General features: G+C 38.4%; 1 protein-coding gene across 2 annotated transcripts; it reads right to left on the bottom strand.

Moving 5' to 3' along the window:
* Window positions 1–35,027: 35,027 nt before the first annotated feature.
* Window positions 35,028–71,284, bottom strand: CPB2 (carboxypeptidase B2; the record flags this gene model as incomplete). Of its 2 annotated transcripts, XM_080689924.1 has the most annotated exons (11): window positions 35,028–35,212; window positions 39,515–39,602; window positions 42,550–42,752; window positions 50,758–50,851; window positions 52,943–53,053; window positions 54,057–54,161; window positions 55,540–55,641; window positions 57,262–57,370; window positions 59,353–59,477; window positions 61,719–61,794; window positions 71,211–71,284. In XM_080689924.1, the coding sequence occupies 11 exons, from the start codon at window positions 71,282–71,284 to the stop codon at window positions 35,028–35,030; spliced, it is 1,272 nt and encodes a 423-aa protein (XP_080546050.1). The 2 variants fall into 2 exon arrangements, with proteins under 2 accessions (XP_080546050.1, XP_080546051.1); XM_080689925.1 differs by lacking the exon at window positions 52,943–53,053.
* Between the last annotated feature and the right edge of the window lie 805 nt (window positions 71,285–72,089).

Genomic DNA, 72,089 nt, shown 5'->3' with positions numbered 1-72,089 from the left:
CCCTAAGCATGGGTGTGAACCATTCTATCCATATATTTTGGTCTTTTGGTTTTTCATTTTTTTTTTTTTTAAATGTATGTGTGTGGTACCGGGGATTGAACCCAAAGTGGTCTACCCCTGAGCTACACCTCAGCTCTATTTTTTTTATTTTGAAACAGAAGGACTTTAGATAATGAAATAAAAACCCTAGTGAAGCAAGGGAGGTGATCTAGAGGAGGGTAGGGCAAACAGAGAATTAGCAAAAGAAATATTTCCATAGACATTATGTACATATGTTGAGAATACCAATGCCAATTCCAGAATCATGTTTGGGGAGAGAGGGGAGAGGGGAGGGAGCCAGGGAAAAGCCCACCAAGTGCTGTGTGCATATGTCACTGCCACTATTTACTACATTATAACTAAAATTATAAGTTTATACATAATATAAATTATTATGCATATTATAATGTACCTAATTAATTACATTATATAACTAATTACATCATGACTACAAAACTACCATGTACCAAATGAAAAAGAAACAGTTTGACTAAGTTGCTGAGGCTAGCCTCAAACTTGCTATCCTCCTATCCTGGCAAGACAAGTACTACTGAGATTACAGGTGTACTTTTTAAAGTGAAGCATGGCCAAGTAAAGAATATCTGGCCAAAGCAATTTGAAAAGTGATGTATGACTATTCCAGGCCTGACTCCAAGGACTCTCATAGCAGGCAAAATAACACAATACTCGGTCCCCGCCCTTGGACTATCCCATTCTCTGTTTTCTTTTAAAGTCCAAGAAAATGGAACTACAGTCGAGGATGCCTAAGCTACTGAATTTCCATGCATTCAACAGCCACCAATTAATCAGAAATCACCATTTTTATTTCCTATAATAAACTTCTATTGTAGTATTAAGCCAGCAACATTTTGAGGTTTAGTTATTACTAGAACCAGAATTATTCTAATAGTCTTACTAACCTATAGTTTCTTCACATTACCTTTAAAACATATGTGGCTGGAAAACACAATTATGTTACATTGCCCTTTTTCCAACCAAACAGGTTTACGTTGGTTTTACATATTCTGAAATCAACAAGATCTTTCAGCTTTTTTTGTCAAATGATTATTATAGTTGCTATGAATCTACTTCCTACTTGTGGCATAGAATCCACTTGTCTACTTTAATCATTTTAGATTCTTTCCCTCCCTTCTCACAACTATTTCTTAAGAACAGCTTTTGACATACTTCATACTTGTATAAAGAACTAGAAAAAATTTTACCTAATAAAATTTAAGATTAAAAATACAAATGAACAGAATATGTAATATGTTTATGATTTTAAATCACAACAAATCTCTTATATTAGGAAATCTTATAATCATACCAGATCTTACAACAACTGTCAAAGAAAATGTCAATTTTCAGGGAGAAGTATGTTTTAATTTGTCAGTAATTATATCTGTTTATTCAATATGAATAACCTAGTAAGACAAAGGAGTTTACCTGATTGTCACCTCAATTGAACTACTGGCACTGGCTGAAATACTCCACTGAATTTTAACTGAAGTTCAAATTCTTACTTGTGCTTAATATGTTTTCAGTTTAGAGTATGATTTCACAATGAAATTAAAAGTTGCTCACTTGACCTACTCTAAGCAATATGAACTGTTTAAAGAAATGCTTCACTTAATTAATTCGATGTTTTCTTTGCATTTTTAATTACTATTTGCCAGGCCCTTCTGCTTTATTATTAAACTAATATTAGGTGCATTCTAAAGTTAACATATTAGAATATAGGAAATATAGTAGTTTCATTAACGTCACAGTTATCAAAGGATGTATTACTAGTAAAGCAGTATGAGGTTATATGAAATAGGATGAAAAGAACCCTCTACCTAAACAGTTATTAAAGCTTTCTATGAGATTAAATTTCAAAGATTTCATAAATAGAAAAGAAAATGAAGTAAGCATGTTTCTGGTATGCAGTTTATTTAAAAAATGAAGAAAATTGAGGCAGTTATATAACTAGTTAGTCAAGAGGATAAGAACAAGTGATAGATAGCATCACTCAATGGTTCAACTTCTTCCATATCCATTTGCAATTTTATTCAATCCCAGGAACAAAGGAGAGGATCAAGTCAACTTTACTGGGAGCCTTATTACATTACAAAGCTCTATGCAAAGTAGGCAATGTAAGAAGATAGAACAATGAGCCATCAAGATCCAAATTTTTAAAGAGCTTAAATTTAATAGAGGCTGTAAAACATACATATTATAGCTGAAATATAATGCAAAAAATTAATATTAAGAGGAAGATATAAACATAATCTGATTGGTATAGAAAGTGGAAAGAAATTAAGTTTGGTAAGGAGAAATGTGAAAACTTAAGGAAAAATTTAGAATTTAAGCTAGAAATTGAACAATTGAGTGAAGAAGAGGTTTGGTATAAGAAAGACTGAACAAAAATACTGACAAGACAGAAAAGACCAAAGTATGAATGTCATAGTAAGGAATCTGATTTTCATTTCATAGCATGGAAAACCAAAATTTTTCAATAGCATAATAAATTAACCAGAATCACTTTCAATATTTCTTGCACAGTAGCTGTAAAATTAGTGGGTTGAGGTAACTGAATGAAAATGTGTGCTAGTGCAAAGCTGGACATCACATATAGTAAATACAGTTAGGATGACAGAATAATCTAGGTAAAAAGTAACTGGAGTCTCAATTATGGAGTCTCTAGAAGAAAGGAAATAAAAAATGAGTTTCATTACAGTTTCAAATAGATGGTATTTGTCAACTGATCAAATGTTGGGGAGAAGAGGTTTTAGTTAATTTTAAGAAAATAAAATTAGTGTATGCACTTTTTTTATTTTGCTGTACTAGGGGTTGACACCAGTGGCATTCTACCACCGAGCTATACCCCCAGTCCTATTTTTTTATTCTTTATTTTGAAAAAGGTCTTAATAAGTTGCAAAGGGCCTCACTAAGTAGCTAAGGTTGGCTGCGAACATCTGATCCTTTTGTCTGTCTCAGCCTTCCAAGTAATGGGATTACAAGCATGTGCCACCACACCCAGCTGCTCATGCACTTTAATTAAAATTTAAATAGTACAAAGTGACATCAAATGAAAAAAACACTGGTTGTCTAATTCCTCAGTGTAATTATATTTAATCATTTCTATTTCTTCAGCTGATTACCACAATAATTCCAAACAATATACTCAGTTGTAGGTATATACTATAAAAAAATCTGATCTCTGGATAAGGACACAAAAACATAATACTCATTGAATATACTTTATAAAACTAAAAACTGAAAATAACGTAAATGTTCAATAACAAAAGTAAGTATATAGTATAAATACTAAAATAAATAAGGCCAGTCAATATATATAAATGTAAAAAATGTCTAGTTAAAAAGCAAGTTACACAAGTTATATATCATGCTATATCTAAGTAGATGAAGCTATATTTTGCAAAACAACACATATTAATAAAAATATAACTCATGCACATGTATCATGAACACCAAATTAAAGTGGAAAAGATGAAACACATCTACTGTGTCTTATTTCTTTTCTTTTTTTTCTTTGCAGCACTAGAGATTGAACTCAGAGTCTCTCACATGTTAGGCATGAGCTCTATCACTGAGCTATACCCAGCACTATTATATTTTATTTCTTAAAAATAAAATGTTCAAGCTGGGTATGCTGGCACATGCTATAATTCCTGTACATAGGAGTATGAGACAAGAGGATGGCAAGTTCACAGGTTCACAGCCAGCCTCAGCAACTAAGTTAGGCCCTTTACAACTTAGGGAGATCCTGTTTCAAAATAAAAGAATAAAATAGGGCTGGGGGCTTAGTTTAGAGATAGAATGCTCCTAGCTTCCATGCCCAGTACCACAATTAAGTAAACAATTGAATGAGTAAATAAATATATAGCTTAGCTAGCTCTGGATGGGCATGGTGGCTCACACCTGTAATCCCAATACTTGGGGGAGATTGGATCAAGGTATAAGGCCAGCCTCACCAACTTATTGAGACTCTGTTTCAAAATAAGTAAAAGAGGACAGGGGGTATGACAACGTGGTAGAAAGCCCCTCGATTCAATCCCCAGTACCACACACACAGAAAAGCATAACAGATGTGATACATTTGTTTTGTTTGTTAATTTTCTTTTAATTTTGTTTTAAGAAGAAAAAAGTATACACTAAGTATTAAGTGTATTTAAAATGCCCATCTATAATCAAGTAATTCTTTTTAGTATCCCTTCAGAAGATACCTCTCTCTGGCACTACTGATCACCCTACTGACCTCTGCTGTTCCAACAGGGGAGAAGATACTGCGGATGTCTTCCTATCTTTCTTGCTAGCTGAAGATGATTTGGGGCTTGATTTTCGCTTTGGAGATTTGCTAGATTTTCTTAGAGAAGGTGATGGAGACAATTTTGATCTAATCACTTCTGGTGAAACCTTCCAAAAAAAAAATTCAGTAAGTTAATTTAAAAACTCCTTCATTCATGGTAAAACAAAGCATATATCTTAAAAATTTTTAAATACCCTCAGATTAAACCATAAGTACTATTACACCGACTTACCTGCTGATAGTAGTCTACTCTTGTATACATGCTTTTAACCAGTATGATAATAATTAACTGTCCTACTATACACTAATATCCAGAAATCAAATAACAATTATGAAATTTTAAAATCTCAAAATAATTACAAATTATATTCAAATGAATTACATCTCTACAATTCAGAAAAGAAAACAAAGCAGTCTAAAACAGCATGGGCATAAACAGACACGTAGGCTCTAAGTCCATTTTATATTAGCTGGTGATTCTAAGCAACCAAATGTCAGTTTTCTTCAAGTGAAACTTATCCCATTATCTAATAAATTAATGTGAAGACTAAATGATTAACATGAGTTCATCAATGCATTGGTATTATAGTATAATTTAAGATGCAGTAAGCAGCAAATTTCATTCATCAAGATTCACACTGATAATATAACATGTATTTACTGCAATAAATAGGATACCTCCTTTTTAATGATAATTTCTTCTCTCTTCTCCATATTTTCTTGTTCCAGCTTCATTAATTCTCTCTGTATCTTCTGGCGCTTCATTTCCAATGACAACTCATGAACATAATCATAATTAATATCTCCATTGTCAGAATCTTTAAAACAAAATTCCATTACTAGTCAGAAGATATCATAATTATTGATACAAAAATTACAGCTTTTGCCGGGCATGGTGGCGCACACTTGTAATCCCAGTACTTGGGAGGCCGAGACAGGAGGATCACACAGGTTCAAAGCCAGCCTCAGCAACTTAGTGAGGCTATCTGCAGTTTAGTGAGACCCTGTTTCCACATAAAATATGAAATAGGTTTGGGAGTATGGCCTGGAGGAAGAAGGCCCTTGGGTTCTATTCCCAGTACCACACACACAAAAAAAATTTACAGCTTTTGTCCAACTAATTTTTTTTATAAATTTAAATGGCATTTCATAAAAATAACATACTCCTAAAAATTTAAAAAGTCAATAAAGGATTAACGTCAACATAGTTGATTTATTTATTAAAAAAACCACATATTTTTAAGGTTTCTGGGCTTTCTGAAAGTGAATTGGAACCAGGCATGGTGGTGCATGCTTTTAATGCTATTACCTGGGAGGCTGAGATAAGAGGATTGCAAATTCATGGCCAGCCTCAACTATTTAAGAGAGGCCCTCTGCAATTAATTTAGTGAGACACTGTTTCAAAATAAATAAAAATAGGACTGAAAGTGTAGCTCAGAGGTAGAATGCTCCTGGGGTCAATTCCCAGTACCACAAATATAAAATATAACTGAAAGTGAATTGGGGTTATCTGAGTGTTGGGTTTTTATTAAAATACATAATTTTAAAAGTTACAGCTAGGGGGAGGGGGGAAGAAGGAAACTCTCTATAGCACATGATGTACTTAAACAAGCATATCAAAGTCAATCACTAAGCCAACCATGGGAAGGAGGGAGGGAGGGAGGGAATGAGGTGGGGTCAGGTAAGGGCTAATTGGGTGATGTGTACATTTACGTCTCCACAAGTCTTTTAATCCATTAAGATGTATGACTATACTGCACCAATAAAAAATTGTTTTAAAGAGTTACAGTTAGGGCTGGAAATACAGCTCACTGGTAGGGAATTGCCTAACACATACAAACTCTGGGTTTGATTCTTGGTACCACAAAAGAAATCAAAATAAAAGTTATAATTAAAGCACTCAGAAGAAGATACTTATTAAGGTGAGAAATTTATATTAGCTATACAACATTACTTCTATAATTTTGTCATTTTCATTTCTAAGATATCTCATTTATATCTAAAACTAAAGCTAATTAATTTTAATAATCATATGTATACATATGCTAATTTTTTTTTTTTTTTTTTTTTGGTGGCACTGGGAGTGGAACCTAGAGGCTTTCTACCTCCAGGCTATACTCCCACACCTATTTTATATTTTATTTGGAAACAGGGTCTCACTAAGTTGCTGAGAGCCTCACTAAGTAGCTAAGGCTGGCTTTGAACCTGTGTGATCCTCCTGTCTCAGCCTCCCAAGCGCAGGGATTACAAGAGTGCACCACCACGCCCAGCCATATCCTAATTTTAAGAAATTTTTAAAACATTTTCATCCCAGTACTTAGGAGGCTATTTGTGGGAGCCTCAACAAGTAGCAAACTCTCAGGACTTAGTGAGATCCTGTTTTAAAATTAAAAAAATAATAATAAAGTAAAAAGGGCTGGAGTATAGCTCAAAGATAAGCCTCTGGACTCAACCCCCAGTACCATAAAAATAAATAAAATTATTTCAACTGATTATCTCCTTAGATTAGAACTGTCTATTCGCAATGATCTGATGCCATTTTCCCATATGGAATCTTTTTTTTTTCTTTTTTTTTTGTGGTACAGGGATGAAACCCAGGGGCGTTCTACCTCCGAGCTACACCCTCCAGCCCTATTTTTTACTTTTTTTTTTTTTTTGGTGGTACTGGGGTTCCTGGAAGCCCGTCTACCTCCAGGCTACACTCCCAGACCTATTTTTACTTTTTCTTTCTTTCTTGAAACAAGGTCTCCTAAGCCAGCACGCACGGCTGGCTTTGAACCTGCACAATCCTCCTGTCTCTGCCTCCCAAGCGCTGGGATTACAAGCGTGCGCCACCACGCCCGGCTATTTTTTATTCTTTATATTTTCAAACAGGGTCTCACTGAGTTGCAGAGGGCCTCACTAAGTAGCTGAGGCTAGCTGCAAACTGGGATCCTCCTGTCTCAGTATCCTGAATGCTGGGATTACAAGCCATGTGCCACCATGCCCGGCTCCATATGGGATCTTACAGAAACCACTGACTTCTATTCCTAAAATCCTTAAACTATATTGGGCTTGACTGATCACAGTTGAGGTGCCTTCTCATGCTACACTTTTAGCACTTTGGATCATTTCTTAACCTGAAAAGAAGTAAAATGAAACTAAAATAAAGACAAGCAGTCGTACTTGACTGTTTAAAGCACCAAAAAAAAATTTTTTTAAATGTCATCGTGATATATAGTTCAAATCCAATTAACAATTCATACTTGGGACGGAGCAGGAAGCTATATACTCATGATTTGTATGACCAAACTTGATTATTCATGTTGGAGTATGATGACAATACCTCAGTAAATTATAAAATAGGCTAAATCTAGCTTGTTATGGTGGCAAATCCCAGTATTTGGGAGGCTGAAACAGGAGGATCAAAGGTTAGAGGACAGCTTCAGCAAGTAACAAGACTCTCAACAACATAGCAAGACCTTGCTATTTTTAGTTTTATCAAACCAAAAATAAAAAATAGGATTGGAGGTGTAACTCAGAGGTAGAATGCCACTAGGTTCAATCCTCAGCACCACCAGAAAAAAAAAAAGAAAGAAAAAGAAAAAAAGAGAAAAGGCTAAACTTTGTTTTTTAATCTGAGAGCAATTACTGAAAATTTAAAGGCATATAGTTTCTTACTAGATAAACTGTCTTGAAATACCCAATTTAATTAAGTGAATAATAGCTATCTTCATTTACTATTTTACACTCCACTGAGATATTTTACATCAATGAATAAAAGGACTAAATAATTTTGTGTTAAGAAAAAAATTTTAGCCAAATATCTGGATAAAATAAATGAAAGTAATAAAAAAATAATTAATGGCATTTTTGAAGAAATTATCAATAATGCCTTAGTCATCTAAAAACTTTTATGTGAAAACATCAATATAGAACACATACAATAAATTAGTATGTGAATGAATCAAGTGTGTGATTCTGAAGAGGGAGAGATTTAAACGATTAAGATATATATCAAAGTCAATGTACTATAGGTAATATATTTTGCTCTGAGGTAAAGCTCTTAAGCTTTTATTCAGAAATCATTTATTCCATGCATGTCTATTATAACCAAATCTCAGATGCTTTCCTGTCTAAGAAATGATGGAAAACATCAAAAAAGAAAAACACAAATGGGATATAAATATTACTTTTCATGAATTATGGAACCTTTTTTAATTATAGTATTAATTGTTTGCAAAGGTTAAATACTCATTCTCTGAGGTAGCAATGTAAACTAAAAAATCTATCCTATAAAATAATTTATTAATATGGGTAAAAGCCTCAAAAATATTCATATCCTTTAATACAACAATTTTACTTCTAATAAAACTTACGTATAAATAACTACAGGTATAAAAATTCATATGTAAGGGTTGAAGACTATTTAGGCACTTCCTTTTGTTTTTATTTATGACACATCTTCGTTGTTAAAGTCTTAATTTTGAGTATAGGGCAAAATATGAACTTTCCCTCATATTTCTCCACCTGCCATCCTCACCACAGTGGCAACATTGCTAACAGTTTAGTACTGCATGCATAAAAATAAACCTTTAGAGCTTCTCATTAAACCATCAAAATCAAACTAAAAATGCTACCCTTTAATCAAGTTCTTTCCATATCATACATAAAGCTCAATCATCTTCCTTTTAACATCTGCAAAGCATCTCATATAGAATAAACTTATTTGACCAATTTCTGACAGACATGTATAGTTTATTCCCATTATTATCCTGCTAAAAACAAGACTTCAATGAACATCTTGATATCTACCTTGAATCACAAGTACCAGTATTTTATTTTAATTTGTTTTTTGATTTATACACACACACATACACACACCCTCCAAGTAATGGGATTGAACCCAGGGGCTTTCTACCATTGGCTGAGCTGCATCCCCACCTTTTTTTTATATTTTATTCTAAGATACGGTCTCACCAAACTGCGCAGGCTGGCCTCAAATTCTCGATTCTCCTATCTCAACCCCCCAAGTTGCTGAAATTGCAGGCATAAGCCCCATGCCCAGAGCTCTTTAAGACAAATCTCTTGTACCAGATACGGTGGGTGGCACACACCTGCAATCCTAGTATTTGGAAGGCTAAGATAGGAGGATTGCAGCAGCAAGCCTCAGCAACTTAGTAAGACGCTGTTTCAAAATTAAAAAAAAAAATAGGGCTGGGATGTAGCTCAGAGGGAGAATACATCTGGACTCATCTCCAGTACCATACACACATACATTTTTTAAAAATTTTTCTTAAAATACGTTTGCTGGATCTAAGATAATTTTTACTTTTACTATGACAAAACTGCACTCCAAAACAGCTTTACCAAAGTAAACTCCCAATTGAAAACATTAGTATTCTTCATTTCTGCCAAACTGCTAGGTGAAAAGCTCTATTGATTTAATTTTGTGATGTTGGCCTGTGTGTGTGTGTGTGTGTGTGTGTGTGTACGTGCGCAGGCGCGCGTGCTATGGATTGAACCCAGGGGTCCTCTACCTCTGAGCTATACCTCCAGACTTATTTTATTTTTTTAGTTTGAAACATGGTCTCACTATGTTCCTGAGCCTGGCTGTGAACCTGCAATCATCTTGTCTCAACCTCCAGTACAGGGATAACAGGCACACGCACCACCACACCTAGGTTTTGGCACATTTTTTAACTGGATTGTCTTTTTGTATATTTATAGAAGCTGACTGTATATTTATATAGTGTCTTTATTAATGCTTGCATATGTTATACATATCATTTATTTTCTTCTAGTCTATTACCAATTCCTGTATAATCAAATCTTTGGTGGTTTGGGGAGTTAGTAGTTAAAGAGCATGAACCTACTCCCAAGATTATTAAAATATTTTCACACATCTTCTCCTACTGCAATAATACTTTTGTTTTTTATGTTATTGCCTATCGTGAACAAACAGAGCATAAGCAAACAAGTTAACAACAACAACAACAACAACAACAACAAAAACAGACCTGAGGACTGGGAGTGCTAATACACAGAAAAAAACCAAATAATGAAAAGTAGACAGAGTATTTGTACATGCTCCTGAAGGTAATAGAAAATCAGAGAATATTAAACAGGGGAATGCAAAGAACCAACTTATTCTTTATAAATATTATTCTGGCCAGGCGTGATGGCACACAACTGTAATCCCAGTACTGGGGAAGCTGAGTCAGGAGGTTTGCGGGTTTCAAGATAGCTTCAGCAACTTAGCAAGACCATTTCAAAAGCAAAAAATAAGATGGGCATAGTGAGCATGGTGGCACATGCTTGTAATCCCAGTACATGGGAGGCTGAAACAAGAGGATTATAGGTTCACAGCTAGCCTCAGCTACTTAGGAAGCCCTCCACAACTTAGTGAGACACTGTTTCAAAAAATAGGGCTGAGGGTATAGCTCAAGAGGTAGATGCTCCTGGGTTTCATCTCCAGTACCACCACACACACACACACACACACACACACACACACACACACACACACATACACACAAAGCAAAAAGTAAAAAATAAAAAAGAGCTGGGGGTGTGACTGTGGTTTCAATCCCCAGCATGCCACGCCAAAAAAGGAAGAATTGATTAGCTAAGCAATGATTTTGAAACTCACCATCTCTAGTAGTTTCCCATTCTACATTTTCTTCTTCACTTTCTGGAGTTCTCTCCTTGGTGATTTTTATGTCTTCCTTTTCCCTATGTCTCCCTCTTGAAGATTCTTTCTAAAAAGTACATACATACATGCAGATTACTATATTTTAACAAACTGTATGAGGTTGTTATTATAATGCAAACATTTTTGTGTGTATGTTGCACTGGGGATTGAACCCAGAGGCATTCTGCCTCCGAGCTACATCCCCAGCCCTATTTTATTTTTATTTAGAAACAGGGTCTCCCTAGGATGATGAGAGTCTCACTACTTGCTGAGACTGTCCTAGAAACATGTGATTCTCCTATCTCATTCTAAGTAATGGTATTACAGGCATGCAAGTAAATACATAACATTTTAATATCCTAGATTCTTACTTCATCAAATAATCATTTTGTAAATACTTATCTACAAGTAGAGGGAACAATAAGTTCTAGTGTAGCACCACAATAAAAAGATTATATTTATTTCACTGAAGAACAGCAATTTGGTAAATGTAAGAATAGCTAAGATTTTAAAAAGACAATGCAAATCTAAAAAGTTAGTAAGCACTTGAGATTCTACTACATACTAAGTTTCTATGTGAAAATCACTGGGGAAAAGACAGCTTAAAATAGAAAAAAAAACAATGTAAAGACTTTTAATAGACCCTATTTTAAAATGAATAAAAAGAAACTATTCACAATAGACTCTAAAAAATAATTGATCTAAGACTCATATGCTAAAATAACTTCCATTTTCCTACATATCTAAGGATAAATTCAAACTCATTTAATACTTTTCTGAAGGTTTTTGTTTTCATTTGGGGGGGGGTACTGGAAATTTAACTTCAAAGCATTCTACCTCTGAGCTACACCCCCAAGTTGTATTTTATTTTTATTTTTGAGACAGGGTCTCACTAGGTTGATGACCCACTACTTGCTAAGGTTGTCCTCAAACCTGTGATCCTCCTGTCTCAGTCTCCCAAATACTGGGATTACAAGCATGTGCCACCACACCCAGCTTTATAAAGGGTTTTAAAAAGAGATTTTACTTATTTCGATGAAACTAAATGGTAGCTAACATGGTTAGTAGAATTAATTTTTAATATTATAGTTAAAAGCATGTTGTACATGGTACACAGTAGCCTATACACAAAACAGGACAATAGTAATTCTTATAAAATTCAATTGACTATCCTATTACATGACTCCACATCTTACTATGTGATAAAAAATAACCAGTGTCATGTATCTGTTATCCCTCCACTACAGTGAAATTCTCACTTTTATTAGCCATCCATATACTACCAAAAATGATAAATTAAATGCTCAAGCCTCTTTCCAAGCATTTCCATTAATATAATTTGACTGCCTCAAACACAAATTAATTTCTTTTTGAAGTTTTCTCTTTTAAGACCTCTGGCATATTATTGTCTCTAAATTTTATATATTTAGGTATAATATTATATTGTAATTTTAATTGCAAAATGACATATACGGTGACTGGTAAGACAATATAGGCTAACAACAAATCATTAAAAGAGTATATGAAAATAAGAACTCTGTGTGTGTGTGTGTGTGTGTGTGTTGTCCTGGGGATTGAACCATTTAAACCAGAGGCATTCTACCTCTGCACTACAACCCAAGTCCTATTTTTTATTTTTATTATTTATTTATTTATTTTTGTGTGTGGTACTGGGGGTGGAACCCAGAGGCATTCTACCTCCGGGCTATACTCCCAGGCCCTTTTTAAAATATTTTATTTGGAAACAGGGTCTCACTAAGTTGCTGAGAGCCTCACCGAGTAGCTGAGGCTGGCTTCTAACCTACATGATCCTCCTGTCTCAGCCTCCCAAGCGCGGGGATTACAAGCGTGCGCCACCACGCCCGGCCAAGTCCTATTTTTTAATCTTTATTTTGAAACAAGGTCTCACTAAGTTTAGAGGGCCTAAGTACCTGAGACTAGCTGCAAACCTGTGATCCTCCTGTCTCAGCCTCCCAAGTACTGGTATTACAAGTATGTGCCATCACGGCTGGCTACCAATCAATTTTTAATCATAAAATATACTTTGTTAAACATCGATTAAAAAACTGCCTCATATCTCATGCAACTTTTGAGTATTCTGTGAATTAAATCCATTATTAACAGACATTATTAGTACATGTCCATACCAAATATATCTTATGGGAAGTTATCTACTAATTATTGAATAAAATATTCTGTGTTTTCTGTCTAAAGTATCATAGCCAATTACAAGTTTAGTTGAAAAAAGTTTCAGAGCAATAGTACTGGTACTTATAGGAAATAAGATAGTGTGATCAAGGGATGGAAAGTAGACTTTTTAATATAAATTGTTTTGTAGATTTCATTTTGAAGTCATATAAAATGAGTAGCTGAGATTATAGGTATGTACCACCACACCCAGACATATTAAAAATAATACTGTTATTATTCCAGGACTATCAAATGTAGTATTAAGATAAAGAAAGTGCACGTCAACAGGGACCAAAAGTTTCAGCCTAGGAGAAAATACAATTATACAATCAATAAAATTAAATAAAATCCCTGAAATCTTAACTCTAAATTATTTAAATATGTTTGTTTTTAAAGAGAAAATGCTTTTTGTGTGTGTGTGGGTCTGGGGATGGAACCCAGAAGCATTCCACCTCCAAGCTACACCCTCTGCCCTATTTTTTATTCTTTTATTTTGAAACCAGGTCTCACTGAGTTGCAGAGGGCCTCACAAAGTAGCTGAGGCTGTCCGTGAACCACGATCCTCTGGTCTCAGCCTTCCAAATGCTGGGATTACAAGCATGAGCCACCACGCCCGGCTTTCATATGGATTTTTGAAATGTTTCAGCGACCACTCTGAATGCAATAAACTTCCAAGTATGTGTGATCTTGAAATGACTCTCAGTAATTCCTTTCCCCAGAACTTCAAAGGAAAATGGCTGATTCCAAATATAAACTGTGAAATGTATTGTGCTGGATACATGTTATCTCATTAAAAACAAGGGAAACAGGAAGGGGGAGGGACCAAGTACACTGTGAATATATGCCATTCTCAACATGATCCACATTATATGTAAGACTATATGCACCAATAAAAAAAAATATATATATAAGTAAAATAAAAATTTTTAAAATTTTACCCATAAACTCCTGTGAAATAAAGAATTCTTGGGACTTCTTTATTTAAAAAGGCACATAAGATATATAAAGAATCAATAAACATATTAGAGAATGTTCATTATCACTAATCATTAAGAAATTCATATTAAAACAACTACATACCCACTAGAAAGAACAACAATGCCAAGTATTAGCAAGAACATAAAAAGAAACTTATTTACTGTGGATGGAAAAGTAGAGAAAAACTGTTTAAACAGTTTCTTATAAAATTAAAAGTATACATATGATACAAAGCTAGCAATTCCACTATTAGGTGTTTATCCAAAGAAAACATATGTCCTCTCAAAGACTTATATTCATACCAGTTTTATTCATAAAACTTGAAAACTAAAAATAATCCAAATGTCCATCAACTGGTAAATGAATAAACATATAATAAGATATTAATCATCAAGCCAGATATAGTGGTATACAACTATAATACCAGCAACTCAGTAGGCTAAGGCAGGAGGATTACAACTTCAAGGCCAGCCTGAGCAACTTAGCCAGACCCTGTTCAAAATAAAATAAAGGGTTGCCGGGCGTGGTGGCGCACACTTGTAATCCCCACACTTGGGAGGCAGAGACAGGAGGATCGCGCAGGTTCGAAGCCAGCTCTGCGGCTGGCTTAGGAGACCCTGTTTCCAAATAAAAAATGTAAAAATAGGTCTGGGAGTGTAGCCCGGAGGTAAAAGGGCTTCCAGGAACCCCAGTACCACCAAAAAAATAAATAAAAATAAATAAATAAAGGGTTGAGGGTATAGCTCAGTGGTAGAGTGCTTGCCTAGCATGCACAATGCCCTGCTGAATTCAATCCTAGTACCACACACACACACACACACACACAAAACGTGTTTGTAATATATTTAATTCGATACATCCAAATTACTGTCATTTTAACATGTAACACAGCATAAAATATTGATACATTTTTCTTTTCATACTCTATCTTCGAAATTCAGTATATATTTCATATTTATGGTTTATGTTGATTTAGACTATTCATAATGGAAATCACCTGGAATGCTCAAGCCTGGCTGCATATCAGAACCATTTTTCATTAAATGAGCTTCCTAGTACTGCAGTTTGGATGGAGATAAATTAGTGAAAATAGATCTCTTGGCATACAAAGTTTGTTTCTTTATTGCTAAACCCTGAATATGGCACAGAAGACCACTAAAAATCTGAACCTAAGCCAAGTGTGATGGCACATGCTTGTAATCCCAGTACTTGGGAGGCTGAGACAGAGGATCCACAGCAGGTTGACAGCTCAGCCACTGAATCCTTAGCTACTTAGTGAGACCTTGTTTCAAAATAAAGAATAAAAATAGGGCTGGGGTGTAGCTCAAAGGTAGTTCAATGCCTACCATTAAAAGTAATTAATTAATTAGTTAATTTTGTGTTTTAAAGAACACACAAAAAAAAGTGAAGACAACTGGGTGTGATGGCAAGTGCCTGATGTCCTAATTAATCTGGAAGTTGAGGCAGGCAAATTGCTTGAGCCCCAGAATTCAGGAACAGCCTGGGCAACACAGCAAGACTCCTTAAAAAAAAAAAAAAATGTCAGCTGGGCGTGGTGGCACACGCATTTGGGAGGCTGAGACAGGACAATTGCAGTTCGTGGACACTCTCAGCTACTTAGTGAGGCCCTCTGCAACTCAGTGAGATCCTGTTTCAAAATAAAGAGTAAAAAAAATAGGGCTGGGGGTGTAGCTTGGAGGTAGAATGCACCTGGGTTCCATCTCCAGTACTGAAAATAAATAAATAAATTAATTAATTAATAAAAAGAATGTCAGTAAGGCATGATGGAACAAACCTGTAATCCAAGTATTTGGGAGGCTGAATAGAGGTTTATAATCAGCCTAAGTAATTTAGTAAATCTCTCACAACTTCTTGAGATCCTTTTTCCAAATAAAAATTAAATAGGAACTAGGTTCAATCCCCAGCATCCCCCCCAAAAACAACCTGTGAAAACAATACACAGAATGCTAACAAGTATTTATAAATTATGTATGTGATAAGATACTCATTTAAAATACAAAGACTCAGTCAGGTGTGGTGACACACACTTGTAATCCCAGTACTTGGGAGGCTGAAACAAGAGGATTGCAGGTTCACAGCCAGCCTCTGCAACTTAGTGAGGCCCTGTATCAAAATGAAGAATAAGAAATAGGGGCAGGGGTATAATTCACAGGTAGAATGCCCCTGGGTTCCATCCCTAGTAACAAACAATAAAATAACTCTTAAAACTAACTACGAAAGACAGCCTAATTTTTAAAATGGAAAGTCTCTAAAGATAAATAATCAATAGGCACACAAAAAGATGCTCAACCAAGTTGATTACGGGTGTGTGCCTATAATCCCAGTACTTAGAAGGCTAAGACAGAAGACTGAAGGTTCAAGGCCAACCGCAGCAATTTAGCAAGGCCCTCAAGGAATCTAGTGAGACCCCATTTCTAAATAAAAAATGAAACAGGGCTGGGGATATAGCTCAGAGCTAGAATGCCACTGGGTTCAATCCCAGTATCACAAAAGAAAAAAAGAGGGGGAGAGAACAAACATGCTCAACCATCATTAGCTACTGGAGAACACAAATCAAATCCACACTTGATTATCATTTCACAACCGCCAAGATGGCTATGATCAAAAAGTTAGATAATAATCCGTTGGTAAGGATGTGAATCCTCATACTCTTCTGTCAATAATGTAAAATAGGGCTCTTTTCTTCCTTTCTTTTGTTTGAGATGGGGATCTCACTATGTTGCCTAGGCTGGTCTTAAATTCCTAGACTCAAGTGATACTGCCACCTCAGCCTCCTGAGTGTTGGCACTATATACACATGCCACCATGTACACTGGTGCAGTCTCATGTGCATGTGTGTGTACACATGTGCGCACCCATTCCTGAGGACTGAACTTTGGGACATTCTACCTCTGAGCTACACCCCCAGCCCTTTTTATTTTTTGTTTTAAAACAGGGTCTCAGGTTGCTAACAGCCTCCCTACTTCCTTAGGCTGTCCTCAAACCTGTGATCTTCTTGTCTCAGTCTCCTAAATACTAGGATTATAAGCATGTGCCACCATGCCAGACTTGGTGCAGTTTCTTTATAAGATAGTTTCTCAAAAGGTTAAAAATAGAGGTACCCTCAGCGAGGCCGGCAACGGAGCCTACCGTGAGGCAAGGCCGGTGCTGGGGCCTCCGAGGATGGGACGGGAGCCTGCTGAGAGGTTAGGCCGGTGCTGGGGCCAGCGAGGCCGGCATCGGAGCCTGCCTTGAGGCAAGGCTAGTACTGGGGCCTCCGAGGCCAGGATAAGAGCCTGCCGAGGGGTTAGGCTGGTGCTGGGGCCAGCGAGGCCGGCATCGGGGCCTGCTGTGAGGCAAGGCCGGTGCTGGGGCCTCCGAGGCCGGGATAAGAGCCTGCCGAGGGGTTAGGCCGGTGCTGGGGCCAGCGAGGCCGGCATCAGAGCCTGCCATGAGGCATGACCAGTGCTGGGGCCTCCAAGGCCGGGATCGGAGCCTGCCGAGGGGTTAGGCCGGTGCTGGGGCCAGCGAGGCTGGCATCGGAGCCTGCCTTGAGGCAAGGCCGGTACTGGGGCCTCCGAGGCCAGGATAAGAGCCTGCCGAGGGGTTAGGCCGGTGCTGGGGCCAGCGAGGCCAGCATCGGAACCTGCCGTGAGGCATGGCCGGTGCTGGGGCCTCCAAGGCCAGGATCGGAGCCTGCTGAGGGGTTAGGCCGGTGCTGGGGCCAGCAAGGCTGGCATCAGAGCCTGCCGTGAGGCAAGGCCGGTACTGGGGCCTCCGAGGCCAGGATAACAGCCTGCCGAAGGGTTAGACCATTGCTGGGGCCAGCGAGGCCGGCATTGGAGCCTGCCGTAAGGCGAGGCCAGCATTGGAGCCTGCTGTGAGGCATGGCCAGTGCTGGGGCCTCCTAGGCCGGGAGCGGAACCTGCCAAGGGGTTAGGCCAGTGCTGGGGCCAACGAGGCCGGCATTGGAGCCTGCTGTGAGGCTAGGCCGGTGCTGGGGCCTCCGAGGCAGGGATTGGAATTCTGCCAAGGGGTTAGACTGGTGCAGCGGCCAATGGCCAGCATCGAAGCCTGCCGTGAGGCAAGGCCACTCCTGCGGCCTCCAAGGCCGGGACCGAAGCCAGCTTAGGGGTTAGGCCGGTGCAGGGGCCAGCGAGACCGGAACTGGGGCCTCCCATGAGGCAAGGCCGCTGCTTGAGCCAGCGAGGTCTGGATCAGTCCACTGAGTAGCCAGGCCACTACTGGGGCCGTCAAGAGTGGGATCGGTACTTGCAACACAGCATGCACAGAGAAATATCGCAGAAAATATAAATCAGACGCTTCTCTTAATCAGCAATAACTAGGAGGAAAGGGGCAACAGGAAGAGGTTGAGCTATAGAAAGGGCCCTATAGTGAAGCAACTAATGTGACCAATCAGAGGGTATGGACTAGTGGAAGACGGAGCCTCTTTAAAACACAGGAGGTACATAAACAAATGTATCAAAGTAAATCACCAAAGAAGGTGGGATGGAGGGAGGGGGAGGGAATGGGATGGGGGCTGAAGGAGGACTAATTGGATGATGTGTGCTTGTATACCCTCTCAAGTCTTGTACTCCAATGTGATTGATATATGACTACAATGCACTAATTTAAAAAATAAATTAATTAATTAAAAAAGGGTAAACATAGTATAAAAGAATTATTATAAAAGAATGTATTTCAAAACTATATCACTTTCAAAATGTCAATGTTAAAGAAAAACATAATGTATGAGATTTACAAATATATTCACATTTATGGAAAAAAAAAATAGAGGTACCCTGACTCAGCAACTTTACTCCTTGGCATAAACCTAAAAAAAATGAAAACATATGTCCTCACAAAAACTTATACATAAATTTTCTTATAAGAACCAAAAAGTAGAAAAAGCCCAAACAGACATCAACTGAAAGAATGTAATAATATAAATAGTATGTAATATTTTTTGGCAAAAAATAAGGAATAAAATACTGATGAACCCTTTAATTTTTCATGAACCGTGAAAACACTGTGCTAAGTGAAAGAGTCTAGTCACAAAAGAGCACATGCATGATTCCATTTTACAAAAAGTTCAGGATGAATACACCTATTCAAAGATAAACAATATTTAATGCCAAGTTGCCTAGGGTTGGGTTAGTGGAGAAACAAGAGGATGACTGCTAAAAGGTACAGGGTTTCTTTTTAGAGTTGCAAAAACTGTGGTGATGGCTGCATGATTTTCTCAATACATCTGTTACACATAGGTATGATGAGTTTCTTGAATGATATCAGCTCTGGGAAAGATTATCATTCTTTTTTTTTTTTTTTTTTTTTTTGCAGGTCTGGGATGGAACCCAGGGGCATTCAACCTCCGAGCTACACCCCCTACCCTATTTTTTTATTTTTTATTTTGAAACAGGGTCTCACTAAGTTGCAGAGGGCCTCACTAAGTAGCGGAGGCTGTCCGTGAACTGCGATCCTCAGGTCTCAACCTCCCGAATGCTGAGATTACAAGTGTGCACCACCATGCCCAGCTAAGATTATCATTCTTAACAAACACATTTTATTTTATTCAGTGAACTACATTATAAACAGTATTTCTCTTTCAGCTTTACTGCCAACAAAGTCACAGCTAAATGTTGTAGTCACATGTCTTTTCATCTAAGCTTTTTAGCTCGGTTTTTGTTACTCTCATGTTTTGCTTTCATTGTTTTACTTCATAAGTGTTCCACTACACACCACTTCAAATTTTTTTGGAAGCAAAATATGAAGGCTGGCTAAATTCTGATATAGAGATATTATGATTCTACCAAGGTAGAAAAGTTCAGCTTCAGCTCTTCTCTCAGTACCTTTCAGCTTAATTACCAGAAGCACTGAAATTCTCCCAGGCAATTTTGTCCTCTAAATTATATTATCCATATATGACATTATAATGCCTGATTATACACTTACCATATATTTAACATATGATACTTAATATGGGACTAAAAAATAAATCATCATTAAGATAACTGGACTGGGGACATTCATTCCTACCCTAACAGGTGAGGATGACTCCTCAGTATTTCGTTTCTGGGACTCAGTGTCCATATCTTGACGCTTGTTCTTCATCCTTTCTCTGAGATCTCCTGTAGGTCTTTCTGGTGACCTTTAAGTCAAAACACAAAACAAAGCAATACAGAAAAATAACAAAAATCTACATATTTATACAATATTTTCTAAGAATATATTTATAATAACTTCATAAATCAACATAATTTTTCCAACTATCATTGGCTCCTACATTTCTAAAAATTAGTGTCAATATGCTTAAATATCAATATGCAAAAAATATGAACACCAATTAACATATTTTCTTCTAATACCAATCAAAATGTACGTGTTAAAATTCCATGAGGTGGCAGATATTGATATCAGTAAAAAACAATATGCAAACTGAGAAAAAAAATCATTAACAGCTTGACTTGTTTTCTTATTAACCATATAAATGAATTAGTCATATTAGGAAATAATAAGGTAGTAAATAGTTTTAAGCTACAAACTTGTAAAATTAGTCTCAAGGCAACATTATCATATGCATATGTATGTATATATATATAACATATTATATATATTATAATATATATAACATTAACAAAATATATATCTTAAAAATGAAAGTAAATACAGATGTTTTGTGGTTACTCTGGTAACTTTTCTCAAACCCTTTTTTCAGAATAAAAAATAGTTAAAAGATTCAGAGCAAAATTTTAGAAGACTGATTTCATATTCTACCATGAAGAGAAATTACACATATTTACATTCAACAATGGTAAAGATTTGTAATTTATACTAGGAATTTGAGAGTACATAGATATGAAATTATTTTACACTATTGCTAACAAAAAAGGAGAAATGAAATACATGCTTCCTTTAAAGAATATTCCTAGATGCTGGGCGTGGTCGCGCATGCTTGTAATCCCCGTGCTTGGGAGGCGGAGACAGGAGGATCACGCAGGTTTGAAGCCACCCACGCTGGCTTAAGAGACCTTTTTCCAAATAAAATAGTATAAAATAGGTCTGGGAGTGTAGCCCAGAAGTAGAAGGGTTTCCAGGAACCCCAGTACCACCAAAAAAAAAAAAAAAAAATATTCCTAGAGCAACTATAAAAGAGGGCAACAGAAGTAAAGAAATGTTCTGTGCCTCTCTGACCACACCAAAATACTACATATGTGTGTATGTGTGTGTATGAATACAAACACCTAAGTATTCATACCTATTTCTGGTAATCAATTAGTCAATTTACTATTAATACAAATGACATAGTGAAGAAATAATTTGAGAAATTTGAGTTAATTTATCTTAAAGGATCTTATTAATATTTAAGTGCACATTTCATAGATCTATATTAAATATTTTAACTGTTAAAGCCGGGCATGGTGGTGCTTGCTTGTAATCCCTGAGGCTGAAACAGGAGGATCACAGGCTCCCAGCCAGCCTCAGCTACTTCCTCAGGCCCTCCACAACTCAATGAGACTGTTTCAAAAGAATAAAAAATAGGGCTGGGGATGTAGCTCAAAGGTAAAAATTTTAGCAGTTACATCTAATCAGGAACCAGGACTTACATGCTCTAAACTATAATCGTGATGCCCATGCAAGTCCTATGTGCCCTATCTTCCTTTACATAATTAAACTTTTATTATGAAGTTGTTTTTATCCTAAACAGAATCTAACAGAATGAGTACCCTATTAGAATGAAGGGACAATGAATGACTTAAACGCTTTAGGTATAGATAAGCATTTTATAATGCTTATCTATATATTATCTAATGCTTATCTACACTGCTCTTCTTCCCATCTTTGAATCACATTATGAACTACATTTTTCTTCCCTACAAAAAAGAAAAATTGCACAAATACCCAAAATTTTACATAAAAACACACATAAATAGAAAAATTATAACAGAAATATTCTTTATATCTAGTAATGACATTTTTTCCATTTTAGATAAATACCTAATAGCCACAGAACTGTTGTGTAAAAATTAATCAGTTAATTTCAAATGAATTAAAGCATTAATTAAATGTATGATATTAATATAAATAAAACATTAAAATTATTCAAATACTTTCTACAGTGTGCTTATATGTAGGTAATTAAATATATACAATAAAGACTAATTTTCCCACATTAACCAAAGTGACAAATAGCAATATAAATACAAATAAAAGTATTTAGCATCACAAATAAACTAAAATGTACAGCATTTAACTGAACTGTAATTAGCTAACGTTTTTTTGGGGAGGTGTGTGAAGTACTAGAAGCTGAACCTAGGGGTATTCTACCTCTGAGCTACACCTCAAGATCTATTTTAATTTTTATTTTGAAGCATGATCTTACTAAGTTGCTGAGGCTCGTCTCAAACCTACAATCCTCTAGTCACAGCCTTCCAAGTACTGGGATTACAGATATATGCCACCATGCCCAGCTAAGTGCTTGAATTTAAAATTCTACCAAATTTTAAAATCTACACACACACTCACTCACCCAATATAAGAAAAAAAAAAAACCCTCTAAATGCTCATGTTAAAGGAACTATACCCCCAGCCCTATTTTATTTTTTATTTTTGAAACAGGGTCTTAGTCGGGTGTGGTGGTACATGCTTATAATTCCAGCATTTGGGAGGCTGAGACAGGAGGATCTTGGTTCTCCAACAGTCTCACCTACTTGGTGAGGCTCTTTGCAACTCAGTGAGACCCTGTTTCAAAATAAAGAATAAGCTGGAGGTGATGGCACACGCTTGTAATCCTAGTACTTGGAAGGCTGGGACAGGAGGATCACGCAGGTTCAAAACCAGCCTCAGCTACTTAGTGAGGCCCTTCGCAACTCAGTGAGACCCTATTTCAAAATAAAAATTAAAAAATAGGGCTGGGGGTGTAGCTTGGAGGTAGAATGCCCTGGGCTCCATCCCCAGTACCTTTAAAAAAAATAAAAAAAAAAGATCTTGAGATCTTTGAACTCTTGGTAGTACTAGTGATTAACCTAGGGCATTCTACCTCTGAGATACACCCCTAGCCCTTTTTGTTTGGAAACAGGGCCTCACTAGGTTGCTGAGATTCTTGCTATGTTGCTGAGACTATCCTTGAACCTGTGATACTCCTGTCTCAGCCTTCCAAGTACTGGGATTATAGGAATGCACCACCATGCCTGGCTGGATCTTGGACTACTGATAAATGCAGCACCAATATAGAAAACCTCAACAAATATATGTTTGTATATTTTAATACAAGATAAACTGCAAAAGCTGCCTTCTAATAGTGTGCGAATAATTCAAGTCCTCCATTTACCTTCTATAATTGCTGCTATAACCTTTACCACGAGGTGAAGGGCCATGTATGAATCTACAAGTGTTTCCATAGAGGCAGTTGCCAGTCTTCAGCCAGTTACGGCACTGTGTCTAAGAGACAGATATTATTACATAAATTTCATATATATTTCTAGAGAAAATACACTAGGACAAAATTAAAACAAAGGCTACCCAAACAGCTAACCTATGATATTATTCCTCCAATAATAATAGAAAAAAATAATAAGAAATATGAAAACATGAAATATAAAAAATATGAAATACATATCACTTTTTTCATTCCTTTATAAAGCACATTAAGTAAAATTCACTACATCAATACTTTTGCAATGAAACTTTTTCACTTTATGAAACAAATCTGAATTTTCAATGATAAGATTCTAATAGAAATCCTGTGACTATACTAGTGACAACTCACCTCTGTTGTACTGCCAGTGCTAGGTCCAAGCCTTTCAAATACACTGGGTCTTCGGGATGTGCTATCAGATATGGTCTTGGTGTTTTCCACCGTCACCTTCCTCCTAATTTTTGACATTTTGCACTACTTCAATCAAAAGAGAGAAAAGAAACTGTAAAATGCTTCAGTTTAAAATAACTGAGCCTGTAAACTGACAAGTAGATACAACTGTAGGGAACACTTAAAACTATAGGGTTTTGCTAAAGGGGAAAAAAGGAAGAGGAGAGGCGAAAGTTAAGTAAAAATAAAGTATCTTATAAAACAAGCCATATTAATAAATTTATAACAACTTTGAAACCTGTTGACTAGAATTATAGCTTTTCCTGTTGAGTGAACACAAATGATTGTACTCAGTTTTCACAGTACATTCAACCTCAAAAAATATACTACAAAATGTTTAGTTCACAAGTGACTCACAAAATTGTTTCAAAATTTAGTAACCCCATCCTTAAGCAAAAGTTGTTGACCAAAAGCTGGTTAGCAGAAAAATAGCTATGTCAAAAAATATATTATAATTAGAAGAAATTTTGAGAGTTAGAAACTGTGTTTTATATGCTCAGAAGTTATACTTAAAATATCAATAAGAAATAAAAAGGAATGTGATTTAAAAATTTGTCTTACAGAGGTCAAAGAAAAGCGATCTAACCAGGGATATTATTTTCTCATAGTATAAAAACAAACACCCTCAATGTTGATGCAATGACTTAGTTTCAAAATAAGTCAAGTTGAAGAACTAGTAAAAGGTAAGACGTTTCTATAATCCATTCTACATTGTGCTAAAAGTAATAAAAAGGCTATTTTATCAACATTAGCAACAAGATAAACTGTAAAAATAGTTCTAAAAAGTAAATGCAAATATCCATAACCTAAAAGTGAGTCTCTCAGCAACCTAGCGAGACTCTGTTTCAAAACAAAAACATTTTAAAAATCTGAGGATGAACCTTGAAGATAGATTGCCTCTAGTTTCCATTCCCAATACCACCAAAAATAAAACTAAAAAAAAAAAAAAAAAAAAAAAAGGAAGTTACTCTGATTCTGTAACTAGACGATTAAATTAGAAATGTCATGTAGCCGGGCATGGTGCTACATGCTTGTAATCCCAGCATTTGGGAGGCTGAGACTGGAGGATCACGGTTCGCGGACAGCCTCAGCTACTTATTAAGACCCTCTGCAACTCAGTGAGACCCTGTTTCAAAATAAAGAATAAAAAATTGTGCAGGGGTTGTAGCTCGGAGGTCAAATGCCTCTGGGTTCCATCCCAGACACGCCAAAAAATAATTATAATAATAATAATGTCATGTAATAAAAGTATGACATATATTAGAAAATTGTACTAAATTCTAGACCAAGAAATAAACCAGACTGCACATTACTGTGAAGTGGATAGAAATTGCCTAGCAAGAAGAAACTAAAATATATCATATTTTAATTGTGTAAGTATTAGCTGAAATCTTCTTAGTTATCAATTGCTACTAGAATGACTCATGGCAGCTAAAAAAGCAAGTTCCATTTGGTATAGAACCAGTCTTTATAAAGATCACAAATAGTGGGACATGGTAACACACATCTGTCACAGTTCAAAGCCAGACTCAGCAATTTAGCAAGGTTTTCAGTAACTTAGTGAGACTCTGTTTCCAAATAAATAAAATTGGACTGGTGGTGTAGCTCAGAGCCCTGGACTCAACACCAGTACCAAACATATATTATTTTTAGCCAGGCGTGATGGCACACGCTTGTAATCCTAATACTTGGGAGGCTGAGACAGGAGGATCACAGATTTGTGGCTAGCCTCAGTAACCTAGTGAGGCCCTCCGCAATATAATGAGACCATTTCAAAATAAAGAGTGAAAAATAGGGCTGGGTATGTAGCTCAGAAGTAGAATGCCCCTGACTCAATCTCCAGTACCACACACACACACAAAAAAAATAAAAAACTAAATAAAGCTGAGGGTATAACTCAGTGGTAGAATGGCCCTGGGGGAAGGAAGGAAGGAAGGAAGGAAGGAAGGAAGGAAGGAAGGAAGGAAGGAAGGAGGCCGGCTGGCCGGCCAGCCGGCCGGCCAAATCTGTTATACCGAAGGTCCAGATATCTGAGTAAAAAGGGTGAAAATTTAAAAATTAAAGATATCTAACTAGAACAGATTATTATTATTATTATTATTATTATTATTATTATTATTATTATTGGTGGTACTGGGGATGGAACCCTTCTACCTCCGGGCTACACTCTCAGACCTATTTTATATTTTTTTATTTGGAAACAGGGTCTCTTAAACCAGCAAGGCTGGCTTCAAACCTGCGCGATCCTCCTGTCTTTGTCTCCCAAGCAGGGAGATTACAAGCGTGAGCCACCATGCCTGGCTAGAACAAATTATTTTGATCATCTGCTACAGCATGGGTGTCCCCCAAAGGTCCATATGCAAAGGTGTGGTCCCAGGGTGACAGTATTGGGAAGTGCTGTGGACCTTTAAGAAGTGAGATCTAGTAGAATTTCTTTAGGTCACTAGATGTGGGGGTGCCCTGAAAGGGATTGTGGGATTTGGGTCTTCCCACCCCTTCCTGGTTTGTGACATCTTTTGTTTGCTTTTATACATGCTCCTGCCAGGGCATGTTGCCTTTCCCAAAGGCCCAAAGCAATGGGCCCAATCTTGGACTTGAACCCCCAAACTATACGCCAAAATAAACTCTCTTCTTCCTAAGTAGCAGGTATTTTATTATAGTAATATGAAACTAACACATGATTTATCTATGAACTTCTATCAATGGTCAACAATAAAAAATAACCTATTAGTTCCGAGACATTCATGAGTTTGCATAAATAAAATGCTTTACGCTTACACAGAACAGAATATAAATCTCATTTGCCTGCAAATATATATAAAATTTACATTATGCCAGAAAAATATTTTTCAAATATTAACTTAATACTATGTAACTGTCACTGATGTGACAATTAGAATTTTCAATCCTATTTAAAAATCTGGCTCCACAAGGAAAATGAGTAACCCAACAAAAAAAAAAACATAGGCTAGAGGGGAAAAAAAAAACTTATTTTAACTTATATCTGAACAGGCTTTAATGAGACATAAATGCTTCAAAGCACATGAGAAAAGTTAGAAACCATAAAAATAGGATAAAAATGAAACGCTAAAGTATTTCCTATCACAGAAGCTATAAATTGAGGCCACATAATAACTTCTTTTACTCTTCTTTGAATGTTTTCGTAATTTTGTTTTGGTTTATGTTGCCATCATACTTCCCACATCATGTTTTCCCAAACATGAGCATTATCAAAACCAGGTAACACTGGTTAAAGTCTATCAAGTAACTTTCCTATTTCTCCTCTGTATTGGCAGAGTATCTGGAGTTTTTTTTAAATCTCTTTTCAATTAAAACAGAAGCAGCTAGGCACCAGGGTATACACTTGTATTCCCAGTACTTGGGAGTCTAAGACAGGAAGACTGCAGGTTTGAGACCATCCTCAGCCACTTTAGAAACCTTGTTTCAAAATAAGGGCTGAGAATATGTTTCAGAAGTAGACCTCACCTGGGTCCAATCCCCACTAGCAGGAAGGAAAGAAGGAAGGGTGGGTGGATGGATGGAAAGAATGAATCTGAGACCCTAACTTTGATGAAAACACGGTTTTAAAAATGGGAATTTTAGCCGGGCGTGGTGGGGCATGCTTGTAATCCCCATGCTTGGAAGGCTGAAACAGGAGGATCCCACAGGTTCGAAGCCAGCCTGAGCTACTTAGTGAGGCTCTCAGCAATTTAGTAAGACCCTGTTTGCAAATAAAATATAAAAAATAGGTCTGGGAGTATAGCCCAGAGGTAGAAAGCCCCTGGGTTCCACCCCTAGTACCACAAAAAAAAAATTTTTTTTAATTAAAAAAAAAATTTTTAATGGGAATTTTAAGCCAGGCAGAGTGGTTCATGCTTGTAATCCCACATTTGGGAGGCTGAGACGGGAGGATCGCACTTTGAGGACAACCTCAGCTACTACTTAGTGAGGCTCTTTGCAACTCAGTGAGACCCTGTTTCAAAATAAAGAATAAAAAAATAGAACTGGGGGGTATAGCTCTGAGGAAGAATGTCCCTGGGTTCCACCTCCAGTACCGCAAAAACAAAAAATAAAAATAAAAATGGGAATTTTGCTGGGTTTGGTGGTACACTGCAGTAATCCTAGTAGTTGAGAGGCTGAGACAGGAGGATCACAGGTTTGAGACTCAATGATTTAGTAAAAATAAAAAAAATATAAAGGGATGGGAGTGTAGCTCAAAGAATGTCCCTGGGTTTAACCCCTAGATTAAGAAAAAAATACTCCCCTATACTTACACAATGTATTCAGAAATTCACAACATAAATATGAGTGGGAAAGGACATAGAGTGACTCTTTTTGAATAAGTAATAACTCCTGAGGCCTAATTACTAAAATCTTGTCAACATATACATATTGAGAATTCCATAATATGAAATGTTTGGGACCAGAGGCATTTTAGATTTTTGAGGTATTTAGGGATATTTGAATATATATATATATATATATATATATATATATATATATATATATATATATCTGAGGAGAGAATATGTTTAAACACAAAATTCATTTGTCTCATATATACTTCATACACACAGCCTAAAGGTAATTCTATACAATATTTTCAGCCTGTTTTGACTGAAACCTATCACATGAAGAGAGGGATGGAATTTTCTATTTGTGCTATCACGTTGGTGTTTCCAAAATTTGGATTTTAGAGCATTTCAGATTTCAGATTTTCAGATTAAGTATGCTCAACAAATTCTAGTATCTTCACTTTAATCCACCTTTCCAATATTTCATCTGGCAGCATCACTGAAAGCATAACTCATTTTAGTCTGGATAGGTAGCAGCATAATATTAGAAAATGATCAAATAACTAAGCAATTAAAACTATGTAAGTGTGGTGGTGTACAATTGTAATCCCAGTACCTGGAAGGCTGAGACAGGAGGATTGCAGGTTCAAAGCCAGTCCCTGCAACTTTAGAAGACCTTTTTTTTTTTTTTTTTTTGGTGGTACTGGGGTTCCTGGAAGCCCTTCTACCTCCAGGCTACACTCCCAGACCTATTTTATACTTTTTTTATTTTTGGAAACAGGGTCTCTTAAGCCAGCACGGCTGGCTTCAAACCTGTGCAATCCTCCTGTCTCTGCCTCCCAAGCACGGGGATTACAAGAGTGCGCCACCACGCCCGGCTTAGAAGACCATTTACAAATAAGAATATAATCAAAAGCCGGGTCAAGGTATGATGATGCACACTTGTAATCCCAGCATCTGAGAGGCTGAGACAGGAGGATTGTGGTTCAAGGACAGCCTCAGCTACTTAGTGAGGCCCTTTGCAATTCAGTGAGACCCTGTTTCAAAATAAATAATAAAAAATAGGGCTGGGGGTGTCGCTTGGAGGTAGAATGCCCCTGGGTTCTAGCCCCAGAGCTGCAAAAAAAAAGAAAAGAAAAGAAAAGAAAAGAAAAGAAGAGAGAGAGAGAGAGAAGGAGAGAAAGAGGAAGAAAGGAAGGAATCAGGTTGGAGGTATAACTTGGAGGTAGAATGTCTCTGGCCTCAATCACCAGTAACAAACACACACACAAAGAAACCTATATAAATGTACTTAATTATCAGGAGAAAAAAATCTCTATATCCTGAATTTTTAAGACTAAACAGGTTATATTAAAAATAAGGCCTTTTGCTAGGTGTGGTGGTACATGCTTGCAATCCCAGCATTTAGGAGGCTGAGACAGGAGGATCACAGTTTGCGGACAGCCTCAGCTACTTAGTGAGGCCCTTTGCAACTCAGTGAGACCCTGTTTCAAAATAAAAAATAAAAAATAGGGCTGGGGTTATAGTTCAGAAATAGACTGCACCTGGGTTCCATCCCCAGTATGGCAAAAAACACAAAAATAAAAAATAAGGCCTTTTTAGAGCCAGGTGTGGTGACACATGCCTGTAATCCCAGTTCTTGGAAGGCTGAGACAGGAGAACTGCAAGTTTTCAGTAAGCCTCAGCAACTTAGTGAGGCCCTCCACAACTTTGTAAGACCCTGTTTTAAAATAGAAATAAATTAGGGCTGGGGGTATAGCTCAGAGGTAGAATGCCCCTGTGTTCCATCACCAGTACCCCCCACACACACACAAAGGTCTCTTCACATTTCATATTCTTAAAAGGAAAAAACTAAGTTCATCTGAGAGGATCTTTTAAAAAGAACTTTGTAAGATAACCACCTACATTATTATCCATAGATTTAAGGCTAAAATAGTTCCAAACTGAATTCCAAATAGAAGTGACAGAATTAAGGTGACTAAACAGGTATTAGAAAGGCAATACTGAGCCAGGCAATGTGCACACGTTTATAATCACAGTACTTGGGAGGCTGAAAAAAGAGGACTGCAGGTTTGAGACCAGCCTCATACACCTAGCAAGGCTTTCAGCAACCTAGAAAGACACTATTTCTAAACAAAAAATAAAATAGGGCTGGAAGGTGCCACTCAGAGGTAGAATGCCCCTGGGTTCAATCCCTAGTACCAAACCAAAAAATAAATACATGAAAGAAATTTTTTAAAAAAAGACACACAAACAATACTGTAACCCTGTGTAGGAAGAAATTTGTAAAAAGGCTGTAGAGAACATCCATGTAGGTTAACAGAGCTGCAGCATACCAAAGTATTTAAAAATTAAGAATGGAGCTGGGATGTAGCTCAGAAGCAAAGTGCTTGCCTGGCAACTGCACCACCCTGGGTTCGATCCCTAGTCCAAATTTAAGAATTTAAGAATGAAATTTAAGAATGAAAGAATATATATGTGTGTGTATCCCCACCAGTTAATGTTTTCAATGCTACTAATCTGGTGAAACAGCTTCACTTTTATGTAAGATAAAATGTGAAATAAAGAAGTGAAGAAAACAAATATCCACTGAAAACCAGTTCCCCAAATAAACGTTAAACAATTTCTTTCTATATGCAAATATCACTGCATATAAGTGCTTAAAACTTACTAAAATTAAAATGACATACAGAAGTTAAAATAGCATACCTTTATTAGATTTTTGAATCTTAAATTGATATCAGATATGAAAATGAGGTAAATTTGCATTATCTCAAAATATGCAATTAATGCTCATTTGGAATCGGTAACCAAGAAGCCAGAAAGTGCCATACAGTTGGCCTTCTATACCAATGGTTTCCACAAAGTAGGTATGTAAAATATTCAAAAAGAAGCCAGGCATGGTGGTGCACGCTTGTAATCCCCGCACTTGGGAGGCGGAGACAGGAGGATCATGCAGGTTTGAAGCCAGGCCTGCTGGCTTAAGAGACCCTGTTTCCAAATAAAAATATAAAAATGGGTCTGGGAGTGTAGCCCGAAGGTAGAAGGTTTCCAGGAACCCCAGTACCACCAAAAAAATAAAAAATATAAAAAATAAATTTGTACTTGTACTGAACACATACAAATTTTTCTCATTAGGTTTTAAACAAAACAGAATAAGAACTATTTACATAGCATTTACATTGTATTAAGTATTATGTGTATGAAATTATGAGATAATTTAAAGAGTTCAGAGGGTATGCAAAAGGTATACCTAAATACTACATACACACACACACACACACACACACACACACACACACACACACACAATTTATTTTTGGTACAAGGGTTTGAAAACAGGGGCATTCTACCTGCAATTTACAAATCCCACCCCGCCCCCAGTCCTTTCTTTTTATTTTGAAATAAGGTCTCCTCCCTAAAGTGGTGAGCGTGCTTGAACCTTCAATCCTCCTGTCTCATTTCAGCCTCCCAAATACTGGGATTAAAGGCCTGAGCCAACACTTCCAGCCAAATATTATATATCCTTTCATGTAAGGGACCTGCATAACCAAGGATTTTGGAATCTGAATCAATTCCTTGTGGATAATTTGGGCGGATAAAATTGGATCCTACCCAAGGCAGTAAAAGTCTTAGTTTTAGAATAAAATTTTTACATACACATATTGCTACATGACTGCATCAACTTTCTTAATCTCTTGTTGAAACTGTATTCTGTTGCGATATAAATATTTAAGTAACTGAAATTATTTGGAAAATCTACAGACTGTGTCCACAAAACTCTAGAGAATATTGTTGTTTAGGTACTAAAGCCAGTAATGTCAAACACAACTGAACAGCACTGGGTTAACTGGCACCTCATAGGCACAGACTGTACTGCATGATCGTCTGGATATATTGCAACAGTATCATCAACTTTGAAAACCTGAGGTGCAAAGCTCATTCCTAAACTTTTAAATACTTCTTTAAACCAGGTGTGGTGGTGCATGCCAGTAGTTGGGAGGCTGAGTCTGGAGGATCACAGGCTCACCGCCAGCCTCAGCAATTTAGTGAGGCCCTCTGCAACAGATGGATTGCTTCAAAATAAAAAATAAAAAGGGCTGGGAGTGTAGCTCATAGGTAGAAAGCGCCTGGGTTCAAGCCCCAGTACCACACTGAATAAATAATTTATTAATAAATAAACTGAATAAATAACTTAATTCAATTTAATCACTTCTTTAAAAAATCAAAAAACCCAGAGAGATTGTGTACGCCCCCAAATTTTCTTTTTTTTTTTGAAGATTTAAAGAAGTTTATTAAAAAGAGAGAAATACAGAAAATAGTTACAACCCCATGCCAAAATGGCATGAGGGGGGAGGGTGGCCCGGGCCAACTCACCACTCACCTAACCCCCCAAATTTTCAAAGTAGCTCGAATAATCTGAAAGCCCTATAATACAACCAAATAGTTAAGAACACTACCCTCCACAAACATGATCCTACCAGTATCACTCAGGTATTACCCGTTTTGGATAGTTTCCTGCCACATGAGCTATTTTAACCTACTTTAAAAAAGAGGATGCCAAATATCAAACCCTCTCCTTTAAGCCAAGGCGTGTTGTGCGTGGAATCCCAGTACTTGGGAAGCTTAGAAGGATTGCAGGTTTGCGCCCAACCTCAGCTACATAGTGAGGCCCTCTGCAACTTAATGAGATACTGTTTCCAAAAGAATATATATATATGCTGGAGATGCTGCTCCGAGGTAGAATGCCCCAGGGTTCAATCTCCTTGGCAAAAATAAAAATTTTAAAAAGGCAAAAATCAGCCCTCTCCTTTCATTCTACCCTCCCAGTTTCTGATAGAGTTGCCAAAAGTAACTACCTAGAGAATAAGAGGATAAAGTAGCACTCCTCAATTCCCAGGACCTGTGGTGAACACTGCTGAGAAAAGAGGACAATAAAAAGGAATAGCAATGTTTCACTAATAGGTCTGGAATGCATGAAGAGAGAGATAAAACCATATTGCTGTGCCCTTCCACCGCATTAAGTGAGCATGTCGCACCAGGGTTCCCATGCACAAATCAAATACTAGAGTCTGAGTCAACCTGCTCGTCTCCCTTAGACAAACGCCAGAATCATAACCACAGCAAGAAATGAGGTCTGAGCACAAGGAAGAGTTATAAAGTTACGGCTGGGGTGCTCCAGCAGAGTTCACAATCCCGGCGTAAATCAAGTGGGGGAATGGAGGACAGACACCCCATCGGGCCTCTCCATCCCAGGCCCGGCCAGCGCCTTCCACAGATCCCAACACCGATTCACTGGACGCATACCTTCTCCCCAAGCCCCTTGGCCAGCGCAGTCCCGAGGCGTCACCTCCGCCTCCGCCCCGAAGAGCGGGCGAGGCGACTGTCCCCGCGCCCGGCCCCGGGAGGACGACGAGAGGGAGGTGCACGCGCGGCTCCCGGGAACCGGCCTCGGCCAGGCCAGCGTGGGTACCCGGAGTGGCGCTCCACCAGGGCCAAGCGAAACTGGGATGTGGGGAGAAGAAAAAAACAGCCTAGAGACTGGAGAGTCAGAAAACGCAACAAAAACGCTACCCCAGGCCGCTAGGAGGACCGCCTCAAAACGCCGCCGGAAGTCAGGGGCTTGCCCCGTCCCTCCGCAGACCCAGGGACTTCCGGCCGCCAGATTAGTCGTCAGCGCGCAGGCACCGCCCCTCTATGGCCACGCCCCCTGTGGCCACGCCCCCGGGCTGCTGTCGACAGTCAGGCGCTGGAAATCCTCAAGCCTGCAACCTGAGGGATGCCTGGGGAAGACACTGGAGCCAGGGAGAGCTAAATGCCCACTTAAAAGCAAATTTAAAGCCCGTTGTGGTGGTGCACGCCTGTAATCCCAACATTCCGGAGGTTGAGACCGGAGAATAACGGTTTGCGGACAGCCTCAGCTACTTAGTGAGGCCCTTTGCAACTCAGAGAGAACCTGTTTCAAAATAAAGAATAAATAATAGGGCAGGGGGTGTAGCTCGGAGGTCGAATGCTCCGGGTTCCATCCCCAGACCTGCAAAAAAAAAAGTAAACAAAAACAAATTGAAAAGAGTTTCCTTTTCTATTACATAACTTTTTACAACAACTGCGCACAATGCCACATTTGTTAATGAAAGGGACTCCAGTCGTTCATTTATTCGCTTGACGGCGATTATTGAGCAGCTAAGCTGGTGGAGAGAAGGTGTTGGCAGCGTTTGGCACCCCTCCTCCTACTGGGTGGTTAGCAATGCCTAGTCGACTGTGCAGCACATGGAATGCACGCTTGTGTTTTTAAAGACTCAGGAAGAACTTTATTGAAAAATTGCAGCAGAAATCTTCGATGTGCTCCCGGCCACCTTTCTTCTTTTTGTGACTTAGAAGCCAATGATCTGCATGAAACTAGTTATTAAAATTGCTTGACACAAGTTAATCAGAAATAAGTCAGTACGTAGCTGCTTACAAATTTAAAAAAAAAGGAAGAAAAAGGTGAAAATACACGTGAACTCTCATCTACCTTAATATAAAGTATTGTGTTCTTTGACAAAATCAAGGAATAGAAAACCTTTCATCAAAACTACCAATCAAATTTTATAAAAAAAAGAACTGGCACAAAGATTTTGTCTTGTTGGAATCAGTAAATTAAAATTATGGGAACAAAGTGAAAACTCAAGGCCATTAAACATTCCTGATGACATGCCAAGCTATTTTAGAGACAGCAGCGAGAGCATCTGTACACGTGGGTTTGATGTAACGCTGTGGCAGTAAGAATCCATATTTGCCTTTATCTCGAAGTTCAATTGTAAATGAGTATTTGATGCCCAAATCATAGATCCAATCATCAGAACCTCCAGGAGCTAAGTCTAAAAGAAGAAAAAAGAAATTAACTTTTAAAATATAGGTGTTTCAAGTTAACAAAATTGTTTACAAAAATGAAAACAGCTTTGCTTTTTTATAGCTTCACTTTTTTCTGATTAATCACCTAATCTAAATTTTATAGAGAAAATGTAGATTCAAGTAAAATAGGGTAAGCAAGTAAACAAAAATTACCCATGACTAACATAATTCTACCAAGGCGTGATAATCACCAAAAACGTCTTAGTGCATTTTTTCCATGCATGAGTTGGCCCACTTAATATTTTACTTAATAAATAAAATTATGACAAAATGTGCTATTTTATAACATTTTTAAACAATCATTGAAACATTTCTAAATATAATGTCAAGTTTAAATCCACATCAGTTTCTATCATCTCATGGTGTTGCATTGTAAAGCAGGATATAATTGACTTAACTTTTTTTTTTTGGTGGTACTGGACATGGAACCCTAATATATATATAATATTATATATTATACTATAACATATATTATATTATATATTATATATTATAGTATATTATATATTATAGTATATATTATATTATAATGTATATTATAGTATATATTATATATTATAGTATATTATATTATATATATTATAATATATATATTTGGAAACAGGATCTCTTAAGCCAGTGAGGCTGGCTTCAAACCTGCGCGATCCTCCTGTCTCTGCCTCCCAAGGGGGCGGGGGGATTACAAGCCTGCGCCACCATGCCCAGCCTAATTGACTTAACTTTTTATTTGAGTATATTTAAAGTTTTTCAAATTTAATATAAACAACTTTACAATGAACCACCTTATTTATAAATAATTGCTTAGGGTTTCTTAGGATATTCTTTCCCACAAATAGAATGGTCTAAAGGGATGCATTTTTTTTTTACAATTATGATGCACTTACTTCCAAATATACTTTTTTAATTTTTATTTTTGACACTATGGACGCAGGGACATTTTACTTCTGAGCTACATCCCTGACCCTATTTTATTTTTCCCCTCCTCCTCCCCTTATTTTTTATTTTGAGACAGGGTCTCACTAAGTTGTACAGGACCTCACAAAGTTGCTGAGATTGGCCTTGTACTTGGCAATGCTCCTGTCTCAGCCTCCCAAATACTACTGGGATTACACGCATGTGCCACAACACCCGGCTTCCAAATATACTTTAAGAAAACTAAACTTCCAGGATATATTGACACGCATCTGTAATCCCAGTTCTTGGGAGGCTGAGAAAGGAGGATCAGAAGTTCAAAGCCAGCCTCAGCAATTTAACGAGGCTCTCAGCAACTTAATGAGACCCTGTTTTCAAATAAAAACTAAAATAGGGCTGGGGATATGGATCAGAGGTAGAATGCCATAGGTGCAAGCCCCAGTAAAACACACACACACACACACACACACACACACACACACACACACACAAACCTGGTTGGGGCAAAAATCTCTCTTCCTATTCTTATTTTTAAAGTTTTTTGTTGTTGTTTTCTTGAGGGTTTGTTTTGTGTTATGGTGCTGGGGATTGAACCAGGGGCATTCTACTTGCCCGCTACACCCTCAGACAGATTTTTTTTTGTTTTGTAATAGGGTCTCTCTAAGTTGCTGAAGCTGGCTTCAAACCTGCAATCCTTCTATCTCAGCCTCCCAAGTACTGGAATTATAAGTGTGTGCCACCATGCCTGGCTTTATTTTTAATATTTTTATAAACTCCTCTATCCTTTCATTCTTTCAAATAAACTTGAAAATCATTTTTGTACTCATTAAGGTTACATTAAATATTCAAATAATTTAGGAAATTATTTTATTTCTTTTACACTCAAAACATGTAATCTTCCCCTTTTGTCTTCTTTTATATATATCAGTAAAATCTAGGCCATTTTTTGAGTCTTATGGATTTATTGTGTTATGTATATACAGACACATGTATGTATTTAATAATAAATTCATATATACATATGCATGCATGCATATATGTATATGTCTACATATGTACATTAAGAAGGAAAGTCAAATCTTTTTTTTCTTCTTGTAGTGCTGAGTATTGAACCCAGGGCCTCATAAATGCTAGGCAAGTATTCTACCACTGAGCTACATCCTTGTTTTATTTTCCGATTTTTTATATAAAAGAATTCTAGATTTGTATATATTTGATATATTTGTATATTGGATTATGAAATCTTCCACTTTACTTAACATTTTGATTGTCACTAATATTTTTGGTCGGTTTTCTACAGTTTTGAAGGAAACAAATAATATGCAAAGTGCCCAGCTTTGCCTCTATTTACACATGGATACATTATGAAGTTGTTAACCTCATAATGAAGTTAATCTCATTTCTAATTCTAAAAAATATCCATCAGGGGTGGATGCATTCATTCATCAAATACTTCTGATCCATGATCAACATTTTGCATTTGTTCCTCCAGCATACACATCGATGTGCCCTGGATGAGTGACTGTGGTAACAGACTGATCCCATCACAGCAAGGACCTGCTCTATATGTATCTTCTGCCTCGAGGCACTGTAGTTAATGCTGAGGGAGAGAAGAACAAGAAGAAGGAGAAGGAGGAGGAGGAGGAGGAGGAGGAGGAGGAGGAGGAGGAGGAGGAGGAGGAGGAGAAGGAGGAGGAGGAGGAAGAAAAGCTCTGAATTGTGTGAGTGGGGTGCTCAGATAACAGGGCCAGGGCATGGATCCAGGTCAGCAAAGCCAGAGGTAAACCAGTAACCCCAAGGACAGAGGCACCAGTGGGCCAGTCTAGTCCACAATCTGAGGTGGTTGGGAGAAAGAGGGAGAGGGAGAGGGAGATTCTGGGACTAACTACTAACAAGCTATTTGATGCTTAAGCAACTTACTGAAAATATTATGAATGTGATGGCTTTAATATCCTTATGGATTCTACTTGTTAACATACTTGTTAAAGTACGATCTATAGGTTAAACTCTGGGTTTTTGCATAAATCGTCTCAAGGCCTTTTCACATGCCATTTTCTCTCCCTAGCATTCCTTCCTTCACACCTTCATTTGGTAGACATTCACCAAGTGGGTCTCCCAGAATTATCACATACAGAGACCTGCCAAGGCCACTTAGCCAAAGAGGCCCTCTTCCCTGCAGCCGTTCTCAAACCTCTAAGCCCATTTTTTTCCTTCAAAGCAATTGATGAAATTTTACTACATATTTTATTATTTATTTATACTTTTTCTGTAAATTACCATATTTTACATATTTTAGATTTTGCAGGCCACATGGTCTCTGTTAGAATTACTCGGCTCTGCCGGGCCTGGTGGCGCACACTTGTAATCCCCGCGCTTGGGAGGCGGAGACAGGAGGATCGCGCAGGTTCGAAGCCTGCCGCGCTGGCGTAAGAGACCCTGTTTCAAAAATATAAAATAGGTCTGGGAGTGTAGCCCGGAGGAAGAAGGGCTTCCAGGAACCCCAGTACCACCAAAAAAAAAAAAAAGAATTACTCGGCTCTACTTTCACGAAAACCATCATATATAATTTGTAAATGAATGAGCATAACTATGTTCCAATAAAACTCTATTATACACATAAATATGAATTTCATAATTTTATGTATCAACAACGTTTATTCTTCTTTCAATGTGTGACCATTTATATTTGGACAACATTCTTTGCTCACAGGTTATACAAAAACAAGCAGTGGGTTAGAACTGAGCTCCAGGCTGTAGCTTGCTGATACCTTTTCACATGTTTATTTTCTGTTCCTCTTACATCATCTACCCTCCAGCTTCAAAAGGCCAAAATCATTGTAATTCTATTGTGGGTACACAGGAGTCTCTCAATAATCATCTCCCAGCAGAAATTAATCAAACGACATTCAACATAGTGTGTTATTTGCTCTACTCTTGAATGCAGGCTATTACTTAAAAGATCTAAGGTAAATGGTATCCTCTAAATTTATGTAGCGTACAACATGCACTACCTTACATGATGGCTCTGGGCATCTTACACATTATTTTGATCCTTTATGAATTTTTCTCCTTTACTTAACTAGTAAAATGCCAGTTCTATAACCTTTACTCTAAAGTAATAAGCATATTTTTAAATATAAATTTGGGTTATTTTCAGTGTAATCATTTATTAATACAGCTTTTTCAGCACTGTCACAGTTATTGTGCTTCTGTTTCTAATTATTATGATTCAATTGTTTTACTTGTGATCAAATTTCCAGATTCAATTTGGAAAAATTAAACCGATGTAGAAAAAACTGAACACAGATTTCTTCAGTACTTTACAGTTATCCAAGATCCAAGGTAGAAATACTTACATAAACTCTCTGAGCCACTGCCATGCGTATATCTGGTATTTTTATTAACACTTTCAATAGCTCGAGCTGCTTCGCTGGCCACTCGAGACTAGAAGCACAAGAATGTGAAATATCAGTTAATGTGCAGTTTTGAAACTGGATAGGTAAACATTCCTAAAAAAAAAAAAAACACATCCTTTTAATTGAATCAAACTGCATATGCAAAATATTTTGAATTTATCCAAAAAGTAAATTAAGAAGAAGAATGTTGTTAGGTGTAGTGGCTCATGCCTACGATCCCAATATTTGTCAGCTGAGACAGAGGATTGCAGGTTCAAGACCAGCCTCAGCATTAGCAAGACTCTTAGCAACCTAATGAGATCTTGTTTCAAAATATAAAAGGGTTAGGGATATAGCTCAGAGATAGAATGCTTCTGGGTTGATCCTGCACAGAAACAATAATAATAAGAATATATTAATTAAAAATATTTTTACTTTATGACAATCATAACTGGGTGGATTTAAACATAAATTCATCCAGTGCATTGAAATTTTAGTTTGTATAGAAAATAATTCTCACATAGCTTTTTAGGAATTCATTATATTTAAAAATAATTCATTCATATTTCAAAATAACTATATTTCATGGTTTTAGAGTTATTTCATTCTTAGACAAAATTATCATCAAACAGTAAATTCAACTTCTCTAAACATTACATATATATGCCTGCTAAATGCCTGATTCACTTATCCTCACAAACTATTTCCTTCCTTCCTTCCTTCCATTCTTTCTTTCTCTCCTTCCTTCCTTCCTTCCTTCCTTCCTTCCATTCTCTCTCTCCTTCCTTCCTTCCTTCTTTCCATTCTCTCTCTCCTTCCTTCCTTCCTTCCTTCCTTCCATTCTCTCTCTCCTTCCTTCCTTCCTTCTTTGTTTTTCAGTAATGGGGATTGAACTCAGGGGCATTCTACTTCTGAGCTATACCTCCAGCCCTATTTTATGTTTTACTTTGAAACAGGGTCTAAGTGCCTGAGACTAGCCAAGACCTGTAATCTCAGCCTCCCAAGTACTGAAATTACAAGTATATGCTACCATGCCTGGCACAAATTCTATTTTCTTGTGGTGTAAACTGTTTAATGGGTTCCAAAGACTCACCAATTAAAAAAAGATTATGTTCCCAATATGGAACACTGGTTTCAGTTTACATATATCTTTTCAGAGGTTTCCACTTGACATATATCTTTCTAAAACTTAGAGTAGCATCATGGGTTTCACCAACACCATGTTGAAATATCAAAAGGAATATTAGTGGGAGGCTGAGACAGAAGGATCACAGATTCAAAGCCAGCCTCAGCAACTGAGTGACACTCTCAGCTATATAGTAATACCTGGTTTCCAAATAAAAAGCAAAATAGGTCTGGGGGTGTAGCTAGAAGGTAGAATGTCCTTGCCTCAATTCCTAGCAAAACACACACACACACACACACACACACACACACACACACACACACACACAGATTTTAGTGAAATTCCGTCGTCTACCTAACAAAACGCAAATTGACTCTGATATTTAAATTTCTTCACAAATCTAATGCCTGATGGTGTCACCCTTCACTCCTGAACCCTCACAATCCCCCTGAACATCTTTCCTGTAGGGAACACATGTCTTTGTCTTGGAAGTCCTCCCTTCTCTGTCTGCCTATACAAATTCTCTCTGAAGGCCTGGTAGGGATAGTATCAATTCCTTGACATCCGTAGCATTTTTTATTTTTGTTTCTTTACAGTAAGTCACCCCTTAATATACTGCAAATTCCTCAAGAACAGGAACTACTTGTAATAAAAAGGCACAATCAGACTATTCTACTTCCAAACGATGACAAATATATTTTAATTTCTTTAAAGACAATACGAAGAAAGATGTTGATGATGATGATGATGATGATGATGATGATGATGATGATGATACTGGGGATGGAACCCAGGGCCCTTCTACCTCTGGGCTACACTCCCAGACCTATTTTATAGTTTTATTTGGAAACAGGGTCTCTTAAGCCAGCTGAAGCTGGCTTCGAACCTGCGTGATCCTCCTGCCTCAGCCTCTCAAGCTCGGAGATTACAAGCGTGCGCTACCACGCCCAGCACAAGATGTTCTTTAAAGATTTTCTTTGAGAAGGAAAAAGAATCACAAGAGCCAGACATAACAGCACATGCCTGTAGCCCCGAGTACTTCAGAGGTCAAGGCAAGAGGATTGCTTGAGCCCACAAGTTCAAGGCCTGCCTAGGAAAGAAGCATAGTGACTCAAAAAAAAAAGAAAGAAAGAAAGAAAGAAAGAAAGAAAGAAAGAGAGAGAGAAAAGAAAAGAAAAATAGTCACAAGTGTCAAATATGCTTATGTTTAAATGGGCTACTTTCAGAAAATACAAATAATCTTATATTTGGCATCAGCAATTGCTAACCCTCTAATATTGTATTTTATTCTAGGACAGAAAAACTGTATCTTATTTTAAGACAGAAAAGCGAGCCAGAAGACACAAGGTATTACGTAGAGATCAGACCATACCAATGCCATAACATGCCCACCATAGAGCCATCAAGAATGCTTGCATCTGCCTGTAGTAAACCTTGGCTCCAGGGCCCTCCCTTCCTCCTTCTCTTCCTCCCTCTCTCCTTCCTTCCCTCCCTCCCTCTCTCCCTCCCTCCCTTCCTTCCTTCCTTCTTTCCTTCTTTCTTTCCTTTCTTCCTGGATTGAACCCAGGGACATTTCCCCTTCAAGTTATACTCCCAGCCCTTTTTATTGCTTATTTTGAAACAGGGTCTCACTAGGTTGCTGAGGCTGGTCTCAAAGCCTGCAATCCTCCTATCTCAGCCTCCCAAGTACTAGGATGACAGGCATGTGCCACAATGCCCAGCCCAGGGCAACTCTTGACAGAGTTAGACCATGATGTAAAACATTTATTCATTTATCCTCTAAAGGAAATTTTTTCCTATACTTTTTATTCTCTTAAGTATGATTTTATCTCTAAAATGCCAATGAGAAAAATAATGAAGTAGTACATACCAATTCCTCATGGTCTTTGCTTTTGCTTCTGTTATAGGAATACGGAAACAGTATCTGCTGGGCATATGAGTGCATGCTGATATACGCTTTAATGTGGTTGATATTTCTTCTCAAGAAATCAGCCATTGCCTTAACTTCTGGTTCAGACTCAGGGTAAATCCCACAGTACGTTTCAGCACAGGAGAAACTTGATGCACCTTCCTCTGTAGCAAAAATCCATAAAGAGGAATTTTAGGGGATGTGCACACCATTGTAATTTGTGGTTTCCCTGGCAATGTATTTCCCTAGTATCTATGGTGCAGCATTTTAAGATAAAATTGGGGGAGAATGCTATGAAACTATATTTCTAATGTCCAGTAAATATTCTTCATGCTTCTTTTGGGGCCAATTATTTATATACCCACAGAGAAAATCTTCTAAGGGTTGTTCCTAGACCGTCTTTCTTATTGCTTGGAAATAACCAATAACCATCTTACAATCCTGGGAAGGGTGCTGGGGATTGGACAGAGAGGCACTGTATCCTCAAGCTACACCTCCAGCCCTTTATTTTATTTTTGTTTTGAAACAGAGTCTCTCTAGGAGGCTGAGAATCTTGATGAATTGCTGAGGCTAGTCTGGAACTGCAAGCTTCCTCTCTCAGTCTCCCAAGTACTGGGATTTTAAACCCGTGCTCACTGCCACACCCACTCCTCTTACAACCTTGAGAACGCAGCTAGGAAAGTCTCAAAGACTTCCAAACTTCTGGTTATATGGGGAAAGATAAACCACATTTTCTTTAATCCACTGTAAATTTGGTTTTTCTGATATTTTCACACTAAAAATTGCTAAACAGTACAGTCCATAAAAGAACAGTCTCTCTCAGGAATTCGGATTATGCAAGTCTGCCCTCTGTCCTACTTTTAACTTGCTAACATGGCTTCATAAATAAAATGGGATAGTGATATTTGGTGCCAGTATAATGTTTATTCATGCCATTAAAAAATTATAGTAAACTGGGTGTGGTGGCACACACCTGTAATTCCTGTATGGAGGAAACTGAGACAGGAGGATCACAAGTTCGAGGACAGGCTTAGCAAGTAGTGACTCTCCTCAATCTAGTGAGACTCTGTTTCCACATAAGAAATACATTGGGGCTGGGGGGTATGGTTCGAAGGTAAAATGTCTCTGGGTTCAATCCACAGAGAAAGAAAGAAAGAAAGAAAGAAAGAAAGAAAGAAAGAAAGAAAGAAAGAAAGAAAGAAAGAAGAGAAAGAAAGAGGAAGGAAGGAAGGAAGGAAGGAAGGAAGGAAGGAAGGAAGGAAGGAAAAAAATTATAGTAGAATCACATCAGATAATAGGCCTACTTTCAACATTTCTCCCTCTGTCTCTAATTCACAGGGTTGCAGCCCCAAGGAGCCATATCTGACCTAAAGGATATTTCTCTCCTGGAAATATTTGAGGTCCCCAAATCAAATTTTTAACTCATGTTCTGCCAATATGAATACTCCCAATAATAAATTGAAATTGAGACAAAGATTCTAGTCTCAATCCAGCTGCTCTCTTGAATAAAAAAAAAAAAATAACAGTAGTCATATACCAGCTGATGCCCATAGGGCACACACTATATGTCAAGAACTGTGCTAAGGTTTTTGCAATATCTAATTTAATCCTCACAACAATCCGGGAAAGTGCATACTGCAATTGTGGGAGATGTAGACTTGACACTGTTGGTGGTAAAAATCCTTCCCACTAAGAGGCTACATGACATATTGTTAAGCATCCAATAACTTGATTCTACTCTTAGCTTTGCCATTTAATAGCTATATGTTCTTGGGTAATGTTTTTAAACCTATCTGTGTCTCAATTTTCTTATCTGCAAAATGGAAAAATTATACATTAAACGAGGACTGAATGAGGATCAAAGGAGTTAATGCATCCAAAGTGCTTTGCATAATGCCTGGCATATCATATGTGTTCTGTAACTCTTGATGTTTATAATCACATCATAATCCTTGTCGTCGTCGTCATCCCCATCCCCATCACCATCATCATCATGCAGATCAGGAACCAAAGAAAGCCAGTGGGCTTCACAGAGATGAGGAGGGAAAGGAGCTGTTCCCTGGTTCCCTGCAGTGTTCCGGGCCTGCCCCTGCCTGTGTCTGAGTCCAGCTGCATCCCTGCCCTTGGGGATGGCCATGGGCTACTCTGCTATCTTCTGAGTCCACCTTTTTCATTTGAGCTTGTTTGGCTTTCTTCCTGTTATTAGCCACAAAAACCAGCCATGATATTTGTCAAGCATTCATTTTCTTATAAGGAAATATGACACCCAAGGTCTTTCCAAATATTTTGTATTTATTTATTGGTTCTGGGGAAGGAACCCAGGGGCATCCTCTAAGTTACACCCCTAGCCCTTTTTATTTTTATTTTAGAACAGGATCTTGCTAAATTGCAGAGGGTCTTGCTAATTGTTGAGGCTGGCCTCCAACCTAAGATCTTCTTGTCTCAGTCTCCCAGGAACTGGGATTATAGGTGCATGCTACCACACCCAGCTGTTTTATTATTTATTTATTTATTTATTTATTTATTTATTTATTTATTTATTATTTTAACCCAGGGAATTCTACCTCTAAGACATACCCCCAGACCTTTTTATTTTATTTTTATTTTTTAGATCAAGGTCTTGCTATGTTGCTGAGGCTGTCCTCAGACCTGAAATCCTCATGTCTCAGCCTCCCAAGTACTGGGATTATAGACATGCACCACCATTGAATATTTTTGCCCTCTCCCCCCATATATAATAATAGAGAATAAAGATTGTTTAAAGGAAATAGAGACTGGAAAGAGCATGAAAGAGTTTAAAAGAGAAGTGGCACCCTAATATAAATCCCAAAGATCAGGGCTATTCAATAGAAATATAATGCAAGTCACTGGGCTTGGTGCCACAGATCTGTAATCCAGTACTTTGGAGGCTAAGACAGGAAGATCACAGGTTCAAGGCCAGCCTCAGCAATTTAGCAATACTCTTAGCAACCTAGTGAGACCCACCCACTGTGACCTGCATGCCCACTCCACAGCAAAATGACATCCTCTGTATAGCCTTGACAGCTTGTATGGTCTATAAGATAACTGCAACCTGATATGTACAGTCATTGAAGGAAGGGGATTTTGGAAAAAAAATATTTGCAATGTTTTTTGAATGATTTATTGTAAATGCTGTGAATACTATATTTGTGGGTTTGTATCTTTAAGGTTAATTCGCAAGAAAATAAAAAGAAAAGGGCTAGGATTGTAGCTTGGAGGTAGAATGCTCCTGGTTCAATTCCTAGTACAAAAACAAAAACAACAACAACAAAAAAAAACATGCCAGGTGTGCTGGCACATTTGGGAGGCTGAGACCAGAGAGTCATGGTTTGCGAACAGCCACAGCTACTTAGTGAGGCCCTCTGCAACTTAATGAGACCCGGTTTCAAAATATAGAATAAAAAAATAGGGCAGGGGATGTAGCTTGGAGATTGAATGTTCCTGGGTTCCATTCCCAGACATGCAAAACACACACACACACACACACACACACACACACACACACACACTGCAGAAAAAGAAACAAAAGTTTTCCCACTCTTTTTCTAAAATACTGAGTTAAGTTTTTATCATTGACATGCAATGGGAAAACTTTCATTTCTTTTTCTGTAGAGTGGTGCTCTCTTAGGAAGTTTGAGAACAGAGGTTCTTACAACACATCCCCTGTATGGATTGGATTCAACTATGTTTTTCCAAAATTCCTATGTTGAGGACCTAACCCCAAAGTAGCTATCTTTAGAGACAAGACCTTTAAGATGACAAGGTTAAATGAAGTGGTAGAGTAGGGCCCTAATCCAACGTGACTGATGCCAGAGAGGGAGAGGGAGAGGGAGAAGGAGGGCAGGAGTGGGGGGACACAAGCAGGTACTTGCAGAGAGAAAAGACCATGTGAGGACACCATGAGAAGGCGGCCATCTTTAAGCCAACGAGGTCTTCCAGCCTCCAAATGAGCTGCTGATGTTTAAGCCACCCAGTCTATGGTATTTGTTATAGCAGACCTGAGTAGACTAAGACACTACACTGCTACCTACCACTATCCCATTTCTAACACACATACTTTTTTTTTTAATACAGAAGAATAAAATGAGCATAAAAATGAGTAAGCACGCTTGATGTGCCACTTCCTGTTAGTCAGCGAGGTGGTCTTTTAACATAAAGTACCATAAAGGCACATTCTAGCTGTAGGGACTTAGAAAAGATAAGATTTAATTCTTTCTTGCTGCCTTGCTTACAGAGCACTGAAGAGATGTTGGAGTGCTTGGTGGAAGAGGGTTCTTTGCAAGTTGGGTGTGGTGGCACATGCCAGTATTATACTTGAGAGGGAAATAATTGATGAATGATTGTCAGACATAGACAAATTTTTAAAAGTTTGTTGTCAGTTAGCCTAGGTTTATACCCCGGCTCTGCCACTCAAGGACAGCTATGTGTCCTTGAGCAAGGACTTGCTAGGCTTTGAATATAGTTTGCTTGTCGGAGATGAAAATACATAAACTGCTCGGCATTTATTAACTTTTGGTTCTATTTATTTGTATTATTTTTCACATTAACAGCTGCTCCTCTCAGTCCCTGTCCAGTTGTCAGAGTTGTTGCAGACTGTGGACCTCTACAGACACCTTTATTAGGAATCCTAAGTAAGACTCTTGGGGAAACAGCTGAGTGGGTCCTCAGGCCCAAGTCAGATTAACCGGGTCTGCATTGGTGTTCCCTTTGCATCTGTGACTCCTGGAGCAACTAAATTCATTCACAGATTCATTTAATCAATATTTATTTATTTATTTATTGATTGATTGACTGATTGATTGATTGTACTGGGGATGGAACCCAGAGGCATTCTACCTCCAAGTTATACCCCCAACTTGATTTTATTTCTTATTTTGAAACAGGTTCTCACTCAGTTGCAGAGGTCCCCACCAAGTTGCCAAGGCTAACTGTGATCATGAGGTCCTACTGTCTCAGCCTCCCAAGTATTGGGATTACAAGGAAGCACCACCACACCGGGCTGATCTGATCAGTATTTTACAGGAGCCCTTCATGTACCAGGCACTGGACTAGGTAATGGTGACAGCCCCGCCCTACAGAGTTCTATTCCCCCAGAAGGGGAAGGAAATCAAGGAAGGAACAAGGTCAGCACTTGGGTGTGAGGTTTTCACAGGTACTCCAGGATAATGATGAAATGTTCAGAATCACAGATTTTTGCTTCTTTTGAAGGAAACCATGAATGTTGGATTCTGTAAGTTAAAAGTATAGAAGAAGAGGATGTTTCTCTCCCTTGGCTTCACCAAGCCGCAATGTCCATTTTCAAAAATACAGATAAGCCAGGCATGGTGGCACACACTTATAATCCTAGTACTTGAGTGGCTGAGACAGAAGGACCTCAGGTTTGTGGCCAGCCTCAGCTATTTAGTGATGCCGTCTATAACTTGGTGAGACCCTGTTTCAAAATAAAGAACAAAAAAGTAGGGCTAGAGGTGTCCTTAAAGGTAGAATGCCCCTGGGTACAATCCCCAGTACTGCCAAAAAAAAAAAAAAAAAAAAAAAAATATATATATATATATATATATATATATATATATATGAGAGAGAGAGGTGATTTAAACTCATTGTTCAATTTAATTTTGTTTTGTAGCTTTCTTTATTGTTGGTACTAGAGATTGAATCCAGGAGCATTCTACATTTGACCTATACCCCTAGCTTTAATTTTTTAAATTTTGAAACAGGGTCTGACTAAATTGCTGAGATGGCCTCAAACTTAATCCTCCTGTCACAGTCTCCTAAATACTGGGATTAAAGGTATATGCCACCATGTGCAACTGTAGCACTGTAGCTATTTCTTTTTTTCTTTTCTTTTACTTTTTTTTTTTTTTTTTTTTTAAAGTACTGGGGATGGAACCCAGGGGCATTCTACCTCCGAGCTACAACCCCAGTCCTATTTTTTATTCTTTTTTTTTTTTTTTTTTTTTTTTGGTGGTACTGGGGTTCCTGGAAGCCCTTCTACCTCCGGGCTACACTCCCAGACCTATTTTATATATTTTTAAAATTTGGAAACAGGGTCTCTTAAGCCAGCGCGGCTGGCTTCAAACCTGCGCGATTCTCCTGTCTCTGCCTTCCAAGCGTGGGGATTACAAGCGTGCGCCACCACGCCCGGCTTTTATTTTTTATTTTTGAAATCGAGTCTCATTGAGTTGCAAAGGGCCTCACTAAGTAGCACAATCCTCCAGTCTCAGCCTTCCAAATGCTGGGATTACAAGTGCAGGTCACCACGCCCGGCTTATAGCTATGTCTTCAATGCAGCATTATAGCTGGGTACGCAGCACACACCGGTAATCTGAGTACTTGACAGACTATAGGAGGATCGCAGGTGAGTACAGCCTCAGCAAGTAGTGAGACTTTCATCAGCCTAAAGAGACCCTGTTTCCAAATAAATAAATAAATTTTAAAATAGGGCTGAGGGTGTAGGTCTGACGTCGAATGCTCCTGGGTTCAACCCCCTAGTAACACACACACACACACACACACACACACACACACACACACACACTTATGAAATACAATGTTAGAGGCAGGAAAAAAAGTGAACACCTACCTCTAGTGAGAGCAGATTATTCTCAAACACCCAAATCAATATTCACTGAGTACTTTAGCTCATTCAAATCAAAGAATAATAAAGCCGGGCGTGGTGGTGCACGCTTGTAATCTCCGTGCTTGGGAGGCTGAGACAGGAGGATCGCACAGGTTCAAAGCCAGCCTCAGCTACTTAGTGAGGCTCTCAGCAACCTAGTGAGACCCTGTTTCCAAATAAAATATAAAAAAGGTCTGGGAGTATAGCCCGGAGGTAGAAAGCCTCTGGGTTCCACCCCCAGTACCACCAAAAAATAAAAATAAAAACAAATCAAAGAATAATAAATTCCCACTGCTTATCTTTATACCGTTTTTACATTTTCATTATTTTTGTATTATTTGTTAAAGAAAGAATATGTTAAAAAAAAACAATGGCTAAAACAAAAGAAAAATATTTACAAATACTATAGAAGAAAACATTTACCAGTATAATTGAAAAAAGGTTATCTCCCCACTCTAGGTCTGTGACACCCTAATGATGAACATTGTTATTTATTTATTAAAGTGAAATCTTAACAATCATGTCCTTGATTTACTAAGATAGTAGAATCTTAGAACCTTGAAGATTAAAAGGGACCTTAAAGGACTGGTCCTTCCAGGCACAGAGGCACGCACCTGTTACCCTAGTGACTTGGGAGGCTGAGGCAGGAGGATTACAAGTTTGAGGTCAGCCTGGGCAAACACAATGACACATTGTCTCAAAATAAAAAATAAATAGGGCTGGGGGTGTAACTCGGTGGTAGAGCACACCCCCTCAGTTCAATCTCCTGTTCCAACTCCTCAACCCCAACACAAATAGAAATGGCCCCACTTCCTTTTATCTTAAATATGAAGAAAATAGCAAGTGAGAGGGATTAGAGTAATTTATTGATTCTAGTTTACATTCACAAAATTACACTTACCTCTAAAGTTCATTATTTAAATGATTCCCCAATTCAGATAGGCTTCCCCTATCTGGGGAATGGCCAGTCTACCTTTGAGCTACACCCCCAGCCCTATTTTGTTGTTGTTATTTTTATTATTATTATTATTTTCTTTTTTTTTCTTTTTTTTTTTTTGGTGGTACTGGGGTTCCTGGAAGCCCTTCTTCCTCCGGGCTACACTCCCAGACCTATTTTTATATTTTTGAAACAGGGTCTCTTACGCCAGCACGGCTGGCTTCGAACCTGCGCGATCCTCCTGTCTCCGCCTCCCAAGCGCGGGGATTACAAGCCTGCGCCACCACGCCTGGCTTTTTTTTTTCATTTTAAAATAGGCTTTTACTAAGTTACTGAGGGCCTTGCAAAATTGGTGAGGCTTGAACCTGTGATCTTCCTGTCTCAGGCTCCCAAGTACTGAGATTATAGGAATGCCCTACCATACCTATCGTATCTGTGTGTGTGTGTTGTTTTGAAAGAGTCTCACTAGGTTGCTGAGGCTGTCCTTGAGCCTTCAATCCTCCTGTCAGCCTCCCAAGTTACTGGAATTCTAGGTAACCACCACACCCAGCTTTAAACCTCTTAATGAAGAGAAGTAAAGCAAGCAACCTACCACACCAGTGTCGGGAAGCAAAATTCCTATTCAGGTCTGTTCCGATGCAACGATTGTTCTCATGGAAAGAACGATTCTTTCTCCACATTCGATTCTGAGTAAACAAGACAGGATCAGATAGCCAGGGTGGCCATGTTTGCCGCTCAGGAAAAGACATGACATGAAGTCCAAGGGCTGGGCTGGGTTCCCTCCTTCACCCCACACCTCCCTCAGGCCATCTGTCACCATCTTTACATTATTCCCTTCACAGCCCCCATTTCTCTCTGAATCTCAGTCATGCTCACTCAAACTATCTTAGTCTGAACCAAACAAAATGGAAGTATTTGGCAATTTGGGGCCTATACAAATAAAAATTTTTATAGGGTTCTACTAGGCTGAAGATCGGCCTTCATTGTTTGTTGTGGTGGTAGCAGGAATTGAACCAGGGACCTTCTAATCCCGAGCTACACTGCCAGCCCTATTTTTAAATTTTTATTTTGAAACAGAGTCTTACTAGGTTGACGAGAGTCTTACTACTTGCTGATGTTGCCCTTGAACCTGGGCTCCTCCTGTCTGAGCCTCCCAAGTACTAAGATTACAGGTGTGCACCACCACGATCAGCTCTCCTTATTGTTTAGTCCTGTTTTTCCTTCAATTAATTTTATGCAAGGCTCATTCTGAGTTCCTTCAAAGAAAAGCAAAATAACTTTGTATTTTAATTCAAAACTGAGTACTGAGTATCAATGCTCTCCCCCCACCCCTTTTTGCGGTACTGGGGATGGAACCCAGGCATCCGAGCTACACTCCCAGTCCTATTTTTTTATTCTTTATTTTGAAACCGGGTCTCACTGAGTTGCAGAGGGTCTCACTAAGTCGCTGAGTCTGTCTGCGAACCTTGATCCTCTGTTCTCAGCCTCCCGAATGCTGGGATTACAAACATGCGCCACCATACCCGGCTAATGCTCTCTTTTTATGTTGTGCTTATTGTTTAAATAATTTTTTTAGATGCATGCTGAAATACTTATTAATGAATTGATGCTATGGTAACTGGGATTTGCTTCAAACAGTATGAGTAAGGTAGAAGTGGATGGAGGATATTGATAAAACAAGCTTGGCCATGAGTTGTGCTATGGTCTGGGTCCTAAGTGACCCCCAAGGCCCATGTATTGAAAGCTTGGTTTCCAGCTGGTGGCACCATTAGGAGATCCAAGCTAGTGGGAGGAAGTCAGGTCACTGGGATTGTGCCCTTGAAGGGGATATTGGGACCCTGACCCTCCTCTCTCTGTTTCCCAGGCACAATGTGGTGAGCAGCTTCGCTCTACCACATGCTTCCTGCGATGATGTTTTGCCTCTACACAGGCCTTGAAATAAAAAGGCCAGTGACTGTATGCTGAGACCTCTGAAACCCTGAGCCCAAATAAACCTTTCCTCCTTTAAAGTCATTTATCTCTGACATTTTGTCACAACAATGAAAAGGTAACTAATACAAGTTTTTTTTTTTTAATTGCTGTTTTGTTTTTTATTTTTATTTTTTATTTTTGGTACTAGGGATTGAACTCAGGGGAATTCTACCTCCAAGCTATACACTCAGCTCCTTTTAAATTTTTTATTTCAAGCCAGGCATGGTGGCACACACCTGTAATCTCAATACTTAGGAGGCTGAGACAAGAGTATCACAAGCTCCAGGACAGCCTCAACAAGTAGTGAGACTTTCATCAACCTAGAGAGACTCTGTTTCAAAAATAAAAACAGGGGCCAGCCGTGGTGGCACACGCGTGTAATACCAGCTTTCGGGAGACTGAGACCGAAATATATATATCACCAAATATATATATCTTTTTTTTAAATTTTTGAAACAGGATATCCCTGAGTTGCTGGTGGTCTTTCTAAGTTGCAGAAGCTATCTTTGAACATGTGATCCTCTGTCTCAGCCTCCAAAGTGGGAGTGGGATTACAGGCATGTACCACCACACTCAGCTAATATAAGTTGGTTATCATTGATGGGATCATGGGAGGTTAGTATATGCAATTATGTTAACTTTCGTTTATGTTTCAAGTTTTTCATAATAAAACAAACTTTTATTTCATAATAAGACTTTGTGCCAAGATTCAGTATTCTATGAATAATTTAACATATGAATATATGAATAATCTATAACATATATCTCCACTGAAGGCATGTTTTGTTTTCTTTGCTTTCACCTACCTTTTTCCACGTGTAGTCATAACCATCCACATTAATCACTGGCATAACATAGAAATCCACATGCCTCAGAATATTAGTATACAGCTTTTCTTTCCCATAGAATTGAGTTACCTACAAATTAAGCCAAATATGTTTAACCGCATCTCATTTGCAGTCCTTCTAAGCTTAACCTTTTTTAAAATGTGATTTTATTTTTCAAAAGTCACTTTTCAATTTACAGATTTAACTTTTAGGAGTTTTTGTTGTTGCTTGCAGTACTAGGAATTGAACCCAAGGACATTCTACCTCCGAACTACACTCCTAGCAAACTTTCTACTTACCCTCCTTTTTTAAAGTTTTTTTTCACTTTGAAGCAGAGTCTTATTAAGTTGTAACTATCTTTGAGCCTGCAATCCTCCTGTTTCAGCTTTCCAAATAACTGTGATTACAGGCATACACTATCATACCTGGCTGGAATATGTTTTTATGTTGTTGTTGTTGTTGTTGTTTTGTGGTACTGGGGTTCCTGGAAACCCTTCTATCTCCGGGCTACACTCCCACACCTATTTTTATACTTTTTAAATTTGGAAACAGGGTCTCTTAGGCCAGAGCGGCTGGCTTCGAACCTGCACGATCCTCCTGTCTCCGCCTCCCAAGCACAGGGATTACAAGCGTGTGCCACCACGCCCGGCGTTAGAATATGTTTTAAATGAAGTGAATTTAGGGTACTTTGCTACCCTGTAGTGGTAAATGTCTTGCACAAGCTTTTCCTATTTATTAGAGACAGAAAATAGAACTATACTTTCTTTTTTCCTTTCTTTTGCCATTCTGTTTGTGGGGTGTGTGTGTGTGTGTGTGTGTGTGTTTATTAGTGATTGAACCCAGGGGCATTCTACCTCTGAGCTATACCCCAGCCATATTTCATATTTTTTATTCTTTTTTTTCTGTACTGGGGATGAAACCCAGGGGCTTTCTTTCTCTGAGAGACACTCATTATTTTATTCTTTTTATTTTTGAAACCAAGTCTCACTGGGTTATAAAGGGCTTCTCTAAGTAGCTGAGGCTGTCTGCGAACCATGATCCTCCGGTTTCCACCTCCCTAATGCTAGGATCACAAAGGAACAAGACTACTTACATAACCTATGAACCACAAGCAAAAAGCAGGAGAGATCCATTCTCTGGCGTGGATTCCACAGTCAATCCATATGGCATTTCTGGCCGTTTGTTCTTTTCCAGAAACCTATTCAGAGAAAAGCAAAATGTACCAAATTAACTAACTAACTCAATAAATAAATAAATAAATAAATAAATAAATAAATAAATAAATATCTGTGTATAGTAACTTTCACTTGCCCAGAAAGATGGCTCACACCTGTAATCATAGTACTTGGGAGGCTGAGATATGAGGATTGCCAAATTCAAGGCCAACCTCAGCAATTTAGCAAGACCTTAGCAAATCAGCAAGACCTTCCGTGATTTAGCAATTTAAAGACTACTCTATTTGATTTTTTTTAATTAAAAAGGTCTAGAGATATAGCTCAGAATTAGAATGGTTCTTGGTCCAATCCCCAATACCAAAAAATTTAATTAGAAGAGTGAAATAAATATAAATAACTTTAATTAATATAATTCTTATATTTAATTCTCAAGGGAGGTTTAAAAGCCATTGAGATTAAGGGACACTAGCTAGTGATCATTACACTAAAGACACTCAGTTGGGACTAAGGTTTGACTCTGACACTCTTGAGGTTCTTTTTTTTTATGTTAGGGGTTGAAGCCAGAGGCATTCTACCTCCAACCTACTTTCCTAGCCCTATTCTTTATTCTTTATTTTGAAACAGGGTTTCAGTTTTGGAGGGCCTCACTGAGTAGCTGAGGCTGGCCACTAACCTGCAATTTTCCTGTCTCAGCCTTCCAAGTACTGGGATCATAAGCCTGTGCCGCCATGCCTTATGGAGTTCTTTTTACCCACTCATGATTACCTAGTCATGCAGAGTTATGCTTGGAAATGTCTAAGCAAGACCAGAGAAACAAATAATCAAGTGGACAGTGGTTGGAGCATATGATGTAATCATATGTATGATGTAATCATATGTATGATGTAATAATATGATAACATGGTGGTTCATCAAATGAACCACCATGTTACCAAAATCCTGGCCCTAGTTTCTGTCCTTCCCTAGGTTTGATTGTTCGGCTCTTATTTTGGTTTCAAAATCTGGACTAATGTTTGCTCGATAATGGGATTTTCTGTCTTCTATCTCTCTCTCAGACTAAGCCAGTCAGTCTGAGGTGGTAGTGGTGGAAATAAGAGCAGAACTTGAAAAGTAATCCAGACCACTTTCTTTATTTTATAAAGAAGAGTGCTGGAGCCCATGGAAAGCTAAGTTGTTTATCTACTATCATATCAACACCGAGTTGATTCTGGAGTTTCTACTGTCACAGCATCACTACATTATTAAAGACAACGAGAGCCCCCTTAAAATATTCAAGTTGAAGAACAGCAACTGAAATGCAAATATTTCCATAACTCAAAAAAGATTCAAGTTATAACACACCACTGGAGAGTTAAGCCCTCCCTTCAGGTTGAAAGACCAGAGGCTTTCCTCAGAACATACCTTTAAAACATAAAGTGGATTCTTCTCATATGAGGATCCAATGTGGATTTTTTGAAGCATGTCAGGATGCCGCTCAGTGATAACTTCTATCCAAGAATAGATCTATCCAGACGAACACTGGAGGTTAGTCACGGGACAAATCCAAAGTATTTTCTGACCAGAGGAAAGAGAGAATTTTCTCAAAGAAAGGAGATTCCTCTAAAGCCTCTGTGTATGGGAATGAAAGCCTCTGTATCGGGGGCAGCCAGGTGTGGTGATGAACACTTGTAGTCCCAATACTTGGAAGGCTGACACAGGAGGATCGCAGGTTCAAGGACAGCCTCTGCTACTCAGTGAGGCGGTCTGAAACTTAGTGAGACCCTGTTTCAAAATAAAGAATAAAATAGGACTGGCAGTGTAACTCAGAGGTAGAATGCCTCTGGGTTCAATTCCCAGTGCCACATACACACACAAATAATAATAATAAATGCATAAATAATTAAACAAGTAAATAAGTAAATAAAAACACTCGGAACCAGGTGTAGTAGTGCATGCTTGTAATCCCAATACGTGAGAGGCTGAGACAGGAGGGTCACAGATTCGAGGCCAGCCTCAGCAACTTGGCAAGATCTTGTTCCACAATGAAAGTTAAAAAAAGCTAAAGGTATAGCTTTCAGGTTGAATGCCCCTGGGTCTAACCTCTAATATCACAATAAATAAAAATAAAACACTTGGGATGGGATGTTTCTTTTTCTGTTTAGAAAAATCAGTAAAATGAAAGTTTTGATAAATGCCAAGATTTAGAGAAAAAATAGTAAGAAATGTGAAACAGAATAGTAAAAGCTGATCTTCAATAATTGGCCCCTGAAGGTTATCTTTAAAGGCTCATCACACTGAGTTCCTGCCTCTGTGTGAGATTCTTTTACATATTTCAAGAGTCCATATGAGCCGGGCACGATGGCGCATACCTGTAATCCAGTACGTGGATTTAGAAAAACTAAAAATTTTAAGTACTGATAAAACAGAAATCCAGTTCCTTAAAGATTAAAATCTTTAATACTATCATTATTATTATTACTGTATGAATTTACATAAGTTACTCTTCAGGGGAATAAAATGCATATAGTATTATAAATAGAAGTGAACATATTGCTTTAACGCAATTAAGTAATCTGGCAATTGTTCAGAAAGAGTAAAATGATTGAGCTAGTGATTTTTTGGTGGCAGTTTCTTTTCTTTATTTTCCATTTTTTTGTGTGTGGGTTTTTGTTGTTGTTGTGGGGTTTGTTTGTTTTTTGTACTGGGAATTGAACTTACGGACTTTCTACCTGTGAGCTATACCCTCAGCCCTTTTTTAAATTTAAATTTTGAAACAGGTTTCACTAAGTTGCTAGGGCTGGCCTCAAAATTTCGACCCTCCTGTCTCATCCTCCCATCTACTGGGATCACAGGCGCGCCCCCCTGTGCCCGCTCCATCGCTCTTTAGCATGCAGTGTTGCTCAGAAGCCCCAGAAACACTCTTATCTGTGAATGAACATGCTGTTTAGAGCCAGCTTACCAAATATGATGCAACCTTCCCAGGATTGAGATCCACAAAAGGATCAATTACCATCATATAATCAGCCTTAAGCGTGATTTTTTTTTACCTCCACCAATTAGAATTCTTTGATCATTTCTTATGGTTGGTATGGCGGTGCTGGTTAAGGCAAGGTCATGGCTTTGAAGAGCGGTGTGGTGCCTTACTTCACTGAGCGAGTGGTACTGCTCATAGTATGAGGAGGAGGCCCGAGGGCTGAGGGTGTTGTTGGAAGTCTGCTGTTGAATGAGATCTCCCACATCTCTCATCAAGACACTAGTGATAAAACAGAGGGTGAGCTGGCCATGATGGTGCACGCTTGTAATCCCAACACTTGGGAGGCTGAGACAGGAGGCTTATAGGTTTGAGGACAGCCCCAGCAAATTGGTGAGACTCTAATCAACCTAGTGAGACTGTTTCAGAATAAAAATTTAAAAATATATGGCCAGGAGTGCATCAATTAATTAACAATGCCCCTGAGTTCAACTCAACACCAAAACACACACACACACACACACACACACACACACACACACACACCGCAAAAGAATAGAGGGTGAGCCATTTTCCAGGCAGAGCACTGGCCTTGCCATGTGGCCCATTGCAGGTACCAGAAAGTCAGTCACAAATTGAATTACCAACATCTACATTTCTTTTTTTCCTTCTCTTCTTCTTCTTTTTGCGGTACTAGGAATTGAACCCAGGGTCATTCTACCTCTGAGCTACACCCCCAGCCCTTTTTTTATTTTTTTGTTTTGAAATAGGGTCTCACTAGGTTGATGAGAGTCTTACTACTTGCTAAGGCTGTCCTCGAACCTGCAATCCTCCTGTCTCAGCCTCCCAAGTACTGATTGTGCTGGGGATAAGCCTGCGCCATCACACCTAGCTAACATCTACATTGAATGTGATTCATCAGTGTCTTTTTTATGAAGATGTATATTATCCAATCCAGAATAATAGCTCATTGTTCTGTTTTCAGTTACACAGGAAGCCTTTTCTTCTTGTTTTTCATTGACCTACACCAGATTTTCTGCAGAGCCAAAGATAAGCAAATCTCTTGAGAAATAGAAGTACAGCAAAAGAGGAGATATGAAAATGGATCTTGCTGAATCTATTAATTAGGCAAACACTCTAACTAAATTAAGGCATTCTGTCAACTGGGATGAACATTTCAAAATTAGCTATCATATTAATAAAGGTTAATTAATTGATACACTTTCTTTTTCTTTCTTTCTTTTTTTTTTTTTTTTTTTAGCTTGGCAGGATGGTGCACACCATGCAGATTGAAGGCCAGACTCAGAAGCTTAGTGAGATTCTCCAGCAACTTAGTGAGACCATGTTTCAAAATGAAAAAATAAAATAAGTGTGTGGGTATGTAGCTCAGAGGTAGAATGCCTCTGGATTCAACTTCTAGTAAACATTTTTGTTGTTGTTGTTTGAATCATTTAATCTGCCGGGTGGGTGGCGCACACTTGTAATCCCAGTACTTGGGACACTGAGACAGGAAGATCACAGGTTTGTAGCCAGCCTCAGCAACGTAGTGAGGACCTCTGCAACTTAGTAGAACTCAAAATTAAAGAATAAAATAAATAAATAAATAAAATAATAATTAATTAATTAAAGAATACAATAAAATTCAGCTCAAAGGCTGAATGTCCCTGGGTTCAATCTCTAGTACCACCAAAAAGTAAAAATCACTTAGTCTATATGGTAGATGCTGTTTTTACCCCCAGTTTATAAAATGGAGGCACAGAGAATGAATCACTCCTGCAGAGTCACACGGGGGGGATGTGTGTCAATGCTAGACCCTCACCCAGGCTCTCCGCACAGTCAGAGAACCTGGTACACTTCCTAGTTTAGGGCCAGATGTTATGAAAAGTTCGCTGACTGTGAAGGAAGAATTGGCAAAAGCTAAACCCTCATCAGCAACAGCTTTTTCAAAAGCTATCACAAGCCTCCCATGGTGAATGAGCATTTTGCTCCCCAGGTCCGGGTACAGATTAATCACAGAAATAGAAACAATGAGAGGCTCTGCAGACCATTAAGCCTAACCTTCATTTAAGGGAAAGGACTGGAGAGATGAGCAGCCACTTATCATAGACCCAGGCCTTCGGCTTTATCACCAGTCCATTTCAGAGATTTCCATACTACCTTGTTTAGTAGATTTTATTTTTCTGGGAAACAATTATACCATCTTTTAGTCACAGGCATAGCAGGTGCTTTTAATAGCTATTTAATATATATCAAATGATGCCTACCTGAACGGAATTCTGCTCACATTTAAATGGGCTTTCACGCTGCTCACATCAGATGCATTCACAAAAAAATGGACTTCTTTTTTCTTTTCAATAAATTCAGCTGTTACTGGTTGCCAGAGAACAACCTACAGTTTTAAGGGGAAGAAATTGATAGAATTAGGAAGTTGTTCACATCATTCTCATCTCTATCTAGAGCCATGAAAATTGTGTCTATAAAAGGGATATGAGGTAGATGGGAGGGGGAAGAGGGAAATTCCCTAATGGACATGATGGACATTCACAGACATGTCAATCACTGAGCCAAACATGAGAAAGAGGAAGGAGAGAGGGAATGGGGTGGGAATTGGGTAAAGGCTAATTGGGTGATGTGTTCATGTATGCCTCTACTTTCTTGTACTCCATTAAGATGTACGACTACAATGCGCCAATAAAAATTTTAAAAAATTATATTAAAGTCTGGCTAAAAGGTGGTTAAAAAAGGATATAAAAAGGATGCCTTTTGGCTACTTGACTGATCCCCACACATACATGTGGCAATATAAACACTGATTTGGCAGGAAGCTCCCTTTACTCTTCTCTGTAACTTGCTAAAGAGGGTCCAGGACATAACAGTTACTCAATAAATATTTGATGAGGCAATGACTGAATGAATGAATTTATGACCCAGATGTAAAACTAAAGGGTTATGTCAGCTGTTGAGGATGAAAATGAAATTTTTATCTAGAGAGTTGACTAAACATCAATTTACTTAATATAATTTCCATCTGCTTAATATTACTATCAGATCAGAACTCCTTTTCTTTAGTTACGGCTTTTGAACAATGCTTTCCAATAACATTTACATTTTTCTCTTTTACTGCACTTTTCCAAAGCGCTTTCAAACTCTTTTGCTTAGGTCATCATGCCACTTTGATACAAACCAGGAAGATGTTTTTATTTTAATTGTTCAGATGGAGCCATTAAGGCTTATAGCTAATTTGTCTAAAATCATACAGCATCATATATTAAAAATCATAGCAAAGCCAGGCAAGGTGGTACATGCTTGTAATCCCAGCATTCGGGAGGATGAGACAGGAGGATCCAGGTTCACGGAGAGCCTCAGCTACTTAGTGAGGCCCTTTGCAACTCAGTGAGGGCCTGTTTCAAAATAAAGAAGAAAAAATAGGTCTGGGGTGTAGCTCAGGGGTAGAATGCCCCTGGGTTCCATCCCCAGAACCGCCAAAAAAAAAAAAATCATAGAAGAACAAACAATAAAACGCTAAACCTTTATTTCTTCTCTGTCCTAGTGTGCTGGCCATGAACATGTACCTCTCAGCTCTTTTGCAGCCAGGAGTCCAGATGATCGGTGTCTAGGTGGCCATCCCTAGTGATGTACCGTAGGCTGAGGCCCTGCTGCCCAGGGCTGTGAGTGGGTTCATGCAGACCCGTTACTCCTATCCAGGGCTCTTACAGCAGGTGATTTGTCTAAACGACTCACACCTGCCCTAGCCCAGCCTTCCTTGGTACTGCCCTGCAGTCTGAGGTTCACCTTGCAAGAACCTCCATCCTGCTGAGGCACCGGGCTACATCGTGCTCTGAAGATGCTCCCTGCCAACCCCAGGTCCCCTTCTTTATCCTTATCAGCATTCCCCTAACTGCTTATACCTCTAATCTGGTCTGACCTCTATTTCTCAGAGACCACTAAGTAACAAAAACAGAGCCATCAATTTTCTACTATGATATTTTCTAACTCCTGCCAATTTTCAAGACAGACATCCTGGGAAGATGTTCTTGATGTTTATTCCTTGGTTAAGAACTACTGTTTTATAAACAACGTTCTATTAAACTTCTGTTGCCATAGCAGCTTTGCAAGGACATATTTTCAACCCCCAACTACTATTATGAAATTGACTTTTCTGGTTGAAAAGTTTGTTTATGTTGTTGTTGTTGTTGGTGGTGGTGGTGGTGGTGGTGTGTGTGTATGTGTGTGTGTATGTGTCTTGTGTGTATCTGTATCTATTAGTGGGGACTGAATTCAGGGAAATTCTACTTCTGAGCTATACTCCAAGACCTATTTTGTTTTTTATTTTGAAACATGTTCTTGCTCAGCTGCTGAGACTGGCTATGAACTTGTGATCCTTCTGTCTCAGCCTCCCCAGTACTGGGATTACAGGAGAGCATCGTCATACCCAGCTACAAATGAATGTTTGATTTGGGGAACCAACAGTTATGTGCTTATGGAAAGGGAAGCAGCCTACCAGAAAGGAGGTCTCACCAGAAAGCTATAAGTCAGACTGAATATAGGAGGGAACACAGCACACAATGGCATATAAAATAAAACCAACACACACACACACACACACACACACACACACACACACATTTACCTCATAGGTTGTAGTAATATTCTGTAGCACTTGAACTTGAATAGAAGTTCTAGGAAGAACAGATAAGACCTGGCCACTGGGAAAAAATAAAAATGGGATTTTTATTTTAAATAAAACTGTGAAAATGAGGTACAATATACTGGGAGGAGCTTCTAGGTAATTGTATAAAGGAAAAAAAACTGAAGTATTAGAAGGTCAGAGAATGTTATTATAGAGTAGATATAAAAAGAGAACATATTCTCCCTTTCTTTATACTTCTAAGCAATTGAAAAATCAATAGCTCTCTTGATTGGGGTTGATTTGCAGAGTACTAACTTCTTTCCCTCTTTCTCTTCGTCTTTCTCGTGTGTGTATCTGTTTGTGTAAAAATAATAAATTTGCTCTTTTTTGTGTGTGGCAAAGGAAATTCAATCCAAAAGCATTCTACCTACAATCTATATCTGCAGCCCTTTTTAAAGTTTTGTTTTGAACCAGTGTCTCGCTAGGTTGCTGAGAGCCTTGCTAAGTTGCTGAGGCTGGTCTTGAACCTGTGATCCTCCTGTCTCAGCCTCCCAATTTCTGGAATTAGAGGTGTACCACCACACCCAGTTTAAATTTGTTCTGATTGTTACATAAAAAGTGAGAGAGAGAAACTCTTGTATACTGTCAATGGAAATGTCAATTAGAAAAGTCATATTGGAAAATAGTACCAATCTTCATAAAAATTTTAAAAAGAGCTACCATAAGATGCAATAATGCAAAGGGACTGAAACCAATCAAGCATAGTAATGCATGCATATCTATGTTTATAGCAGCACAATTCACAATAGCCAAAATATATAACCAGCCTTGATGTCCATCACAGAAGAGAGGATTACAAAATTATGGGATATACACACTATGGAATTCTACTCACCATAAAGAAGAACAAAATTATGTCATTTGCAAAAAAAATGGATGAAACTAGAGATTATGCTAAGTAAGATTAGTCAGTCATAAAAAGTAAAAAGTCAGATGTTTTCTCTTATATATGGAAGCTAGGGAGAAATTGTCTAGAAAAGGTCTCTATACAAAGGAAGAGAAACCCCGGAGGAGTGATGGAGGGGGGTCTAAAAGAGAGGGGTGGGTGAGGGGAGGGAGACTCAATGAAGGAAACACTTCATTGGACATGATGTACATATATAAAATTATAATGCCAATGCCAATCTGAATATCGTGCACGGGGAGGGTAAGGGAGTAGGGTGGGAGTTGGGGGAGGTTCATTGAGCGCTGTGTCTTGTATTTCTCTATCACTCTGAACTTTGTCATGATGTCTAATTACAATACACCAATTAAAAATATGTTCTTTAAGCCGGGCGTCGCGACGCACACTTGTAATCCCTGCGCTTGGGAGGCGGAGACAGAAGGATCACACAGGTTTGAAGCCAGCTAGACCATTTCCAAATTTAAAAAATATAAAAAAATAGGTCTGGGAGTGTATCCTGGAGGAGATAGATAGATAGATAGATAGATAGATAGATAGATAGATAGATAGATAGATATTTTTTAAAGATGGCCATGGTGGCACATACTTGTAATCCCAGCATTCTGGAGGCTGAGACAGGAGGATTGTGGTTTTCAGACAACCTCAGCTACTTAGTGAGGCCCTTTGCTACTCAGTGAGACCCTGTTTCAAAATAAAGAATAAAAAAGAAAGCTGGGTATGTAGCTTGGAGGTAGAAAGCCCCTGGGTTCCAACCCCAGTAACTGCAAAAATATATTTATATATAACATATATATTATATAATATATATTTTAGAACATATATATTATAAAATATATTTTATATATATTATACATTAAAGATCCAGCAATCCTACTCCTGGCATATACACAAAGAAAATGCAATCAGTATGTGGAATCTCCAAATACTGATTGTAGCTGTCTATTGTAGCACTAACCACAACAACTATTGAATTGATCGAAGTGTCCTTCAACACATGAATACATAGAGAAAATGTGATTGTGTGTATACACACACACACACAAACACACACACACACACACACACACACACAATGGAATAGTACTCAGCCACTAAAATAAATGAAAAGTTATGCTAGTCTTCCTCTAGAGAAGCTTCTGAACACATGTGGAGAACTTTGGGCTTCATTTTGTAGAGATTAGGAGTTAAGAAATTAGGGTGGAGACTGACTTTATTTTGGGAAGCCTGATTTAAAGAATTCTAATTATCAAAATATGCTTATAGAGACTTGATTACCAATAGAGAAAGTGGCTTACAGAAACCCTAAACTGGAAAACTTTTTCTTTCTTTCTCTCTTCCTTTCTTTCTCTTATTTCTTTCTTTCCTTTTTGGTTCTGGGATTGAACCCAGGATCATTCTATCTTTAAGTTACATGCATGCGCAGACTATTTTATTTTTTATTTGAAAACAGGGTCTTGCTAAGTGGTTAAATTAAATTTCTAAATTTAAAATTTTTTTAAAATTTAGTAACTAAATTTCTGAGGCTATTTGTGAACCTGTCATCCTTCTGTCTCAGCTTCCCAAGTACTGGGAGCAAGCGTGCACCACTACGTCCAGCTAGACTGGCAAATTTTATGTCACACCCTAGTACAAGCATAAACTCTTCAGCCCCTCCTTATGGACACGTGTTCAAGGGCATGCAGAGCAGCATTATCCATGGTCAACAATAGCTGGAAACCTGTGTGAATGCTCATCAGCAACAGAACTACTCAATGCTCACGGTATCCCTATGGGCACTGTGAGGACTGACTGTAAGGTCTGGCTATGAGGCCTTGCCAGAGGAGGTCTGAGAACAAAGGAAAAAGAAAGAGAAATGCTCCCTGGCCATTGCCCTGCACCGAGATGATCTGGCCATTAGTCCACCAACCAGCAACTTACACGACTACTGTACCTCCCTTCCCTGCCCCATAAAGAGCCCAAGTCTGTAAGGAGGTGGGCTTCGGACTTTTGTGGGCTCCCCGAGCCCCATCAGCTGCCTCCTTTCAGGTTTTATTCCTGAATAAAGCCTGTTCCTTGCTGCTGGGCCATGTTTTCTTTGTCCCCATATACCCCAACAATCTCCACATTCTGAGATGTTTTGCAGTCGTAACAAAGGATGATTTTGATGTATAACAGTTCATTTAGAGGTATATTTTTATGATCAATTAAGGGAAAGAATATAATTCTATTTTGGAAAAAATAAATTAAAAAAAGAAGAAAACCACTATGTGTTAAAAGCAGGAGAAAGTTCTGAATAAATAAAGGGCATGTTGCTAACACTGATTTGGAGGCTGGCAAATAGCAACTGAAGTTAAGAAAAAGAGAAAGAAAACGACTGTTTTGAAAAGAAAAGTTTTTCTAGTGCCCAAGGAGGATATGATATTCAACCAATGTAATTTCTGTGTGTGTGTGTGTGTGTGTGTGTGTGTGTGTGTGTGTGTGGTACTGAGGATGGAACTCAGGGGCATTTTACCTCCGAGTGACACCCTCAGCCCTATTTTTTTATTCTTTATTTTGAAATAGGGTTTCACTGAGTTGCAAAAGGCCTCACTAAATAGCGGAGGCTGTCCGCGAACCACGATCTTCCTGTCTCAGCCTCCCATATGCTGGGATTAAAAACGTCACCATGCCCAGCTAACCAATGTAAAATTTAAGAAAAAAGTAAAAATAAGTTAGGCCATATTGAGGAAAATTATGAGGTTAAATTTCACTATAATACAGGGCATGGTGGCCCACGTTTGAAATCCCAGTATTTGGGAGGCTGAGACAGGAGGATTGCGGGTTCACTGCCAGTCTGAGGTACTTTGTGAGGTCCTCTGCAACTTAGTGAGATTCTGTTTCAAAATAAAGAATAAAAAATAGGACTGGGGATGTAGGTTAGAGGTAAAGTGCCCCCATGGGTTCAATCCCCAGAATTGTAAAAATATGTTTTTTAACTTTTCACTATAAATTAGTGTGGTGGCATACACCTGTAATCCCAGTATTTGGGAGGCCAAGACAGGAGAATCACAGGTTTCAGGCCAGACTCAGCAACTTAATGAGACCACGTTTTAAAATAAAAAATAAAAGAAGTTGGAGGTATAGCTCAGAGTTAGAATGCACCTGGGTTCAATTCCCAGTACCAAAAACAAAACAAAACAACCTCACCATAAACTATTTTGGTATGGTCAAGCTTAACTGTGGTGAACTGGACCCTTCCTCCTCTACTTGGACTAAAGTTCCATCACAACAGAATCATGTGATGAGATGAGGGTCACTTACATAACCCTACATAGAATTTACAGTTTTTGAAAATTAGTTTCATGACTTTGTGCCCCTTTACCTACTCGTTGAGGCTATCCTTAAACCTGCAATCCTCTGTATGAGCCTCCCAAGTACTGGGATTACAAGTATGCACCACCACGCCTGGCTCCGAAAGCCAAATTTAATCACAGGCTGCCGTCTTAATCAGACCATGTGCAACTAAGGCAAACACCTAGTACAATCAATCACACGCTTCTGTACCTCACTTCTGTTTCCTGCCTGTACGTGACTGGAGTGCCCTGCACCTTCTTCTGGCTCTGAGGGCTGCCTAAATCCTTCTTTGCTCAATTAAACTCTGTTCAATTTAATTCATCTGAGATTTTTGTTGTTGTGGTGGTGGTACTGAAAATTGAATGCAGGGGTGTTCTGTCTCTGAGCTTCATCCCCAGTCCTACTTCATTTTCTTTTTTGAAACAGGGTCTCACTAAGTTGTGGGGGTGGGGGGGCTCACTCCATTGCTGAGGCTGGCCTTGAACCTGTGATCCCCCTGTTTTAGCCTCCCAAGTACTGAGATTATAAGCACATACTATCACACTTGGCTTGAATCTTTTTGTATGTGTGTATGTGGTACCAGGGATTGAACTCAGGGACATTATACCTCTGACCTACACACCCAGCCCTATTTTTTATTTTTTATTTTTAAACAGGGTCTCACTAAGTTGCAGAGGGCATTACTAGTTAGCTGAGGCTGGTCTTGAACCTGTTATCCTGTCTCAGCCTCTCAAGTACTGGGATTACAGGCATGCGCCACCACACCCAGCTTGAGCCTTTTCTTTTAATAATAAGGAATCAAGATATTTGAATGATATCTTTGCTGGAGCTGATACTTTAATTTCTGAATTGAGGCTGTTTGTATTTTAACTTGATCCAAGGACTGCCAGCTACTTTAGAATGAGGTAACAAACCATGAGATTATCCATGCAAGAGCAGGGAAGCCAAGTGTGGTGGCACACACCTATAACCCCAAGTGATCTCAGCTACTCGGGAGGCCGAGGCAGGAGGATTGCAAATTTGGGGCCAGCCTGGGCAATTTAGTGAGACTCTGTCTCAAAGTAGAAAGTTCTGCAGATGTGTAGTTCAGTGGTAGAGAACCCTGGGGTTCAATCTCCAGTACTACAAAAACAAAACAAAAACAAGGGAAGACAATCCCATTGCATAGAAAGCCATGGGGGCAGTAAGAAATTAAAAATAAAAACATGTTTTGATTGCATTCCTGAAATGACACAGTTATAGCATTCATACAATAACCACTTGGGGGAAATTTTTATTGTACCAGAAGTAAAATGCAAAGTGCAGGCATAGTGAAATATAACAAGGTTTGTTTGGGTTTGGTGCTAGATATTGAACTTGAAGGAATTCTACCTCCCAGCTACACCCCCAGCCCACTTTTATTTTTTATTTTGAAACAGAGATTTGTTAAGTTACCGAGGCTCACCTTGAACCTGCAATCCTCCTGTTTCAGGCTCCCAAATACTGGAATTACAGGCCTGTGCCCCCATGCCTGGCTTAAAAAATCATTTTATACAAAAAAAAAAGTAAAGGGAGGCTCAAAGAGAGCGAGTGTCTAAGCTGTATAGCTAATAAGCTGCAAATCTGGGCTCCAGTTCAATGCTCCAGGTCCTGAGTTTTTAACACCTAGGCAGTTGCTTCCTGTGTCTTCCCCTCTGAGAATATGATTAAGTTCACCAAGGTTTGCCCCCTTCTACATTGTATAGGGGAAAGTTCAGTGTTGTCATAGTTCTGAAGGATTATGTTGAATTTTAAAAGCTGGTGAGATGCTTCTGAACAATGTACCATAGCCCAAGGTTGCAATTTTGTACATGCATTATAGTGTTTGGGGCCACTGGTGGTCTGTTCTTGGAGATGACAATAATATATCAGTAAAAGCTAAGTGAAAGAGAATAAACTGGTCTCCAGGTAGCTAGCTAGTATATGAAGTGAACAGAAAGAACACTTCCTATGGTCTATTAATAAATCAGAAGCTCTCTCTCCTCGGTGCTCCTCCGTTCTCCCATTCCTTTACTTCTTACTTTTTCTCACTTCCTTTTTTCCAAATAAACAACCCCCAGCTGACAGGATGCACTTAGCTAATCACCATACAATACAATTAATGACTTTGTTTACAAGATCCTTGCTAGTATTTTATTTTTACCCTTTATGGTGTTCAGCCCTTAAAATCAAGCAAATATGAAGATATGGCTTTTGGGCTGCCTTCTTTTTTTGGCAGATGATATTTATGCCTTTAAAACCTTTTTTTTTTCCATCGTTCCAGGGCATTTCACTGATGAGATATATCAAAATGCACCTATAAATCAGTTGCTAAGAGATTGCCTGAATATAAACTGTTATTAGGAAAATGATCACAAGGAGAAAACAATAACAGAGAACAGCTTTAGGAAAAAGCCAGGCGGTTAGTTCCTTTAGAAGGGTTTATATTCTCGCCTCCGGAAATAATTCATCAAAGGCTGTCGCTCTCTGAATGAAATTAGATTTCCTTTTTAGCGTCCGTAATAGGCCATTCCTGGAGAAGCAGAGCTTAGAAACATTTGTTGAAAACAAGTTATTTTTACTCACAGAAAGACAAGTTTGCCATGTTACATCTAGTAAAGATATGGGAACCAGAATTCAGATAATCATCTGTCTACAAAGTGACAGCTCCCCTACACATACAACTCACATGGGAACAAAAAGTATTAAATATTTTCAATGTATTATTATTTGGCTAAATTACAGTCACGTTCTCATTCTTCTAGCAAAAGTGTCGATCAGATTTCAGAGTATATGGTGAAGCAAAAAATAGTAAGGAAAACCACGCACCAGTGAGTTTTCTCATTCCCTTCTTTATTCTTCTCTCTCCTTTGCTTGTGTTATATTTAGTCCCACTAAACTGCTATACACTTACTTATTTAGAAGAACTATGGTAAAACCTTTGGTGTATCTTGCAGTGGGTTATCCCACCCAGGAGTTTAGTTCATTATAGAATTAAGAGGACAGACGGAAGGTGCACTTGTGGTACCAGCTACTCAGGAGGCTGAGGCAGGAGGATCTATCGAGCCCAGGATCCTGTTCAGAGCCAGCTCAAACTGACAATATAGCCATATCCCACCTCAAAAAAAAAAAAAAAAAAAAGGGTGGGAGTGATCCCTGGAGGTCACCTGTGTAGGAAGCTCTGCAGCAGCCAGCCTGAGGAGGGTTGTGCCCGGCTGGCCCTGAGGCTATATATACACCTGTAGGCAGGTGAGGACCATGACAGGGAGACTCTCCAGCCCCTGCCTTTCTTCTAGGCTATTTTTCCCAATCATTTATCTGCTCCTCAAATTCACTGTGACTATATCTGAGCTCCCTTCAAACAGTCTCCTTTTTCAACTTCTAGACTGTTTAGAGGCAACACCATGCAATGCAGAGTTGAACATTATCAGTTTTCCTGTCTCTCTCTTCTTTTACCTTAATTGAAGTCAATCATTAAGTTATATAATATTAGAACTAGCAAAGACCTTAGAAATCACAGCCATCTGATTCACTGATAAAATATAGAGACATAAGTCATCAATTATTTTAGCAATCTTTTATTTCAAGTACTGTGGATGGAACCCAGAGGCATTCTACCTCTGAGTGACACCCCCAGTCCTACTTTTTATTCTTTATTTTGAAACAGGGTCTCACTGAGTTGCAGGGGGCCTCACTAAGTAGCTGAGGCTGGCGGTGAACTGTGATCCTCCTGTCTCAGCCTCCCGAATGCTGGGATTATAAGCATGTGCCACCGTGCCTGGCTTTATTCTAGCAATCTTGACTCCTGTATCAATTCAGTAACAAACACTATTTCACCATGGAATTTGTGGCTCGATATTTGACAAGCATATTGAACAAAGAATTGATCAACTATTTATGCACCATGTACAGGCACAGGTTTAGACTCACTAATTAAGCTCTATTCTCTGCACTATGGTCAGAGAACAGATTATGATTCAGAAAAGTGTTTTTGGTAGAATTTTCCCTGACTCTGGTATGTTCCTGCTATACAAGCCTTCTTTCTTTGCCATTTACTAACATGAGGAGAGGGATATGTCTCAGAGATCATTAGAAAAAGATCATAGAAATGAAACAAAGGGAAAATAGGACAATTTCAAAGGAATCTATCATTTAAAAAAAACTCACAAACCATGAAGCATGGTGGCGCACACTGTAATTCCACCACAGGAGAACTGCAGGTTCAAAGCCACCCTCAGCAACTCAGTGAGGCTGTCAGCAACTTAGCAAGACCCTGTTTCTACATATAAAATAAAATAGGACAGGGAATGTAGCCTGGAGGTAGAGTGCCCCTGGGATCAATCCATAACACCACAAAACAAGGCAAAACAAACAAACAAACTCCAAAATGACTAGTTAATAGATTACAACACTGCAGATGCCCTGGAATTACTCACTCTGTATTGTATACGCTCTGTCATGAGTTCATTTGTGTTTTTCTAGGTAGTTTATGGCAGAATATCATAAATGAATCATTCTACTGAGCAAAAAATAAGAATTAGATTTTTTTACAACACAGCGATTCTTCCTTTCATATTTCATGTGGAATAAATCACACAGGATCTACATCTCCTGGTTAACATCTTTACTCTTTTCCTCTCCTGTGTTCCATGTTGAAGAAAAAAGAAGTTTTCCATAGTTAATGTTATACATGGAAACAGAAAGAGTATAAACCATGTGATGTTAGTCATACAAATAAATACCTTTATAAAATTTCCATCTCTGATGGCACATGCCTATAATCCCAGTACTTGGGAGGCTGAGACAGGAGGCTCATAGGTTCAAAGATAGCCTCTGAAAGTAAAGAGACTATCAACAACCTAGTGAGACCCTGTGTAAACAGAAAATTAAAAAGGGCTGAGAGATGTAGCTCAGAAGTCGAATGGCCCTGGATTCAAACCTCAGCACCACCACCACCACCCCCCCGCCACACACATTCCATCTCTTTAATATCCATAAGCCACTGACTGTACTTATAACTCAGGGTTCTCCTAGTAATAAAACTAGAGCCAGAAAAGAAAAAAGACGCTGTATCTATCAGGGCAACTTGAAAACTTTCCGAAAGAGTTGGTCTTCAGACTTCAACGTTTCGTTCCCTAGCCCCCTACACTGACTTAGCTCCATGTGAGCAAGAATGTAAGGAAAAGCGCTCAGCACAGTTTAGGATTCCACCGATTTACCTCTGGAAGGCAAAGCCATGCTGCTCGCAGAGGAGGAGGATGGCTGCGAGGACCCCAAAGCTCCCTAGCTTCATCCCCACGGTGGTTGGCTGTACAACAAAACTCTCAGAGGAGAAAGGCCCTGAGAGTTGATTGCACAAGGATTGTCTCCACACTGGTTAAAATATAACAGGATGTTCCCTCTTGTTCCTGTGGCTCAATCAACTTAGTTTCCATTCCTACTCCCTAAAAGAGAAATGCACACTTGTTTAGTTAGGTGGTTGTTTGATTACTGAACTCTCATCTGGGGAATGTTTAATTCCTTGGGAAAGAAAAGGCCAACAATAAAAGGACAATAATATAGCAGGATCTTATCTGATTCACTGTGGAATCACAGCCATAGAATATTGATTGATCATAGCCGAAGTTGAGAGAGGTCTCCAATAAATAATCCAAGCGTCTTCCCTGCTTCTGTCTTTAAAAATATTAGTTGAAGATATAAAAGGGAAGTTCCTGAAATCTGTGACTAATATAAGGCTGCGGGTCAGAACTTAGAAAGAAAATTAAAGAATCTCCATTCAAAAATATTTTTCCTTGACCATATGGAATTAAAGGCACTCATATCAAGGAATGTTAAGATATGGGAGCTGGTTTAAGCAGTAAAAACAAGTATCTTTGAATCACATTTATTTAGAGAAGATCGCCATGATATCTACTACCTAAACCACTACCTGGCATTTTGAAGGTAACATCATTTCTATCTTATATTCAACTTTATAACTTAAAATATTACTTCTACTTCTGGGCTTTCAGGACAAATAGAATATGATACTAACACTCAAAACTTCTCTGATTCCATATAAGATACTATAAAATTAAACCTGTTCCTCTTAAGGTACT

The sequence above is a fragment of the Muscardinus avellanarius genome (genome assembly GCF_963383645.1).
Source record: "Muscardinus avellanarius genome assembly, chromosome: 2".
In the NCBI taxonomy this organism is placed as follows: Eukaryota; Metazoa; Chordata; class Mammalia; order Rodentia; family Gliridae; genus Muscardinus; species Muscardinus avellanarius.
Note: the sequence above shows the minus strand (reverse complement) of the source record. Positions and strands in the feature narration are given on the sequence as shown.